General features: G+C 39.7%; 2 long non-coding RNA genes and 1 other non-coding gene across 5 annotated transcripts; 1 reads left to right on the top strand and 2 right to left on the bottom strand.

The window, feature by feature from the left end:
- Positions 1–27,755: 27,755 nt before the first annotated feature.
- On the bottom strand, positions 27,756–36,461 carry LOC108493209. 3 transcript variants are annotated; one of them, XR_001873405.1, is made up of 3 exons: positions 36,251–36,461; positions 32,775–32,922; positions 27,756–28,084 (listed from the first exon to the last, which is right to left on the bottom strand). It is a non-coding gene; the product is annotated as an uncharacterized LOC108493209 (long non-coding RNA). The 3 variants fall into 3 exon arrangements; XR_001873403.1 differs by lacking the exon at positions 27,756–28,084 and adding an exon at positions 28,100–28,257; XR_001873404.1 differs by lacking the exon at positions 27,756–28,084 and adding an exon at positions 31,147–31,287.
- Positions 33,527–33,597, bottom strand: TRNAG-GCC. Its single transcript has one exon. It is a non-coding gene; the product is annotated as a tRNA-Gly (tRNA).
- Positions 36,462–36,521: 60 nt separating the features above from the next.
- On the top strand, positions 36,522–50,475 carry LOC108493211. Its single transcript, XR_001873406.1, has 4 exons — positions 36,522–36,772; positions 48,312–48,607; positions 49,743–50,034; positions 50,377–50,475. It is a non-coding gene; the product is annotated as an uncharacterized LOC108493211 (long non-coding RNA).
- Positions 50,476–51,201: the final 726 nt, after the last annotated feature.

Raw genomic sequence — 51,201 nt, 5'->3', positions numbered from 1 at the left:
CTTCTCTTCTCTTCTCTTCTCTTCTCTTCTCTTCTCTTCTCTTCTCTTCTCTTCTCTTCTCTTCTCTTCTCTTCTCTTCTCTTCCCTTTACCTTATCTTACTTTACCTTATCTTACCTTTTTGCAGTAGAATTTTAAGAATTGTAAGGATTTTTTTATGTTATTCTGTACATGCTGTATCCCATCTGTTGCTTTGCATAGCTGCCTTAAAGGAAAACCAGCTCTTTCCCATTAGATTACTCTGCTGAATCTTAAAACCAGCTTTTCATGTTCAGAGGACATAATAATGCCCTTATTCTCCCATATTTTGTCTCTTTGATGTTAAAAGTATATTGTGTAATGGTGTGCCATGTCATATATTATAACTGAAAAATAATTAAATATTATTAAAAGCAATTAAATTCTTTTCAGGCTGTGATGTGTATGTTATCTCAAACAGCAATGTTCTGAAACCTCCTGCTTCACACTGCTGAAAGTGGAAATTCAGGTCAGAAAAGTGCTGATTTATGAGATTGTAGTTTAGACTCCAAAAGGAGAGTGTTGGGAAGGTATTTCAGGGCTTTGCAGACTCATGCCATAGCAGGTCACATCTAGCAATTTTATTATTAATACATCCATACTCTTTTAAAAAAATGCTTTCTATTTTATGCTGCTTTAGACCTTCAGTGTTTTGCTAAAAGAATAACAGAAATGGTAATAGCAGACAAATTTTCTGCAATATGGCCAGATTCTTCATATCACAGAGGGGTTTGGAATTCTTACTAAAGAATTCTTTAGCTGATGACAGCTCTAAAGCGTTTCGCTTTGTACCAGATATAGACATAAAACAATGGATGTCCCTAAATTATATTTGAATGATAAAAATTATTGGTAAAGACAAAAATAAGGAGAAAACATCGTTTCTGTTTTCTATTACTTCAGAGACAAAGGAAAGAACTTGTTTGCAATAACATTTAATTTTCTGTTAAAGAGACAGGCCTAATTTTGTGATTGAGGGGTCCAGAGAATCACACTGAAACCATATAGAAGTAGTCCTGTAATAGGACTACATACGTTTATTTATTTGCATGACAGCAAGGGGAGAGTCAATTTTTAAATCACTAGATTTGTTTGGCTAAATCAGTGCATGGTGAAAGTCTCTAAAAGTTATACTGGAGTTTACAAGTTGCAATGAAGGCTAGGGACACTGTAGCTGCTTCATCACAGACAGACCTTTTCTCATCTTCAAGTCTTTACACAAGAGAGGTTCATGTTCCCAAACTTTTTAAGTAACTGAGTTGTACTTTAATTGAACTGGAACCAGCTTTCACAGAGACAGAATACCAGTGGGGTCTCTAAATATGGAAAGTTAATGAATGAACCTGTTGATCAATGATTAAACTATGGTAATTCAGGTGAAGCATGAACGTGTGGGTGACCACTGGAATGCACTAACAGGGAAAACAGCAAGACTCTAGAAGCTCTAGAGTTCACTCTAGAAGCTCTCCTAGAGGTTACAGTTAAGTAGAAGGCATGTTCAGGTGACTGCCCCAAGTCACCTGCAGTTCTGTGTCCTGAGATATGCAGCAGTCAGGCTCTGCCATCTGATTATTTTCTTTTTAAGAAGCTGCTAGTCCCACCCCCAATAGCCTCTGGAAGGAAGCAGCACCAGTGAAAGGGTGCACGCTGAAGGAATTGATGTGCTGAGATGGTCCCTGGACACCTGCGTTGGGCAGCATACCAGCGCCCTTCACGCCATTTCCTGGGGAATCATTCTAGAACATATTAAATAGCCTGTCATCTCTGGACCATGCCATTTTGCAGCTAAGTCATTGACAAGGAATCAAGTAATCTCAAAGTTTCATCTCTCTCACGTCTCTTTCAATATGAATCAAAGCTCCTACTTCTTATTATTTCACCAGCATGAAAATTCAAGTGCAATTCAAATGTGTACATTTCGCTGACTTCCACATCTTTACCTTGTAATTCTTGGTTTTATAATAGGCTTAAAATGAAAAGTTAACTACAGCCATAAGCATAAGTTCTTCCACAATTACAGCATTCAAATTACTTGTTGCAGTAGTATTTCATAGTATATACTCCTTTGAATAGTAATTTGGTTGCTTCATTTAGCAAATTTATTTTAAAAATCATGTTCTCAATCCTTATTCAGAAGGAACAAAAATATTTCTGTCTCGTCAAAATGCAACTGAGTGCATTTTAGTTACCCATTAAATTATGAGAATTATTAGCTAATGCAACAAAATTAGCTTTCGGTAACTTGCACATCAAATTATTTTCTGAAGAAGCTCATCATTTAATGAATGTATGTGACCTGCTCCTGAGAATTTGTTCATCAAGCATTTATTAACATATGGTTCATAGAATCATAGAAACACAGAACCATAAAACAGCTTGGTTTGGATGGGACCTTAAAGATCATCAAGTTCCAACCTTCCTGCCATGGACAGGGACACTTTCCACTAGACCAGGTTGCTCAAAGCCCCATCTGGTCTGGTCTTGAACAATTCCAGAAATAGGGCACCTACAACCTCTCTAGTCAAGTAATTCTTGCCAAATGATTTCTGGTTAAAAACATAAACTAACTGAAAAAAAAATCTAATCTGAAATTTCTTCTTGTATTCATACATATTATCTCCCCTGTTATGTGTATACATATGTGTATGTGTGTGTGTTTGTATACATACTTTTGTAGACTAAATTCTCCATCAATGAAATAATTCTACCATTTCTGTTATGCTATTGGATATTTATATCTGAAGATATTTACAAGAGTATAACTATGTGAAGCACACTAAGACTTCATATCCATCTGTCTTGCTGATCAGGGAACAAAAAAATCTGATTTACACCCACAGAGTGATTACAAATGAAGCAGAAACTGCCTTATGGGGTTCAACTCTTTATCCATAACTGTCTGGTTATTATTCCAAATCCCTAAGAGTGAAACCATGACTTTTAAAAATATTTCCCTCGATTTCTTTATAGCCCCTGAAAAGGTTTAAGACAACCTCATGAACTTTAGTACACTAACTGTCACAGCTTCCTTCTAGGTTAAGTAAATAAGGATATTTAACATAGGGACTAGTTTTAGGTACTAGTATGGCCTATGTGCCAGGTTTTGAATGATGCATTCCTGGACTCAAGCAGAACTGCTCTCATGTGTGGTGTCAGGCTCTGGTCCCAAACCAGCTTGAAAGGTCAGAAGTAGAGGCACTAGCACTTTGCAAGAGGTCTGATGTCAGATATGCTGAGGACCTGTCACTCTGTGTCAGTGGTTTGATGGGCCTATCTTTGAAACCAGAACTCTTGTCATCCAATTATTGCCAAGTATAGTTTTAGGCTGTAAACTTTCAGACCCACATCCTCTCTTTAAGAACCTTGTTTCAATTGTGTGGGCAATTGGCAAGAAAGATATGACTAGAGTTCCACTTCTGTGTGGCTGCTTGCAAAGGCTGCAGCTTTCACTGGATCCAAAGCACAGAGGCTTCAAGGGTCTGGGCGCTTGCACTGGCAGTACAGGTGAAGAATTGCTCTCACATGCATAGGAAAGTATCTACAAAACGCACAGAGGATTTAACAGGATGCAGTTTGATTTGGGTACTGTCTATAAAGAAGTATAGTATAGTATGGCCACACTTCGCGAGCGAAGATTTGGGAAAGGTCATTAACCCTTCGAGCCTGCGCAGTGGATTTTTTTTGGGTTTGATTCCCAGCCCCCAGGCAGATGGAGCTCGTCAGCCCTGTAAGGCCATCCATCTAAGAGAAGGTCACTCTAAACAAACCTACGTCCTGAGACCCTCGCTGCCACTGTCCAAGCTTGCTCGGCCCTGGTAGATGAACCTCAGGATTAAAGGGTGGGCTCAGTTCAGCGCACGCTGTGTCTCACCTAAAAAAAAAAAAAAAAGAAGAAGTATAACATTTCTTGAATTTGACATGTCAGCTCAGCATAAAAATCATTCTGCTGTGTACAGAGAAACACCAACCTATCACCACTTGTACTGTGTTTGAGGGCTTGACTGGAACATATGAAATGCACCGATTTTGCAGTGATCCTCTATTCACCAGTAAAAGGTTGTTTTTCAGTTTTGTGAATGCTTTCTAATACATCCCTGGACAGACTGCAGGCAGTGGCTTCATTGCTTTTTATTAGGACACTCATCATAGAAGAGGTTGAAATTGGAACTGATCTATTAACAAAAAAAAATAAATCAAAGAAAAGAAATGGGTGATTCTGCCAATAGCAGGATGTATCCCTCTAGTTTTCAATGTCACCATCAGGGGGAAAAGGAAACAAGATGAAAAGCTACAAACAGGGAATGTGCACATTTGCAAGGAGCTGCTCATGCCTCTAGCATTTATCAAGCCATGTTTACTTCTTTTTATTCTTTCTTTGCATGTGCACATCTGTATTAACCTCTTGTTTTCTTCTGATTTGATGATGAATTATGACCTTTGCAAGCACTTCAGATTTTATACTCCAACTGGTTTTCCATGCCCTACTTGTAGTTTTCCTATAAGCAGATGTCAGCAGTTCAGCTGATTAACCTCGCTGGCATCCAGTCACAGGCACATCTGCAGTCACATTTCTGAAGATGGATAGATTTAACATCCTTTGCACTATTCTAAAATTATGTCTACATAGTTCATCATTTAGCCAGAGAGATTGAATTTTATGTCGTGTGCTGAGCCAGTAATACTCATTTGGGAATAGTCTTGCATTATTTTTTTTTCTGAAGACTTCAGCAGGCAGAACTCTACAATACCATTACCTGGATGAAGATCTCAAACATAAGTTAGAGATACCATTCTGTGTTTTTTCCAGGTGATGACTGCCACCTCAAAAAAGGCTGGCTGGATATTTTACAAGGGAAAGGTTCTCTGATAGGCAATTTTTGGTTTGTATAAAGCACAATGTCCTGTGGAAATATGTTTATTTCAAAGAATGTATGTTGGAAACATTCCTTCCTCCCCTGTCACTTGATACTCAGATAGCTTGAATAGCCACCTGGCTCAGAAACAGGACAACTCTAGTTCAGCCAGGGATGAATGGCTTCCAGGTCCACAGATCCATATGAGAGAACTTTCACAAGTGATTTTGCTCATTTCCTGTTTTAGCAGGTTGCTTTTAATTTGGGCTTTTTAAAATATAAGGGCTTTACCACAAATTGAAACAAATATCTTAAAATCTTGGACTGGTCTTTGAAGTTGAGTTACTAAAAAATGAGTTCTGCAGCCATTCCATTCCAGTGGCTCTGGAAAAGCTTTTACTGGCTTTAATTACCTGGAATAAGGTTCTTAGTTTGCAATAAGTTGTCATCACTGACTTCAGCCAAGACAATGTTGTATTTTTTTACTGAGACGTCATTTTATACATTTCCTTGATGAAATATGAACTACAGCACCCTAAAGTACAGATAAAATTACCTACTTATTCCTCATAGGCCTTGTGAGATGCCTTTCCATTACTGATATGAGCTTTTAGAGCTACCTTTAGAGTCACTGGCTAAAAGGTCAGGTGCTGAGCCTTCATTATAGTTCATGAGGGGAACCAGCAATTAAGATAAATTGACCTCAGGCACATACATTGTTAATTGTGCAGAGGGATCTTAGAAGACCTGAGAGAAAATAGGAGCTGAGGATTGAGAAAATCAAAGTATCAATCAGAAAACTCAAGAGAAATCAAGAAGTTCAAAAAAAAGGCAAGAAGTCTGGTTTGGTCATACAGAGGTGAATGACCAGAGTGTTGGTGTCCCAGGCCGGGGCAGATGTTTTGTGCTCCACATGGCAAGTGTGTGACTGTGTAAGAAAGTATCATCAAACTCTGCCATATTTTCGTATGAATCTTTTAAGAACTATTCAAACTCAATCTCATCTACAGACAGTTGGATTTTATTTTCATTTTAAAATTAATGCAATTTGTTTAACTAATCGTGTATTTCACCAAACTGCACAAAATGCAGGATGTGTACCACAGGCTGGTCATGCCTACAGCCTGTATAAATAATGGCCAGTCTTCGCGAGCGAAGATTTGGGAAAGGTCATTAACCCTTCGAGCCTGCGCAGTGGATTTTTCAGGTGAGACACAGCGTGCGCTGAACTGAGCCCACCCTTTAATCCTGAGGTTCATCTGCCGGGGCCGAGCAAAGCTTGGACAGTGGCAGTGAGATCCTCAGAACGTAGGTTTGTTTAGAGTGACCTTCTCTTAGATGGATGGCCTTACAGGGCTGACGAGCTCCATCTGCCCGGGGGGCTGGGAATCGAACCCGGGTCGCAGTGGTGAGGGTTCTGCACCCTAACCACTAGACCACCAGAAGCCCACAGCCTGTATAACAGAATGACTAAGGAATTTTTGACAGACAAGGAATGTCTCTCCAATTGCCTGGTTCTGGAGTTTTATTCTCAAAAAATAAATTCATTTTCCCACTCGTTCAGGTATTGAAATAGATTAGTGAATTCCAGTTGAATATTATTGATTGTTTGTTTCTGTTATTATTTAATCCCTGAGGTGATTTCATAGCAAACTAAAAAACATTAGGATATACACTTCTCCTACTTACATTTCAGAATCATGTATGGCCATTCAAGGCAAGAGAAACAATTCTCTCTTTAATTGTTTCTGTATGGTCTCACTTTGGACTACTGTTTATAGGGTTGTTAGAGAGTGGGCTTTAGTCATAGTAATTTTCCATTCTGACTGCAATTCAAGTTGGTAACTTTCTTTGAAGTTTCAACAACAAAAATATTATCCCACTTTGTTTTTTATTCAGGCAAGAAAAAAAAATTTCCAAGGCTTAAAAAAACAGATGCTCATTAGACACCTGTTAGTTCCTGGGAACAAACAGTTCTTCCAATAAACTCAAGAGGGGCTTAATTCAAATGCTGTTCGTCAAGGCCAAGGACTAATGAGCATTTCTCAGATCAGTGCAGCCTAGGGTGGGGGGATGCACCACCACAGTCTATCCTGTGATTAAAGTCAGCTTCTCTCAGCCTCTACACACAGTATTTGTGTTTAGATGTGTTATCAACAACCCCCACCTCAGTCTTATGTAATAAATGCCCACAATTATTTATTTGTTAGGGTTTTTCATTCAAAATGGCCTATAAAAGCAATTCTCACACTGTTTTTCAGTCCCAAGTTGAAATGTGCATTTATTATTACAGTAACAGTACCTACAGTGGAACTTTTTGCTTTGAAATCCATTTATGGATTAGTTTCCTGAAAGCAGAATTGTCTGATTCCTTTTTTTTCAAGAGCAACTTAGCATCATGAAACACAACTGATTCATTTTGATACACTGACATTTTTGACATACTGGCATTTTTCCAGTTTGAACTCAGTCCTTGGGAGTTTGCATAGCCATGCACTCTCACCATGGTGAAATACCACACAATTGCTGTACACAAGAGCTCAAGCTTACAGCATATGGTGAAAACACCTTCAAGGCACAAGTTGCAGAAACAGATGCAAAAGCTCTGAGAGGTACATGATGGCTCCCACACATCTGCACCATGCCTCCAGAGCAGAGAGCATGGTGGAATGCACTGCAGAGGCACCTGCAAGACTCAGACAAAGCGAGTGAGCTGGTCCAGTCCTTTCAGCCCCAGACCAGAGCCATGGCTGAGGTGGACGTGGGAAGGAGAAGGGTCCAGAACAACATGCATCTCTGCCAGCTTCTGTAGGCATGGTGGTCTGTGCTCAGGGAACCACTGCGGAACCGTGTCAGGGTCAAATGCCAGCCAGTACTATGGCAAGGGAAGTGGGCAGGATGAAGTGAGTTACTTTGCTGCTCTGTACTGTGGAGAGGTTAAAACACAGAGCTCTTCTCCATGTTTTTGTTTTCAAAGTTACAGTCAAAGGTAGGGATGATGCCACTGCTCTAACAATATGAATCTCTTCAACTTACAGCTTTTTTAACTCTCAAAACTTTTCAGTGAGACTCCCCAGTAAATATTCTAGCTACAGAATTAAGAGAGAAGTTTTTTGTTTTCCGAGGAAAAAGGAAAATGTCCCTGTCTCTGTACTCTGTGTCTGTGCAGTGTCTCGGGCTATCAGAGCAGCATTACATTTTCATTTAAGTCATAAAAAGCAAGTGATGATTTCTCATGGCAAAACTGTCATTTAATACAATCATGGTTGGCAAAACGAGTAATATTTTATCTCTGAAGCAGTAGGAAGAGCAGGTGCATGTGTCTCTCTTTTCTTGCTTCCATCAGCAGTGTTGCTTGTTATTTTGTTACCATCTGGCAAGGACAGCAGGATCTACTCAAAAAATCTTGCTGTTAGTTTTTCTTTAATAAAGCATAGTTACCCAGTTACCATTGGCCCACAACTGAACAAGAAATGCATAAAGTGTGAGTTTTCAATAGGATTTTCTGAGGTAATAGTTTTGTATTCTGTCAGTTTTCTCCTTTGATAATTCTTTTCTCCAAGGAATGTTGTTGATCCATTACAAAAAAAAAAAAAAAGGGTGAACAGAGAATACTCCTTTGGCTGCCATTACCTTAGTCTTGAAGATTCTCTTCCCTTGGCATTTCATTTTACAAAGCACGCTCAGCTAAGGAAATTCTATATCTCCTTTGAGCACCTTAGGTTTTTAAATATGTCGAAAGATTTGGTCAAAGCAATAATTATAATGCTGGTGACAGCACTACACAAAGCCAACACAGCAGTCTAATGAAAACAGGAGATTGCTTTAATGTTACATGAATGCTGCTCCATTGTCTTAAATAGCAAAAATTAATACTGCTGGCTATCTCAGCTACTGGCCTAAGGTCTGAACCAGTCCCAGTTACAATATTTAACACAGTAACTAGAAAAACAGAGAATTCCTATATGTCCCATGAATGTGCACATATTCCAGTAGCAAAACTACTCCCACAGACTGCTTATAGAGGTGGGAGGGAATGGAATTTCACTTTGTGTGCCAATCCAAATCATGCATTATTTTAAGACCATGCAGCACCAGCTTTATAGAATTTCATGTTATCAATCAAGAAAAACATGCATGTTCTTGTGCAGAAAAAAAAAAGTACAGTTAAAATTGCAATATGACATTGAAGTTTTGGAAACAGAACAGGCTAGCTTTGCTATGAATTTTTTTTCCTTGTTGAATTGTTCTTATTGTAGAATCATAAAGATGTAGAATGGTTTTGGTTGGAAGGGACTTTATCCAGTTCCAGCCCCTCTGCCATAAGGATAACTTTGCCTGACTGTTACAGCTTCTGAAGTATGATGGATAGTGGCTTAGCAATTTCATCTGCCAGCTCACTCAAGACCTGCAGATGCATCTCAGCAGGTCCCATGGACTTGTGAACCTTCAAGTTCCTTGGGTGTTTACAAATTCAGTCTCCTACAGCAGGTGGCTCCTCATTCTCCCAGTTCCTGCCTTTGCCTTCTGCAAATTGGACAGTGTGGCTGGAGCACTTCTTGGTGAAAACTGAGACAAAAAATCATTGATTACCTCAGACTTCTCCATATTCCGGGTAACCAGATTTTCAGCTTCCTTCCAGAGTAGACCATTTTCCTTGCCTTCCTTTTATCACTGATGTACCTACAGAATCTTTTCTTGCTTCCCATGTTGTTCCTGGCCAGATTTCATTCTATCAGGGCTTTAGTTTTCCTACCTCATCTAGTCCTCAACTTTCTTGCAGTAAATGTGTATCTGCCGGCTTCTGAAAGCAATTCTTCAATATAAAACACCAGGCATCACTATTATTCACAAATATTTGTAACCAGGAAAATCATCCGGATTTGTAATTTTTAAAACTGAAGACACATCGCAATTCAAACTGACTAAAGTCTCATGAGTGAGATTTAGGAAATGAAACAAGCCTGGAAAACAGAGATGCAAAAGACCACCTAAGTCCTCCATTTCATTCACAGAATACATGTTTCTTTCCCTAATTTTTTGGTTCAGTATAATCAATAAGGTCAAAGTGACAGGAAATGATATGTAAGAGATGAAAACAGTTTTGATCTTTTAATTTCCTCTTCAGTGTAGTTAATTATAATTTTAAGCTTAATGGACTGTATGTGTGAAAAGTAGTGGATTTGGTTGGTAATTTTCCAGTAAAGCCACTTCAGCATAAAAAAGATAACAGGTCTTCAAAACACTTCTCAGAAATATTTTCTACAGACTTTTATCTGCCAGCTCACCTGGAGGGTTACACAGTTTGCAGAATACATGATACCGAGGAGACTCTGCAATATCTAGTGTATCATGACATGGATCCTGGGTCCCTGTTAGAAAGAATGCCTAGTGGAAGGCATGACATATGTGAACACACACTTGGAGCCAGGCCTCCAAAGCTTATCTCCTTGCTTCTTCAGAGTACTTAATAGTCTGTCCCTACTCCAGGAAAACTGAAGAACTGAAGGAAGTTGAATTGCAGCCCCACTATTGTCTGCCTTAGAAGTCAAACTGATTTTTTGGTTGGTTTTTTTTCCTAAAAAGAGGGGAAAAATACTACTATGCTACAGGAATTTTCCGAATTGCAATCACTTTCTCCAAATGACAACAAAATCTGTCAGCAGACATTACAGAATGGAAATTGCCAGGATAGCCACCTCTAAAATGTAGTATCACTATTCAGGGCAGGATTAGCAACACCTGTAAGAAGATGTTAACAGTAGAAGAGTTTACCTCAGATCTAGATCCTCCCTCATATGAAAGGACGGTGGACAGTGTTTGATGTTGCTCCACATGAACGCTCCTTTGTTATCCTGTCCTTGGCCAAGGTGACCACAGGTATCCCTATAACCCATCATTTATCCAATGAACTTTTGTCACCTCTCTCCTCCCATCATATTTTAGCTCCTTGTTTCAGTGTCTTTTGGTGTGTTTGCCTTGCCCAGAAAGTCCCTTTTCCTCTCCCAGGAGCCAAATGTCCCCCATTTTCCAGAGCCACACTCAAACAGAAATTTCCTTAAAGGCTTTAAGCCTGGAAATCCAGCCTTATTTTTCCTTTTGGTTCACTTGATCTCCATTATTGCCACTTGCGGCTTGTGAAATAAAAACAGGCATCAAAACATGGGAAAAGAGAGTGCCCATCAGACTGGGCAGAAGTCCACTCCTGAGCATGCAAAGACCTCCTCTGTGGCAATGTCCCTTCTTATTTAGGCATCTGGATTCAGATAGCTGCCCAGAGAGCATGTAAAGCCCAGTAGAAAGGACAGAAACCTCAGGGATGTATTCAGGAGGATGTATGCCACCATTTTAAAAAGATAGATAAACAACACAGGTTAAATTTATGCCACAGAGAGGTTTGATGATACTGTTATATTGCACAGTATATATTTGCCTGAGAGCTGAAAAGTGAAATTAAACTATCATATAAAACAGGACAGAGCCATTTATAGTTTCTTGAAATACACAAAGTATTATGAGCTCTAAAAGTTCTTTTTGAGAGTAACACTTAATGCTTTTTTTAAAAAAGCACTCAAATCAGAATGGCATTTCTTTGATATACGTAGATTGATTGTCCTAAAACCAGTGAACACAGAGAACACTAAATAATGTATTGTGGCTTAAATAATTGAAATAGGGCAGATTCATGTGGCTTTCTAAAATACATTTGATTCAGCTGACTCAATAAAATATGATTGTATAAAAACTGTCTTGGAAAGTTACTCTAGGAAGAAAAAAAAAAAGTGAGTTCGAGCAGCAGAGCAAACAGACTTGCATGTGGGAGTACAATAGATGATGTCTTTGGCACCAACACTCATTTTACTCTACCATTGCCTCCCATTCTCTTTTCTACTGGTCTTATTTCTAGTTTTACCCATTTTTACCCTTTTCCTTTGCTATTTACCTGTTACGTGATGGTTTTCATATCACCAGTAGACCTCTTGCCTTCCTAAGCTTAAATAATTCTGTTAGAGAGGGAAATCTATAATTTAATTTTCTCCAGGAGTCAGATTTATCTTTTTTTTCCAGACACACATCTTTCACAGATGGCAAAAGCCATATGAACTGAGCCTATGACTGGTAGTGTTTCTGGATAAGGAGTTTCTACCACACAGTAGTTCAGTTGAGATATACAGGAAAAAAATTGTGTAATAAGTGATAAATGAAAATATTTAAGTAAGATAATTATTTTATCTTGAAGTGAGACTTTTAGTTTACTTTTTCGTTGGTACTTGAATTCATGCTTAATCTGTATATTAAAGAGAGCAAATGTTTAGTTACAAAGCTGAATCACCTAGCTACTTTGGCGCAGACAAAGCAGCTTTGGACACAGAAATACTTCTTTAGATTTCATCATAAGGTTAAATCATCAAAATGTGCATGAAAATGACTAAACTTAAACCTGGAGAGGTTTAAAATAATTAAAGGAGTTATTCAGATATTTAAAGTGAAATGCCATAAGCTGGACCTACAGACTTATGATTTAATTCCTGCCTAGGTACCAAACTCCCCACAATGTGTATGAAAATATTCTGACAGACAGAGGGTGTGCAAGAGAGAACAGTCACAGGTTTGGATGCCTGGGCAGAACTATTGTGGGCTCCAGTGAATGGTCACATGCAAAGCAATCATTGAATAATACAGAAATATGATGGGTTTAAAAACGTAAATTTAGTAGTTCTGATGGCCTAATAAGATCTTTAGAATTTATCCATTCATATTTTTAGACTTTTTTCCTGGAATAGAAATAGATAGATAATAGATAATAGATTTAATGAAAGTGGAGTTTTTCAGATACTCACGTCTCTTCTAAAGCATAGTTAACACACATGTTCAAATTTCAGATGATCCTAGGAAATGCTCGCTACCCAGACTACTGAGTAGGAAAAAAAACCCCCACCACTGTGGATTTATGATCAAGTCATTTGAAATGCCAATACTGATCTCTAGAAAAGGCATAATACAGTTAGAGAAATGTAATGGTAAAATGTATACCTTTTGCATTGTTCCAAAGGTTGCTATTGTAGTACCCTAGATACATAGAACCAGGCTTAGATACAATCAAGTGAAGCTCATACTCGTTCCATGTGTCACATCTGCTGTTTTTTCTACTCTATTTAATAAGGCAATAATTCTTTGCACCCCATATGGCTGGAATAATCTGAAGTTTTACATATTAATATTGTCTGTTCACCTGCAATTATTGGTGTAACACTACAAATTTGAAACAATTTTAATTGCAAAGAACAAGTCATCAACCACTTTTTATTTCTAGATATTACATCTTGCCTTACCTGTTTCCCAGGAATAACATGAAGTGATTTAAGTCAATAAAATGAGTAGGACACATACTGAGAACCTAAAATCCTTTAATCTGTATTTTGAAACATATTGGACTGAAAGTAAGGAACAAGATATTCTGCTTTTTTGATAAGCAAGTGTTGCATTTTATTTGGCATTTTGAGAAGGCTGGGAAAAAAAAGTGAAAAAAAATTCAGGTTGTATTTCTGATTTTCAAATCAAGTTTGATAAAGCTTAGTTTATGTAGCTAAGAAACATTTAAAAACAAATCTCTTAAAGGCTCCTATCAATTTTATTTTCAGAACATGAAAATTGTTATAGTAAAGTGCTATATCAAAGAGAACATTTGGTGGCATGAATGTTGGATTAGAAGCCTGGATGTTACCCTTGGAGATGCAGACTCTCAACAGCAGTCATAAAATATACATCTAGACCTAAAAGGCCTGAAACATATAAAATGTACTTTTAGTACTTGGGACCAAATGAAAAAATCAGATCTTTACATTCTATCCTGTCACCAGTAAGATGCACAGGGCAGCCATGTATGGGTAAAGACAAAGTGAATGGGGAAAGGATGGGGAAAAGTATAAAGAGGGGAAGAGCAGAGAGGGGTATGTGGTGGCGAAATGGTAGAATCTTCCTTAGGGAAAGTTTTCTTAAATCCTAATTTTTCTCTCTCCATCCTTATAGAAAAAAAGAAATTGAACACACTACTTCCCCTGAACCTACATTTCTGCCCTTTTTGAAAACTTCACTGTAGTCAGGTACTATTTATCCATAGTAGTTTTTGCTGGTCAGGAGCAATTGCTTTACACTGCCCTAAGAAAGCACGTTGGCAATGCAATGCACATTTCCACTGTGCTCAAGTTGCAGTGCTCCCATGAGCAGAATTCTTTTTAGCTGGGAAATTCAGTTGTGTAAATGGAAACTGCTTTACCTATGCCAAAAGTAAATGGAAAGAGGTTTAAATTTTCAGAGACTCCATTCTGTATTGCTCATAAATCATCATACGTATTACAATGAATCAAAATGAACTCCTCAGGAATGCTAATGATAAAGTTTTTAAATGGTATGGCCAGCAGCCTAGCCTCCTTGCCTTTGGACTTAAAAGCTTAGTCCCAGCATGAAGAATATAGAAAAATTATTAAAGCCAGTTAACCAAGTATTCAAAGTTGTCCCCATAACACTTGCTTTCTGAGCTGTGTTGATGCTGTTTTCCATGAAGTGTTATTTATAACTTAATTGCTATTGATCTATCTCTCTGCTCAATTATTTTTATTATGTCTGATGCACTTAAAATGCAAAAAGTAATTATTTAACAGAAAATAGTGCAAAGTGTGATGCTACTTGCTTGTCAGCAAATGCACACTTACCTGTCCTGTAAATGTTAAGGATCATACCTGATTCAAACCCAAAGTGTGTGTGTGAGCTCTGAGAATCTTCAGATGCAATGGATGGAATTCATCTGTTTTCAGCTGTTTGAGGGTTAAAAACAGTCTGAGTTAATTGCTTAAATTCTTGCAATAACCAAAGAAAAGAGAGCAAAACTTAGGTCAGGATAAACAGGCCTCTGCATTCTGAGAAGTACCTCCCAAGGTACCAAGGTGAAGAAAATTGATAGCTAGCTCTATTAACTTCAGTAGGCATTTTTAAAATATATATTTGTTAAAAATGAGCCTAGCACAACCCTTCTCATAGTTTAAATTCCTGAGTTCAGAATAAATACCTAAAACCTCAGAACATAATTACAGTTGTCATTAGATAGTAGAAGTATAAACAAATGGATTTAATATTTTCTGTACAAGTGTGTGCTCTTAATACTGGATCACAAGATAAAGACTGAAGCAATAAACTCTGAAATAAACAACAGTTTTGCTACTGATTGAAAGCCTCAGACTCGTGGTGCATATCTGCATATTGAGAAGAAATGAAATACTAAATAACATTCTTTATTATTAACTTGTCTTGATTTTTTTTAAAAAAAGCACCAGTGTACTTCCTGACAGTGTCTAAGTAAGGTAATTTTGTTTCATTAAACAGGGCTACTTACTAAAACATTTTAGCAAAAACAAAAAGCAATTTAGAACTTTATGTGGCTATGCTTTCACATGAATTTTTCATTTTGAATTGAGTGCTAGGAAACCTGTAGATGAGTTTTCTGTATCTTCAAATGTCAGTTTTGGGGAGCAATTTAAGTAAAGTTACTGTCTTTCCTTGATCCCAAGTACTTTCAGCAACTAGAAAGTAAAAAATACCAATAGCCATTAGCTTCTTCCTGGCCTGAACGTCCCTTCCCATCAGGCATCCCAATCCCAAACTGCTAGCATAATCAGCAGTTTCTTCATGAACCCATGTTCATGCTGGAGGCAACACAGGATTTCCTAGCAATGTGAAGAGCTCAGACTGTGCTAAGTTCACCTCCACCTCTGCCATCTGCCATGGTCTGTGGTCCGTGAGGAGCAAGAGAGTGAACTGTGCCATGAGTCTGGGTGCAGCTGTGCCCTAACAGCTGACACAAGCGACAATAACAAAATGAAGCAGATGTGGATCCAGACCACTGATGTTTTACTTGCTCAGACGGGAGATGGAAAGGACACATCACTCTCTCTGCGCTGAAGTGCAGAAGGCAGCCTGCCTTTGTCTCATGTCAAATATTTATGTGTCTGGTTCGTATGTGGTGGATGGTTTGGGAAACAGATTGTCTGAGCCTATGTATGACTTCTGCCTTGAGAGAGCTGCCCAAAACAGAGGGAACAAACGAGCTGGTTTTCCACAGTCCAGAAAAGGACTGATGGACATATGTGGTCTGCTATGCATGGCAGCGTGACTGAGGCCTTACAGCAGCATCTTGCTAGTCCTGTAGTGCACACTGAACCTGGGATGATATAACCATGTGTAGATTGGCTCATATTTGTCCTGTAAAATGATTTGGCAGTGCACAGATCTGGGGCTAATGGTAGTCAAGTGATGTCACACTAGAAGACCTCTAATAAAGCATCACTAAAGAGAACAATATGCATTCCCAGCTGATCGTCAGATGAACTTTCTCTTTTGCAATTTTTCCCTTGTTTCTGTCACAGCAAATACTTGGCAGAAATATTGCCAGGAAAAAAAAAAATGAAAAAGAAAATAAAGTCTTGCAGTCAATACTAGAGAATACAAACTTCATAAGTAATAAGTAAGTATCCATGTATTACTCTGAATAGATGCAAAGTTGAATAAAAAAGCCTAAAAAAGGTAGTCTTTTTTTCATGGTGGATGAAAAATTAAGTTTCAGAAAGAATTCAGTTTACAGTTGGTATTTTTCACTTTCAGAGTTTTTTATGCATAATTTTGAGTGACTACAATAACTCATTCATCTCTACAAATCACATTCTGTGTTCTTTTCTGTAATTGTAATAGGCACAATCTGCTCATCATCATCATGGCTAGGCTTCGCGAACGAAGATTTGGGAAAGGCTCTATCCACATTTGTTACAAGCACGCTGGTGGCTAATAAGGCCAATACGAGATAGACATGTCTGATTGCAAAAGGCATAACAGAAAAGCTCCTTAGGAGGTATATTCTGCAAGACACGATTCTTTCTGCATTGTCTTTTCTCCTCAAGAGTGATCCTGTGTGCGTTCTCAAAGGAAACAGCAGCGTTATAGATGGTGTGTCTCCAGGCCTCCTGATTTGAGGCCAGAGTAGACCAGTTATGGTGATCAATATGGCCAAGGCTGAGATGTTGTTTCAGGGAGTCCTTGTATCTTTTCTTCGGGGCTCCTCTCTTGCAGTAGCCAGTGGCAAGTTCACCATAAAGCAAGATCTTACGGAGGCAGTGGTCCTTCATCCTTGAGACGTGCCCTGCCCATCGCAGCTGCGTTCTCAGTAACATGGCCTCTATACTTGTGACTGCTCCTTATTCTAGAACAGATGTATTAGTCACATAATCTGATCAGTGGATGTTTAAGATTATACGGAGACAGTGTTGATGGAAGTGTTTTAGGAGACACAGGTGGTGGCGGTAGATGACCCATGATTCAGAACCATATAAGAGAGTAGACAGCACTATGGCTCTGTAAACACTGATCTTTGTACTTTTCTTCAAGTGTTTGTTACGCCTGTTATGACCCGCCCCAGGAAAAAGGGGGCGGAGGGGGTAACCCAGGTTTTATCAATAATTCCTTTGGGGTGGATTAAAGCGAAACGACACTAAATAATCGGTGTTTGAAAACATATATTGACAAGATTTATTTTAACAGTTTTGTATCAATAGGTATGTTAACATTTTGGGTGCTGTCATAACCTTTCTGGGGAGGAGAAAAATGCATAGGGGAGAGAAAGACAGGGTAAGAGTAAGGGAGAGCAAGAAAAGAAAAGAAGATGAGTTAATCACCACCCACTGGATCCAGCGATGTCTTGATCCGCAGGTGGTGGGGGGAGAAGGAAAAGCAAAAACCCCGCCAAACCCCCAAAGTCACCAGTCAAAATCCATATCCTTAGCATCTCCCCCAGGGCGGGGAGTTGTTTTCATAGGTTGGTGTCCCCCTTTTTGGCGCGGAGTTCATGTGGAGGGCATGGTAAACTCGGCTCTTCCCGCCTTTTCAGGGCTTGACATCTTCTGCACTGGAGGAGGGGGGGGATGGGCCCAGTTGCCCATCAGAAAGTCAAAAGCCTGCAGAAGTCTCTTAGAATGCATAAATCATTAACTGTTTCAGTCTCTGACAACGCCATACTCTTTTATGAAGCTTTCCGAAGGCACTATATGCCTTTGCTAACCTGTTGTCTATCTCTCTGTCAATCTTACCATTCGAGGAGATGAGGCTGCCTAGGTAATTAAACTGCTGGACTGATTTAAGCTCTGATTGGCCAATGGTGATATGGGGATGATGGAAGACTTCCTGAGGTGCAGGTTGATAGAGAACTTCTGTCTTCTTTAAGCTGACTTCCAGCCCAAAGAGCTCAGCAGCATCTGCAAAGCAGGATGTTAAACGCTGCAGGGCTGCTTCTGTGTGGGTAACAAGGGTGGTGTCATCAGCATAAAGCAGCTCCCGGACAAGATGATTTAAGGTCTTAGTGCAGGCCTTCAGTCACCTGAGGTTGAAGAGGCTTCCATCAGTACGGTATTGAATGTAGATACCGTCCTGATCATCAAGGTCTGCAGTGGCCCTTTGGAGCATCATGCTGAAAAAGACTGTGAATAGGGTTGGAGCAAGAACACAGCCTTGTTTCACACCACTGGTAATTAGAAGGGGCTCAGAAAGTGCATCACCATATCTGAATTGGCCACGCTGATCCTCATGGAGTGAGATGACCATTTTAAGGAACTTGGGGGGACAACCTAAGCTTTCCAAAATATGCCATAGACCTTTTCTGCTCACAGTATTGAAAGCCTTGATGAGATCAACAAACGTTACATAGAGACCTTTATTCTGTTCCCTACACTTCTCTTGCAGTTGTCTGAGAACAAATACCATGTCTGTGGTGCTCCTGTTGGCTCTGAAACCACATTGGCTTTCAGGTAGAATTCCTTCTGCTATACTGGTATTAATCTGTTCAAGAGTATTCTTGCCAGGATTTTGCCAGCAATGGAGAGCAGAGTAATACCACAGTAATTTGAAGAGTCTGATTTAACTCATTTCTTCTTATACAAAGTGATGACGACTGCATCACGAAGGTCTGATGGTAGTTCACCTAGTTCCCAACAGCGCACTACAAACTTGTGAAATTTAGCATGGAGTGCAAGGCCCCCATGTTTCCAGATTTCAGGTGGAATTCCATCAACCCCAGCTGCCTTGCCAATTTTCACCTGCTCTATGGCCTTAAGGGTTTCTACCAAAGTGGGGGCAGTATCCAGTTCATTCTTCACCGGTTGTTGTGAGATGAATTGAATTGCTGAACCTTTCACTACACGGCTAGTACTGAAGAGAGTCTGAAAGTGTTCAGACCATCAATTCAGAATGGAGGTTTTATCTGTCAGAAGTGTTTGACCATCAGTGCTGAGTAGAGGGCTTTGGACCTGGTATGTAGGATCGTATGCTGTTTTCAGGGCCTCATAGAATCCTTTGTGATCACCCGTATCTGCGCATAATTGAGTTTTCTCAGCTAGATTGATCCACCACTTGTTCTGGATGTCACAGAGTTTCTGTTGGAGCTTGCTGCATGCAAGATGAAAGGCTGCTTTTCTTGCATGACAGGATGGCAGTGCAAGGTGTGCTTGGTGAGCGGTTCTCTTCTTCCTCAACGGTATCTGGATCTCTTGATTGTTTTCATCAAACCAGTCCTTGTTCTTCTTGCAGGAGAACCCTAAAAATTCTTCAGAGAACTGCTGGATGCTGTTTTTAATATGGAGCCAGAGTGTTTCAGGAGAGGGATCTAAGAAAGAATCTATAGAATGATTTTCAAGCCTAGTTTGAAGATTTGCCTGGAATCTGTCTCTCACTGTGGCTGATTGGAAATTGTTAACTTGGAGTCTTCTCCTTGGGATACTGCCCCTTTTGAGTTTGAACTTAAGATTGAAGTTAAGTTTGCAGCGCACAAGTAGATGGTCTGTTTGGCATTCTGCACTAGGCATCACGCGGGTGTGATGGACATCGTGGACATCTCTCTGTCGCACCAAGACATAATCAATGAGATGCCAATGCTTAGATCTAGGATGCATTCAGGTTGTCTTCAGACTATTTTTCTGTTGAAAGATAGTATTAGTGATGGTGAGTTGTTGCTTCACACAGAATTCTAGCAGAAGTCAACCATTATTGTTGCAGTTTCCAACACCATGCTTGCCTAATACTCCTTTCCAGGCTTCAAAGTTCTTACCTACTCTGGCATTGAAATCACCAAAGATAATGATCTTATCATCTGCAGACACTTTTTGGCTAAGGCGGCGCAGGTCATTGTAAAATTTATCTTTTTCAGCACAGCTTGGAGAGTTGGGGCGTATATACTAAAGAGGACAAAATGTTGCTTGTTGTGTAGTGGAAGGTGTAGGGAGATAATGCAGTCAGAGTGACCTGTCGGCAGATTTTTGAGTTTAGGAACAATAGAGTTTTTGATCATGAAGCCAATTCCTGAGATGCCTTTCGGTTCTAGGTTTACCTGACCAAAAGAGTGTGTAACTGGCATCATGTTCTCTAAGGCTGCCTTCCTCATGAAGATGGACTTCACTGAGAGCAGCTACGTCGATGTTGAGACATGATAGTTCGTGAGCGATTAAGGTGTCCACTATCCACAGAATCAAGCATGGTTCTGATGTTCCAGCATGCTACAGTCAGTTTGGTTACACCTTTGGAGGCAGATGTATGCCTTTGTCTCTTGATCTTTGTGTGACCGCATTGGAAGAAGATGCCCGTTGGCCTGCTGTTAACCAACCAGGTGAAGGTAGAGATGAGCTTTGTTTAGGCCACCTTTTCTAGGCCCCTCTCCAAGTGGAGCAAGCAGTGCTGTCCTTGAAAAGGCTGCTTGGTCATTCAGGGTGCTGTCCCAAGAGACTGTCATCTCCAGCCAGTCTCAAATGACCAATATCCTGAACCGCCTGCATGCAGGGTTGGGTCTGCAGCTTCCAATGCACCTTTCACCTGCTGTTTCGACCCTCACCCGTTGCTACAGGTCTTTGTGAATGTGGGTAAAGCCTCTGAGCCTGCGCAGTGGATTTTTCAGATGAGACGCAGTATGCGCTGAACTGGACCTGTCCTTTAATCCTAAGGTTCATCTGCCAGGGCCAAGCAAGCTTGGACAGTGGCAGCGAGGTTCTCAGGATGCAGATTTGATTACAGTGTCCTTCTCTTAAATGGATGGCCTTACAGGGCTAAGCGAGCTCCATCCACCCCAGTTTGGGATTAGAGTTGTCCTTCTCCTAGGATGACTGCCAGAAGGCTAACGAGTTCATCCTGCCCAAGTATGTATTGTATCTGACCCTACGGTTTTGACCTGTCTGGCATGGGTGACCCTACCAAAGGCATGTACCATCGCCAGCATAGCTCGCAACCACATAGGGTTACACAGGCTACATTACTATTAAAACGATTAGGGCAAGTCTTTCACTTCCTATTTTTCTTCCAACTATCTATATTCAATCCTAAGGAAGTACCCAGGAACAACCCTTTGTCCTGACCGCCCTTGCAGGATGTAACAAATATATCCAGAACATACTGAGCCTGGTCAGTAGCTACAGGTGAGCCAAAAACAAACGAACAAAACCGTTCCGGCCCCCATACCCACCCGGGGCTCGAGTACTTCTCAAGGCCCTAGCCCAGCTGATACCCCCAACCTCCCAGAAGAAACCATTATCCACCCTGACCTTGTCCTCCCTCCACTGTGTTACCTCATATCTTCCTATGCACCACTTACCTGTGACACTTCATGCCCCACCCGCCCTCCTGGCCACCTGCCAGTCCGAAGGAACCCCGTGGCCTGCCCACAGCCCGCCTGGTACCCTTCCCCCAAACCGGCTGGCAAATCTCTGTGTGCTCCAAGGCCTCCCTTCTTCTCTCTCACGAGGTCTTAAAGCCACGCTGGAAAGGCTCCCCCTCTCCTTTCCCCCCGGGGCGGCCCCGCCCAGGGCCATGTGGTTCCAACAGGCCCGGGGGCGGCCCTGGGCCGCGCAGTTCCAATGGGGGGGAGGGACCCCCTCCTCGGCCGCCGCGGTTCCAGCAGGGCACAATCTGCAAATGTAAAGTAGATTTTGTGTGTGAAAAATAGAGCAATATTTTGCAGTTACATAGTTCTGTGCATCTATAGCTCTCAAAAAAAGAACAAAAGAAAAAGGAATAATGTCCATTTAAAAATTTGTCATTTTCTTAATAGCGTGCCTTGGAGCTCACACTTTCTATGACAGTTATTAAATCCCTAGAACTACAGGAACTAGGATGGTATCCAAGCTGGAAATTTAGATGAACTTTAAACTGCAAATACATACTCACATATTTGGGGTTTCTTTATTTTTTTATGCCATTGTTGTTTATTTTAATTCATTATTTTATAAACTATTTTATACTTTTAGCCTAATTTCCCCTATAGCTGAGGTCTCTTTTTCAGATATGTAGAGAAGAAAACCCCCACTATTGCTGTTGCTGGATTATACCTCTGCCTGCTTGCTTGGTTGTCTAGGCTTTTCTGCATGGATATTTGGACTTTCTGGACATTAAATATATATTTTTACTGATCTACCAAAAGAACCCAGGCCCAAGTTCTCATATAAGAACAGAGCTCATCCACGCTAACATCACTATCCCTGCCATGTTTTTGGTCTGTCCTCTTAGCACTCTCATAGGCAGCCTCTGGGGTAGCTTAGGAGTTTATAAAGTCAGAAAAAATCTACAGGAGGCATCAAGGACCAACCATCCTGTTCTAGTGAAAGAAAGGATTTGTCTGTATAAACTCTGTAGTCCTAATTGTCATGAGAAGCAGAGAAGACTGTCCCCTCTGGTTTCATTAGCATACACATTGCCTAAGTGTCAGTGTCCTTCCTCATTGCCTGACTGGATTTGAGCTTGTACCAGTTCCTCTACGCTTGATTTTTATCTCTGAAGCCTGTTAGTTAACTCTTGCTAATTAGTTAATGAGTGCTTCTTTTCCATTTTGCTACTGCCTCTTGTGTCAGAAGAAATTTTGTTAAAATCTCCAATTAGATGTACACACATAAACGAGATACATGAACAGGCCCTGAAGTATGCTAAACAGTATAAACACTGTTTATACTGTTTATACAGTAATGAATTTGTCATTCATTATTGAATTAACAAATGAAGTTCTGCAAGAAAAGATAAATGGTATTGGTTGCTATAACAAAGTCAATTTATTTTCACTCAGAATTTGTATAGATGTATCTTAGGATGCTTGCAGTCTTACTTCTAATGAATAGGAGTAGTACTCCAATTCTGCTCTACTTTCAGGTTTGTTAAGCTCTATCTGAGTTAGTGAAAGGACAGTACTACTGATAACATTACCTGCAATATGTCACTATCTAATGGGTTTGCCACTATTACAAATTGTTACATTCCAAATTCTGGTACGGTTCCTGCATGGAGAATTCTAATCTGATAGCTTGCTTATAGCCTTGTCCTGGATTAGTCTGAGCAGTTCATTAAAGCCAGCACAGATACACATAATGCACAAACATCACTCTAGTGAATTATAAGACAATCTTTTCTTGCTGGACAGTGCTGTAGAAAATGGCTGTTAGCACTGTACATTTTATCATGGCAATTTTAAGTGTCCAACTCCACATCTACATGTGTGCTTAGAAGTGTAAGTGTACTGCTTAATCAGGCTTTCTTTGCTTTTCTAGTTTACCATCTTCACAGTCTGACCATCATCCATCTGCTCTTTAAAGTAAGAACTCATTTGCTTGGTTATTTCTGTACTCTACCAATTACAAAGCAAGAAACTGAAGTACTCTCTCTGAGCCTTTTCTTCTTCTGCATGACAGCTTTTCTTCTTTTACACTTCCCCTGACAATGAACTGTATAAACTCTTTCAGTCTCTAATCTAGCACAGTTATATCAAGTGAAGGTTTTTTGTGGGGACCTAGACTCTGTCTGTACTGTGAACAAAAATGGTTTTGCTCATTGTTTTGTTTCTTTTTATTATTTCTTCTATCATGTAGTGATCATCTAATTTACTTCTAAGCTGATGAGAACATAAATTAAAAAAATTAGGAAAGGTCTGTGAAAGGCCCCAGCACATGCCTGGGTCAGCATCTTGAATTAGGTAAGGTCTCAGGTTAGGCATGATCTCACATCATGTGTGGAAAACAAATACAGTGTACAATTTTCAGCAGTGAGCACAAGTAGCCAGCAAAATAGTCAGTAGGATAGCTGAGAATAATCTTATTCCCAATACCTCTTCAAATTTTGAACACGCCTATAATAGACTATGACTCAGAGCCCACACTGCCCTCTAGAATAGGGGACGAAAATTTTGGGTGCAAATAATGGGTTGACAGTAGGGAAACTGTTATCTACACTTCAACTACACCTCAGAGTTCTTTACTAGAAAATAAGAGAAAATTATTCATTTTATACCCTGCCTACAACCTGTCCTCTTAACCACTCATCAGTAGTTAAATTTATTGTCCACCTGCAATGGAGTCCATTTTACCATGGAGTCAACTGGAAAGAAATCCATCTCTCCATTTTACAGTAACTGAAGACTTCAGAGACTGCATTAAAAACACCTTACAAGACTCTGAACAAAACGACACCAGAACAGCTCAGACACACTAAAAATAAACATTCCTGTTTCACATAACTATTCAGAAATCAGATTCAGAAACTGAAGAAAATTGAAGACCCATATCAAATCACCCTTGTTATAGGAAAGCAGAATGGGACAATGCTCCTAGCTTTCATCACAGCATTTATTTTCCCTCTAGAGGAAAGATAATAAAATAGTATTAACAAAATACAAGTGGGAATTTCTAAAATCTAGTGGTCTTCAATGACTCTCCATTGTGATTTAAATGTATTTGCTTTTAAGAGTTTCTCATAAGAAAGGACTCATAATCAGAAAAACCTCAGTTTTCACTTGTCTCATTTTTATTTCAGCGACGGTACTTTGCACCACTATGTATAGACAGTCTTTATAATTATTTTTATAAGTTAGACTAAAGATAAGCACATTGCTCTTTCTTTTTTTTTTCTTTTAGGTCATCTGGAACAGGATTTAGGAGTGGAAAGTTCCAAGTCCCTGTATGGAGATATTGACAAGTGTGGGATTTTTAATTTATGCTCTGAGGTCTGTGTAGTCCATGCAGTGGTACAGATACCTGGTGAAGCAGGGGACCTGAACACTGAAAGTTGGCCTTGGGTGACCAAAATTCTAATTCAAATGAAGCTAGCTTCTTAAAATCCTAGATGCCACATTTTCCAAATGTATGTCACTGTGCAGAAATGTGAATGAGTCACTGGATCAACAGAAATGCAAAAGACTGGCTGTTACTCCCTCACTGGAGAACGCATTTGCGATGGGGGAGTTCTCAATACTATTTCCATTCCTAATGAGATATATAGGTCTAAATCTGCATAATGCACATAAAGGGCCTAAAATTAGTCTTCAAAATTGTCATCCTTTCCACATAATTCTTCTGGGCCTGATGGATCTGTTTTTTCTGCTTCTGTCCTAGCTCCCTCTGGAGAAGAAGGGAAAAAGGGGCTCAATTCATAATAAGATTTGGATTAGGAAATCAGTAGAAAATCATCTTCCCATTTCCTAAATCTAAGCTTTAATCACCATCCCAGATTATAGTGTACAAGATAGACATCTGCTTCCTGCTTTTAAAGCTGCAGAAATCTGCCTTCAGCAGAAATGTCCAGCTGAACCTGAGGAGGAGAGGGGCGGGGAGGGGAGTGGAGCTGGAAGGCATGTACAACAATCTAGTTCACCTGTCTGACCACTTCAGAAATGACCAAAGTTTGAAGCATGTCCACATGTCTCGTAAACTCTGACAGTCTTGGGGCATCGACCACCTCTCTAGGAAGCCTGTTCCAGCGTTCGACCACCGTCTCGATAAAGAAATGCTTCCTAACGTCTAGTCTGAACATCCCCTGATGAGGATTTGAACCATTCTCGTATGTCTTGTCACCTCCCTCTACACTTTTCTTCCTCAGGAAGCTGTAGAGAGCTTTCTTATTCCAAATCGGACAAGCTCAAAGTCCTCAGCCACTCCACACAGGACATGCCTTCAAGCCCTTTCACCATCTATGTTGTCTTCCTCTGGACACATCAAGGACCTTCACATCCTTCTTAAATGAAAGGGCCTAGAACCGTGCACAGTGCTCAATGTGAGGCCACACCAGTGCTGAATACATTGGGGTAACCCCCTCTTTTGCCCAGCTGGTTATATGTGTTTGATGCATTAGAAGTCATCAAGTGCATTTCACTATTCGAGATGGCCATGAAAATAGTTTCCCTCTGACAAAGGTTTTTTTTTGTTGTTCCAAACTTCCAGTGTAGTTTACAGTTGCCTGGCTGGGCCTTTGATCCTAAAGGAAGGACAAGAACTATTCTCCCCATATTGGTTTCAGAAAATCAGATTATGAAATGAGGCTTTCAATTTCAGCTCTCAATTAAGTAGCTAATTAGACAAAATTCTTTATCAACAGGGAATATCCCAAATTTTTACAGGAAGCAGATGTAGCACTTACATGAACAATATTCCTCAAACTGACAACCATGAAATACAAGCATAGGAGAAATACTCCAGCCCTGGAAACATTGAAAAGGACATCATCTGACAAAACATCAGAAACAAACTGAGCATATGTTATTTTAACACCTTCACCATTATAACTAAAAAACAGTTTTATGCTGCATGATTTTCTTTTGATTTTACCCTTTCCTTTTTAAGGGAGTTAAATGCTAGGATTTTCAGAGCTGTGACAACAAGTCACATATAGAGTATGTGACTTTTTGACCATTAGAGTATTTCCTGCTGCAAGTGTCTGATTATGTCTTTGGCAGTAGTACTATAGCCATTTCAGCAGAAAAAAAATCTAGTCATTTGCAATAATTCTTCACACATGTTTAAGGGAAAGACATGAAACTAGATTTTGCTCACCAAGAAGAAAACAAGCAACTTCTCAGTGCAATAACTTGATTTTTCTGGTTTTTGCTGCTCTGATCCACTTTGTAGATGAATTAAATGGCACTAGTTGATTTGATTTGAAGAGATGAGGAGATGCCATGTGCCCCCTTGAAGGTTAACAACACTGAGGGCTATTACAAAGGTAGTTTATCTATTTCCACTGAGATTTTTTGCATGCTCCTTAGAAACAGTCTTCTAGCTCCTTAGAAACAGACTGTCTTCAGTAGTCTCTTTCTGAAGACAGTCAAGTAACACATAGTAATCATTATGATCTGATCAATGATATTACATGCCTATGCTTCTTTTGTTTTTAATTACCAACTTAGGGTTTTTAAGGTTACTCTGCAACAAGATTGTCCATGTAATGGGTTATGCCCAGATCTGAAAAAGGAGTATACAATGGGTTTTGCTAAACTTTAAGATTCTCCTCAATTTTAGATTCTCAATTCTAACAGGATACTCTGTATCTGCTCCTTCAGGGAGCAGATGCTTCATGCTGCAGTTTTCAATTCAGAGGGGATGTTCAGCATCTGGCTATCCCAGAAGAAGATGAGCTGGCATTCTGCTTCCTACTGAACAGACCTCAGTAACATTACCCAGCAGATCTGGATAAAAATTAACCACTGAGCTCCAAGCTAAGGTTTATGGAAGGAGTCCCAGACAGTGCTGATGAAGCTGCACTGAGGCATAACAGCATGGCACTCTCTGCAGAACATTAAGGTTTGTTGTCTCCTAAGTACATGTTAAACTCTACTTGCTTTCTTCAGAAGTTCAGGTCAATCAGACAAAACTTTATTCTTAAATTCTAAGGTAAATATATTTCCTGCCCCTGACCTCAGCAGAAATTACTTTATTCATAAATTCTATTTGTATGAAGGTCTCAACATCAAAGCAATACAGGCAATAATGTCATTAGCTAATAATGGGAATCATTTGAAGAAAAATACTAAAATACCTTAAATACTTAGCCTAAAATTTTGCAAACTGTAATTGCAGCATTCCTGAGAAAGAGTGAAAAGATTACAGCTAAAATGGGGCCAGCAGTACATGAGTTTTGTCCCACTAATCTTTTACTCCTTTCACATTTCAGCACACCTTCATTTCACTCTACCCAGCACAGAGCTGAAATATTTTGTAGGTGCGACCAGAAGCACTGTCTGGATTTAATGTGTAGAAACACAGAACAGTACAAGAAACCCTCTGTTCCAGTGGTGTTAGGTCCAGAAGTCCTCTGAGCTTAGCTTCCTGGTCTTTCCTTCTCATGTGTTCATCCATACAGACATCAACCAAGTAAAGCCAGCAGAATGCTCTTTTGGAAACAAGAGAAATAACATACTACTTCTGTGTCTCAGCTGGAGAAAACTACAAAATGAGAGGCAATTCTTGGGGGGGGCAATAATATTATTCATCAGAGAGAATAATCTGTCTCTGGTTTAATACGAAGCTGCCATTGGTGAGACTGTTAGGTACGGAAAGGATGTCCTGCAAAAAAAAACAGAGACTCCAACTACCATTCAAAGAAAATACTTAGAGCTAAAAATATCTAGAGCTAGAAATATTTGTATATTCTTATCAGTCAGTTTTCAGTAGAAAAGTCCTGATAAACTCTTTCCTCATGATATCTGTTGTTTGCCTCTTCCCTACAGAAATATAAAGTGCAATAATCATATGGCAATGCACCATCTCACTATAACAGGCATCTGTTTTTTTTCCCCAGCTGTTTCATTATTCAACATAAATCTCACTAAAATATCTCATGACAATACCTTTCTGATCCAGTTTTCTCTGCTTCCCGAATCCCATATTTTTGAAACAGTTTATCAGTAATTAATTTTTAAGATATTTTTAGGACCTGAAATATTTTTAGTATGCAAATTAATTACACATTTACAATAGAAATGTTCTGAAGTATGTAATTAGAGATAGCCTTTGAGTGGTAAGATGTTAAGTACTTTTATACAGGATGTGGTTTCATCTCTCAGTTCCTGCAAGGCTGGTTACTAAAAAAATACTGTACATCTTATTAATGAGTTTCATATTGGGCTGAACTGAAACAAGTACTAGGAATGACATTAATATTTTGAACTTTATCCTCCTGAATCCCTCATGCTTTAAAAATACCTGCTAGCAGCAAATATACTACACTTAGAGAAACTAGATTTGACCTTGCAGTACCCTGCAAATGTACCAGAGGTGCCTTCCTCCTTTTGCTCAATTAAACAAGGCTCCAAGCACTTGCTGTCACCTTTGTATTTGTTTGTTACCGATTAAAGTGTTCTTGCTGCATGAAGGTTCACATCTGCGACAGCAGCTGAGAAAATGTTTTATTTTTATCTTCCTGTGCTCCTAACTTCTTCAATTAATACTGTGAATTGAGCAGACTCCTTGAACTACCTTTTTTATAACAGTTGTTTCCCCTCAGAGCAAAGCTGCCTCATTTCTTGTAGATGGGATTTTGCTTTGACTCCAGGGTCACATCAAACATTTTACAGTCTTTAAATAAACTTATCTTTCCTTATTTGCATGAAACTTAGCAAATGGTGTTCATGACTTATTATTTTTCTCCTAAAAAAATAAAATATAAAAGTCTGCCTATCTTGTTTCATTACCTGCTTATTTGTAATTACTGAAATACATAAAAGCTTTTTGTTAGATTAGCCCCTGTTTTTTATGTCAGGATCTTGCAGCCGTAGGCACTCTCCCTTATGTACGAAGTCCAAAATGCAAAAACAAAATGGTGGCAGAAATCCTTCTCTTCAGTAAACTTTACAGACATTTATGGAAGCACTTAAGGCCCACATTAAAGGGCACTGTGGTACTTGTCACACAATTTAATATATCAAACTAATGCCAGTCTATGAGATGATCGACTGCATTTCAACCTTGTGCCATTATTAAGACATAATTCGATTTTGCAATCCTGTTGCACACAGCTGGCCTAAGCCTTTCTCAGGACCAGCCTACAAGCACATAAACAGAAGTTCAAGCACTTGGCATGTCAGAAATGTCCTCTTTATCCTGTGATCTGGCAGCTACACACGCGTTCATCATGTGACCTGTCATGCAACAAAGATGTTTAAGTGTGCTCTAGAAAGATGGTAGGTAATGGACTACAGACTTTATTGCTCTACGTTTCAGGCTGAAAGTAGTTGATATTTAAGTTGGGCACCTATCTGAAAAAGCTTCTACGTGTTTACTACTAAACTTAGTAATGTCAAAGCCTCACTGAAACATTCAAATGCCACTGTTTGTATTCGTTAACCATTAACATGTGCCCACCATGCTTTTGGCTTCCCACTTCCCATGCTTTTGTTGCATCCCACCTAGCAACATTACCAAAAATAGAATGTTTGAGCATGTTTCAGAAAATAGCTTGAAGCATATACTCTTCCCAGTAAGTTATATAGACCAGGTGATCCTGTTATCAGGGGATAGATGAAGAAATGTGGAATATACAATGTTGCCTGCCCTCACAACCAAAGGATAAAATTTGGCCTGCAGCATCTACTAAGCATAGAAGAAGACTGCGATGCTAAACACTTGAATGGGAATAAGCTGGTGTCACATAAATCAGATTAATTATGAAGAATTGTCTTTCTTATGTTCCTAAGTACATACTGTAGCTTTTAATGGAAGTGATTGTCCTGATAAATACTTAGAGGTCTTTATCTTACTCTAAACAAGAACTGGGACAGTTGTAGCACCACTGCAACAACCTCTTTGCAGACAACTAGCAAGATCTCCACTGACTGTGAACAGTTTCTGACATCATAGCCCTTTACTAATATTATATAGAGTTTCTGCTAACAATCCTTACTACACAATCTAGTGCTTGTCAGCCAGAAACTTTTTAACCCCCCAGAATTTTACCTATATCTGACCTGGCCTTTTTTATTAGCAAAAACTGGATTATGATAGATAGTGTGAGAAAAAAAAAAACCTGCAAGGATACTTCCATTTTAAATTATTAACCTCAGTATCTAAGTGTAATTGGTTAAGGAACATCAGTTAAGGTAGTTTACACTAACTACTGTGAAAAGGCACCAAAAGTCAGTTGTGTTTCTAAAAGCATTGCTGTATGACTTCAGAGTAGCAAATTGAACCTGCAAAAGAATGTGAAAATAGCACAAAAGTTACTGTCATTTACACTGGCCAAGTATAGTAAGTAGTATGACAGCCTGTCTCATGTTTGGCTAAACAGCATCCCTGAGTGCTCCCTGAGGCTAAAGTTGGATCTTTGTCCAGCTTACACTGCAAAGGGCAGTGAAGGGTCTGGTAAGTGATAAAACAAATCTTTGAGTCAGCCACAGATGGGAAAAGTGTTCCTTGAATATTTGTAGTTACTAAAGCCTGTTTTCCTGGAGATCAGGGGTTTTTTTATCTAAAAACTGAAATTTATGTGTTTTCCCCACATCTATACTCTCACAATTCCCCTCTTCCTCCTAAATCCCAGATGATTCCAGCGATGTCCATGGTGACTGACTTGCCACGTGAACATGCTGAATAACTAACCTACAAACCACAAAAGAAATATCAGTTGAGTTCAGACTTAAACCTTTTTCTCATCAGAGACACTAATTTTATCTCTCTCATTTCCCCGTCATCATTTTTCATACAAGTTTTGGGACTGGAATAACTCATTAAATATGATTGAAATTAAACTTTAGATTCTAAACCTACTACAATGAGAGAAGTAAAATACATAGAAGTCCAATAATAATTTTTCTCTTGGAAAACGACATAGAATATTCTTTTTCCTGCATGCCCAGGAGGAATACATTCCATTTTCTTTTCTTGGCAGGAAATCCAAAGAGCCAGAACAGATTGCTGTTGAAAAGCCATGAAATTGATTCTCAATCATCTCTTCTGTTGGATCACTTTAGCTATAGTTCTGGTATTTAAAAAGTCATCAGGAGGATAGGTTTTAGCACTAAGTAAGGTGGACGTGATGACCTGAAATGGCATTGCCTGGCCTTTTCACAATTGATAAAATTGCACAACTTTTCACAGAATAAATTGCTCATTGCACATCATGTTTGTTTAAATTTCAGCAAAGTGTAACTACTATCAGCAGGAGTCTATACCAATTATATCAAAAATCCTGTTTACAGCACAGTGCATGGGATGATTACTACTACTCACACTTTAATATTCACTAAATGGTATGAAAGTTATGTGGGGACTCAGAAATCAGAAATCAGGATCTCTGCCTCAGTGTGTGTCTCTCTCATAGACAGCCCAAAAGAAACAGACTGAGAAGTGTGCTTGCATTCTTGACATCAGTCTCTAGGCAACAAAGAGCTGAATTATGGCTACTGAGTAGCACATGATCATGAAAGGCTTAAATTTCAGGAATCACATAAATACTGTACGCACCTGTATACTTCAAAGTATCTAATCCATACTTACTACACATATATGTATGTATACATAAGAGTATGCACTATGTATAAAGTGTTTGTATATATACATATATTTGTACCTAAAGGTACATATGTTAATGTGATTCTCATATAAAGATGTATCTATAACGTATAGGTACAATATATATATTGTATGCAGAACACATGTATACTGGAACAGATGTTATTTCATGTGGTTCTCATCATATGTGTGCATATGTAGAGATAGATGTGTGTGATACATGTGAGATACATATGTATGTACCTATATTTGCATGAAAATATATGTATAGATGACTATTAAGTCCACCATGCTTGAAGTACTTACATTCAGACCTCAAAGAAGAAAGGCCAAATAGTCATGGGTTTTGGCCAAGCCACTGCAGGCTGATGTCTAATCTGTTTCGGTTTCCTGCAATGTCTGTATCAATTCATATTACCTCTAAACTACCAGAGAGCGTGTTTTGAGTCATACTTTGTGAGGTGATATGTGGGCTTGAAATCAGACCACATCCAGTGTGGCCTAGAGTTTGTTCTTTCTTTGGGGATGCAAGGGGATCATCCAGGAGATGCCATTAATCTCATTTAAGAACTCACCATCTCTGAGGGTTCTTTGACTTCTCTGCTCAAAAAGGCAAATGTTTCTCCTCCTTGACTGTAATCACCCAGTTCAACTAAAATAAATTTTCCTTCACAGGAGGGTAAGTGGGAGAGTTGGTGGTTTGCATGGACTGAGTCATTTCTCCTGTGGAGAAATCCCACATTAAATATTCAGGGAAATAGGAAACATGAAAGAGAACAGTCAGAAAAGTGAGCTCATCATGTACATCTATAGATGCAGGCAAGCAACACACCCTGTTATTTAGCAAGGTAATATCTATCTTTAACAAACTCTTTTATTTCCTAGCTATCCAGTAGCAATTTCATTCTCCTTTTCCACAAAAGCATCTATCCATCCTTACTCTTGCTCTTTCACTACAGAATGGGAAGATGAGACAGTATAGCTTGTTTTGAGAACAAAGAAATTACAGCTGTTTTAATCTGAATATTAAGAGGGTTGCAAGGCAACCTAACAGACAGAACAGGTGATCCTGCCAGCACTCTCCAACTGTTGATCTGAAGGCCATTTTGTCAAAACCTCCTTAATTTACAGATATTGAGAATCATAGAATTGTAGAATCATAAAATTGAATCATAGAATCAACTGGGTTGGAAAAGACCTTCAAGATCATCAAGTCCAACCCTGCTGTTGTTATTAGACCATGGCACTAAGTGCCACATCCAGTCTCATCTTAAAAACCTTCAGGGATGGTGAATTCACCACCTCCTTGGGAAAAAGATGCAGCTGTTGCATTGGCTGGGAATCGAACCCAGGCCTCCAGCATGGCAGGCGAGAATTCTACCACTGAATGACCAATGCCAGATAAGATATTTTTAACTCGTTTACAGAAAGGTGGTCAGTCTTTCATTATTTCCATAAAAATTAAATGCTCCTTTGGAAAGTATCCAGCTTCCTGAAGATCATCTCCGTGTGGACTCCTTATACATGTTCAGATTTCAACTGAGAGGCCAAGCCAAGGGAACCAGTGCAGTGAAGAGGCAGAACAGGAATAGGGAAGTGCTATAGAGCCCAGAGGTCTAATGAATATTTAATTATTTACAGAAAGCAGATCAGCCAAATTAGACATCCTGGACCTTTGATCACTCTGCTGGGACATAAAAGACTGCCCTATGTTCCACTCTGTTTGGAAAATGGGGTCTTTTACATTGGTAGTTATTTAAGAGTCCATTTGTTAGTTACCTGGAATCTTTAAAGTGTTGGGGTTTGTTCACAGCCTGCAAAACAAGTGTCAGGCTTCACATGGGAAGGTAGGATCCATTTACCCAGCCAGACAACACGTGGCAACACTGGTCATCTCTCAAACAGTCATCACTTAACTATTTAGGGCTTACTAGGTAAAATCAAAAGCTTAAAATGCTACCTGAAAGCCAGGCACCCATCCCAGTCAGGATATAATAGGACTAAATTAGCAACAGGACCATCAGGTTTTGTTACCCTGGCAAGGGCAGGAGGACTGGCTTCAGGACTCAGGGCCAGCTTGGAGTCGAGCAGCTGAGGCAGCTCTCATCCCACTGGGATGCCAGGCAATGGCCCAACCTGGCCCGTGGCACTTGCTATTCAACTGAGGCTGAGCTACAGAGCCCAGGGCACCACAGCCCTGTCCTGCCACCCCACAGGACCCACCTGTGAGCCCATGGCCTGGCCTCAGCCCATCCCTGTTGTCCCAAATATGGTTGAGGCATTTGAAATGGTGAAAGATCGGTATTTCCCATTTAGGAAACAATGTAAAGATAGAGCAATGGGCTATACATTCCTTCGGCTCCATTTTACCATGTATGCTCTATGAGGAAGGGGCTTATGTGAGTAAGGGGGAATTGCAGCCTCTCATGGGTCCTCTAAGGAGGCCACTTCAAATGGTAGGCAGTGGCTTAAAAGCTGCTCTATTTGATTTTCACTTGTAATTCCATGGGCCTGTGCCCTGGAGAGCTGCCAGGCTGGTGCTGTTTAGCTCCTTGCTAAGGTACAATGTATCTGCATCATTTGTACAGGCCTTTATGTCACACAGTGACAAACCTGCACAGAGCCACTATCACCTCTCAAATAAACACTCAGAGAAGCACTTGTAAGTCATGAGGCCAAGTCCATTGGCTGGAAAACTGACTTGTTAATTGCTTCCAAGACTGTTAGCAAGAGTCACAACCACTTAGCAGAGCACTGGCCCTTGCACCTCGAAGCTCCCAGCGGGGGCTGTGTGGAGCAAGATGGCAAGGGGCTCGGCAGCCTGGGATGTGTTCCCAGGGTGCCCAGACCTGCTTAGAGCACCAAAGCTCCAGCTTTGGTGGGAAGATTATCTGCCTCAAACAGGGCAGTGTCCAGGAGCAGGGGAAGATTTCTCAGGCTTTTGGAAACCTAAGGAGAGTTATTTGCATTTAAACAGGGGGAAAGGAATGGCCTGTGATAATCCACATACTGCATCAGGACAGGGATTGCATCCTGATGGGTACATTTAGTTGAGATAATAATAAAAAGAGTTGAAAAATACAAAACCAGAAAGAAAAAAAAAAGGATCATTTACTATAATCATCCTCTTACTTGAGAGTCTAAAATTCATACCTATGAGATATACTTCTTTTAAAGTATACTATAAAAGACAGAATGCTACTTTGACCTTTGACATCATTAGTCTCTGAGGTGTTATTATGCTGTTCTTTTAGTGTCAACTCTCTTCCTAGTGTCACCTGCTTCCCTTCAATGCAGAAATTTCCTTTTTTGCTATGGAGATCCCATTGTGGCCCACAAGGTAAATGAATCACTGCTCATAACTATTATTTAGCTCAAAGGTGAGGAAAACCTATTAACCTGTAAATCCCTCCCTGTAGTCTTGTCTTGTTCCCGTCTGCCATCTTGTGGCAGTAAAAATTTAATTCGGCTGTAGCCAGAACTGTCATTCCAGACTGAGGTGCAGCAAAGCACCGAGTTGTTGCCTATCCCACCTCTATAAGCTTATTCCCTCACGATGTTGAGAGGCACCCTGTGTTGCTGCCCAGGGAATGATGGAATCATTAAATACCATCTCTGAAGGTATTTAAAAGACATGTGGGTGTGGCACTTAGGGACACGGTTTAGTGGTGGACCTGGCAGTGTTAAGCTAATGGTTGAACAGGATGATCCTGAAGGTCTTCTCTAACCTAAATGATTCTATGATTCTGTGTTAGGCACACACCATGGTAACAGGTGTTCCATCCTTTTCCAGAATTTGGTGACAAGCCTGAAATAAAATGTTCACATCAACAATTTGGAAGATGTTCAGAGTGAGAAGGAGAGATAAGGTTGGATTAGAAATGCATTACACGTACAATGCATCAAAACAGAAATTAAATCTTGTCCAGAACAACTGATATTTTTCCCTTCTGTAATTATTTCTGAAGAGAATGATAAGGTGACAAGGGAACGAGGAGAAGCCACAGGCAGACTTGGGAATATTGAATAAGGGTCAGCAGTGATAGCTTACCAAGGCTTCACAGCAAGTAAGACAAAATTGAATTTGTTATTTCACATATGAGGACAGGCCACAGCCGTGATGGAGAACAAAAAGGCAGATGGAAAGGGCTGGAGCAGCAACACAGAGTTCTGTCCCAGTTTCAGAGGAGAGTCTTTGAAGTCACACCAGACATTACTGTAGTGGCTGGGACTGTACAATAATGTGCTCAGCCACGCAGAGAGGCTGCCTCTTCTCCAAACACACCACAGCTATGATGTCATGGCTAGCTCCCGCTCAGCCACAAGAAGTATCAGCCACAAGAAGTATCTTGAGCAGAAGACATGGCTCTACAAACAGCTTATTTCCTCCAGCAGCATGCCATTGTAGACATCAATCTGCTTTATCCCACCTAGAGACATTTGAGATCCCTGGAGATCCTCTGCTGTCAGATCCACAGGTCTTGCTAACTTGTCAGCCATGAGAGCTGACACCATCCACACAGGCCAGTGTCAGCAGAGGTTATTGAAGAAATGACTTTCCTTGGCAGAGCAGGTAAAGACTGAGCATAACTTGCATCTATAGGGGCTGGATTTATGCAGACAATGCACTGAGATCAGAAACATACAAGTCAAGTGCTCTTAAGATGAACATTCTGGTGAAAAAAAGCATGGAAGAGGAAATCCCTTAAAGTCTTTGAAGCGAATTTAATAGCTCCAATATTTACACTCATCCTAGCATGATAACATTTCTGTCAGAACAAAATATTACTAATATTATAAAATAAGGCACTTGGAAGTTAGAAAATGCCAGCACTGTAGCATAATGACAGAGTTATTAACTGTATGATGACAGATTTACTTCTGGGGGATGTCCATGGCAATCATCATTCAGGACCTTTATGATAACAGGAAGGAAAATCTGTTTCTTAGATCAGTATTCCCTTGTTTTTTCTATAAAGCAAGGACTGCTCAATATTTTAGAAATATTTCTGCATAACAATAAGCCCACAGTAGCTTTAATTTATAAAGGCAACAAATGATCATTAGATACTATATTTTTAGCCTTTTTTGTGGACAGATGTATTCCTTTTAATTAAGTATATTAATGGACTAATATTTGGTCCAATATTTTCTCATATTTTACAACCTTCTAGACTGATTGAATTTCAGGCTAATGGGTAATTTTGTAGATTATTCTTCCCTCGTGTTACAGAATGAGACAAAATGATATGATGATGCAAGTAACTGTGTCTTCCTTTATCTCTGACCCAGAGTGGTGCTGAGCTAATCAATTAAATGAAACTTTCTCCAATTAGTCCCTAGTCCCATGCTCTTCTTAACATGTTGTATTTTTGTGTGAATTCAGTCGCAGAATCACAGAACAATTCAGGCTGGAAGGGACCTCTGTAGTCTAACCTCGTGTTCAAAGCTGGTTTATATTTACCTATATTAAAGCTGTAAATATGTAAACAGATTCTTTAGAAGCTATTTCTGAAGCTCCTTTTGATGTGCATTCAGTGTTCATGTTGTCATGAGCCACTGTAAAGTGTTACATTATCCTGCCTCTGGATGTCAGCACTTGCCCTCATTTGGAGGCGTTTATAAATTGTCCTTCAAATTGCTTTTCTCTAAGGAACCATAAAGCCAGAGAGATTCCAGTTCTCATTCTGAAATCATCTGAACAGTTTGGTCTGGCTGGAATAATTATCCTGAGTCAGAAAATTATATTATCTGTGTAATTGAGAAGAGATTTTTTTTCAGGATTTCACTTCTAAGATGTAGGGGAAAGGGAGATTCAATCCTGAATTCACCTTTTTCCCCACCATTAAGACTGCAAGCCATGAGCAAGAAACAGGAAGTAAGAAGAAATAGAACAGGTTCAAGCACCTGCTATGCTACCCACTTGCTGATGATACACTATCAGAAGAGCAAAAGTTATACACAGCTTTTTATTTCAAGCTAAAGCTTGCCTCTGAGACAAGATCTGTATGAGGCTGCACTGTTCTTGCTTTTGTTATGGCCAGGTGGTGGGGACAGAGGCTCTGGAAGGGCCATTTTGCTCTTCACAAATGTAGTCAGAGTCATGGCTGTCATGTGAAGGAAGAGCAAGAGAGTAAAGAGGGAAGAGAACAGTGATTATTTAAACAGAAAGACCATAATGCCTATCCAATGTAGCATACCTTTGGTCTCTCTCCTGGTGCACACCAGTAAGCTCTCAAACCCAGTGGGGTCACAGTGTGACTTCTGCAGGCTCAGTCACAGCAGGGTCTCCGTAACACCCAACTCTCAGAAACACTCAAAAGATTTGAAGGAACTCAGCACCTTATGGGACCAATTCTCAGCTTTTCTGTAGCTCCTACTGTGTGCACTCAGAGGCATTGCTAGTAAAATTTCTCTAGATCTCAGTAACTGGGTACAAGCATATCCTATGGAAATCTGTCTTCCTAGAAGATTTTACTTCTTATTTTGACATGATTAGACACAGAACCATAGAATATTTCAGGTTGGAATGGGCCTATGAGGATCATCAAGTCCAATTCCCCGCTCCTTGAAGGATTATGTCAAATTAAATCATATGACTAAGAACATCATCCAGATAGACCTTGAACTCTGGCAGGCTTGGTGGCATAACCACTTCCCTGGGTACCCTGTTCCAGTAATCGACCACTCTCTTAGTGTAGAACCTTTTCCAAGTATGCAATCTGAACTTTCTTGGAAACAGCTTTGTTCCATTTCCTTGTATCCTACTGCTGGTCACCAGAGAGAGATCAGCAGCTTCTGCTTCGCTGCCCTCCTTTAGGAAGTTGCAGACTGTGATGAAGTCAACCCTCAGCCTTCCCTTCTTCAAGCTGAACTAAGTAACTTCAACCATTGCTCATACATCTTGCCCTTGAGGACTTTCACCATCTTGGTCGCCCATCTCTGGGCACACTCTAACAGCTTTATATCCTTCTCATACTGTGGTGCCCCAAACTGCACACAGCACTTGAGTTGGGGCCGCACCAGTAAGGTGCAGAGTGGGACAATCACGTTCCTTGACTAGGTGGCAATGCTGTGTTTGAATCCAATAATATAATGTATTATCCAATAATCTCCAATGTAAAACAAAAAAAAAACTCCACAAAATCTCTCTATGGAAATTATTTAGTTAAGATTGAATTTCCTGACAAAATAGAAATAAGTGATAACTCACGCGTGCAAACTAGAATGTCCCGTCCCATGTGGATTTATATTCATACCATCCTACATCAACAAGTTCAATCTGACAAACACAATGTATAGTTAGAATGCTGCCCCCTGAAGCATGACATACAGTTTTATGCTGGAATTAATGAAATTCTCTATTTTTATTCATTGCATTGGGATGTTAGCTAAGACAATAAATGCCTTAGAAAGAGTGAACATTCAAAAGCCCCTGTTATCTTGTATATTGAAAGACACTTGTTTTCAGATTTAACGCATGACACTTACCGAATAACTCAGGCATAATTGTTTTGCCTAAATACATCTGTCAGAAGTAAGATTCAAATTCAAAAAAAAACCCAAACTGAAATTTATATAAGAGGAAATTCCTGCCATGCTAAATGTACTCTGATTTAATCTAAAAATGGTGGAGCAATACTATTATAGCCAAATTTGTCCCCCTTTCAATCACTCATTAAGCTGGTTTGGATCCACAGATGCTTTTATAACTCCCAAATGCAGTGAAAATGGTGTAAATTCTTCCATGTTAAGATCAAGTATGAAGATACTTTCATGCTATGCAGCCATCTCTGACTTTTTGAACCAAATTAGAGATCACTTAAGAAAAGTGGGTGCAAAACAAGCCCATAGAACTAGATGAGGTGTGTTCGTGGGCACTAAAAGAGCTGCCATTTGCTATTGTAAGGCCACTCTAAGTCATCATTGTAAGGTCATGGAAATTAGGTGAAATCCCCAGTGACTGAAAAAAAGGTAAATGTAGCACCCATCTTCAAAGGGCAAGAAAACAAAAATGGTGGCCTGTTCACTTAATATCTGTCCACAAGAAAATTAGGAGACAGACTTTCCTGGAGGACATTTGCAAGCACAAGAATTTTACTGAGAGCAGCCAGCACAGATATATCAAGCCATCACACCTGACAAGCCTGATGGCTTTGTTTGATGGGATGACTGGATCATAGAACAGCTGGAGACTTGTAGAAGTGTCTTTAGCAAGGCATAAGTAGCCCATAATAACCTCAGAGCCAAACCAAAGAGATAGACTAGAAGGTCAAGGTTGCTCTGAACAGCTCTCACAATCCGCCTGTATTCATGAATTTATTCTTTTTCTTCAGTAGCAAAGGAGCAAAAGTGCTTGTTTCCAGTGAACAAATCAAAGTGAATTACTATTATTACTTGATCAGTTCTGATGCTCCTTGGTGCAGTGTAGTGCATGAAAATACAGTCTGCTGAAAAACGGCCCCCATGACAAGCTCAAGGAAAGCCAGGCAGCCTGTAAAATGGAAGATGATTTACTGCTTGTGATCTTTACTTCACTGTCAGCTACTGCTTCTGTCTTCCATTAAGACTTTTTAGATTACAAGCAGATGGAACTTTATAGATATATCTGTAGTCTTACAAATGCTACTCTACTTGTACCCCATTAAGTATGAATGTAAGAGAAGTACTCAGCATTCAATTCAGAGTAATGTTATATCAAGGATGGCCACCACATTAGAATTTAAAAGAAATGCTCAGCACATTTTTTAAAATACAATTCAAATAAATTCAAAACATCTGGGACATATAATTCTGCAATAAATAAGATTGAAGATAATAACCAGAACTGATATGCTTAACATTAGAACTAAAAGTGCTGCTGAAAACTGGTTGTAGACAAAACCAGCTCAGAAGTATAAGTAAGCAGATTCTTTGGGTCAACGTGTCTTCAGATCAGCTTGCACAACAGAACCCACATCAGGAGCTATCAGGTCCAGAGTTGCTCACTTGCACCTGAGCAAAAGGGTTTAATGAGAAGAAATGAAGAGATAACATCCACAAGTCTAAGATTTTGTGATTTTTCACTGATGAATACAACGGAGGTGGCATGAGGGTGGATCCAGAGAGTCTCATCACAGAACACAGACATTTTGTAGGATAATGAAAAGATTAAAAGAAAACATTTGAAGGGCTTCTGTTTTCTGTCAATGAAGAAGGATGATGAAATCTTATGGAAATCCTGGAAAAGCCAGCAGGCAATTCTGTGGGCTTTGTTTTCACTGTGGTGTTAGAAATGGTTTTGATTACTGAGATGGACTACAGTTTCTGCACATAAATAACATCTTTGATCTAAAATGCAATTGCTGTCAGGGAGAAAGTCTGATCAGTGTTCAACTTTCCTCACTCTCTTTTCTCTCTTTGTCTGATTTCTTTGAAGTTCAGTAAAATATTCCTAGCATGCCATCAGCATCATTTCATTTAAAAATCCCGGGAATCCAGATTAGTCATGACAAATTATATATAAACTGAGGAATAGTTTCTTTCAAACAGGTTTCAATTTGTATGAGGTGTACCCTTCTACTTGCCTTGTGAAAAGGTACATTTCTTCAGCTTTTGTATTTTTCTAATGTAATAGGAGAGGAAATTTATTTCCTGACAATACTCACTAGGACTTCACAGCAGTATTTGGCATCAGAGGAAAATATACAGCACAATTCCTTTGATAGTAAAGGGACTGGGAAAATAGAAGCTTAAGTAAACTTAATATTTCCTTGAAGAAAGGAGGATTTTTTTTTACCCCATCACTTTGCTTCTTAACTTTACAGTAAATACTTGCCTTCTTTGTATACACACACCTTTATTAAATTCATGCTGTTGTCACATGGTTGTTTTATAGTTGTGTTTTATGGCCAGTTAGAACATTTTATCTCTCATTTATCTTATTTAAAATTTCTAGTTACAGTAGCACCAAAGTGCACTTTGACTGATTCACAGAAATGCACAGTTTCTAGATTTGATAACAACAACAGCAAGTGATTGAAGTCTCTGGAAAATCAGGTTTTCTTTTCTTTTTCTTTAATGTGTAAACAGTATAAATACACTCCAATGCTGAGACTGACAGCTGGAAAGTGGCAGGAGCAGCTGAGGGAACTGAGGTTGCTTAGTCTGGAAAAAAAGGAGGTTCGGGGGGGATACCTTATCGTTCTCTACATCTACCTGAAAGGAGGCTGCAGTGAAGTGGGGGTTGGTCTCTTCCGTGAAGTAATAAGTAATAGGAAATGACCTCAAACTGTGTCTGGGGAAGTTTAGGTCGGATATTAGGAAGCATTTCTTCACTGAAAGGGTTGTCAAGCATCGAAACAGGCTGCCCAAGGAAGTGGTTGATTCACCATTCCTGGTGATAATTAAAAGACACAGAGATGGGGCACTGTGGTTTAATGAGTGGAGGTGGTTTAATGGTGGACTTGGCAGTGGTGGGTTAATAGTTGGACTCGATGATCTTAAGGGTCTTTTCCAACCTAAATGGTTCTGTGATTCATTCTATGATTCATTTCAAGTGAAATTAGTTCAAAGAGCAGAAGTTAATATTCTAAAGATCTCATTCTATGTCAGTAACATACACTGGGATCTGAGTCAAACTGGAATATGGGAGCTTTGTCGGGCTACTGCCATCAAGCAGCAGTTCAGTGGATATGAGGCACCGAAACATGTATCAGGCTGTCAGCTTTGGAAAATGAAATCCTCTACAACTGAAATATAGGGTAAGACATGACTGATGAAACTTCTTACAAGCATGGTTCACTTCTCAAAAAAAAATTATCCACTTTGGAGACAGAAGGCAATTGTTTGTATCCCCCTCACTGACATTATCAGCAAGGGCACCTATGTTTTATCCTTTTTCCCTCTGTCATAATACAAGTTCTTCTGGTGCTGCATTAAGCATAGGTGATTAACTTGTGTCATTTGCTCGTTTCTTTATCTTCAGTCATTGTGTTCAACCTAGAAAGTTAAATTAATTTTTAGACTCTTTGAACCCAAGTCTTTTATACTTTGAAAACAAGAGACAAAGGTTTAAACTTGATTTGATATTGTGTGGGAAGTCAGCACTGAGTTGAAACTGGTTTGATGAGTTTGTAACAGCTGTTGCCACTCATTCCATGGTGGTATGTATCAGCTAGATCTTCCCAAGCTCTGAGGGCTTCAGATCCATGCAATGTATCATGGAACTACATTAGAGGTGTAGATCCAGCAGAAAAATGTGAAAAACAGAAGTCAGCTTGAAATGGTTGAGACAATGCCAATGAGGAATCCCACAGAGATCTTCACTAAGGAACTGAATTAGACAGTCACAGGTATACTGCTTCTAACAAAAAAGACTGTACCAAGACTGTCCAGAATTGCTCAGTTTCTACCTGTTCTTCATACGCTGGCAGGTCATAGGATAAGACTGTGAGTTTTTCTAACAGTCCTGTTCCTACATGTGGTAAAACTCAGATAGTTCTGTATCACCTACTATTTCATATCATCCTAATCTATCTGCAACTAGGTGTTAACTTGGTTTATAAAGAAACAGCTAATACTTTTACTGTTTTGTAAGTAAAACTTTCAATCACTACTCATTTTATTGTTGCCTCCTGGGAGCACACACGAATTTACCAAATTATCCTAAATTTCTACTAACTCCCTTAAGCAAGACCGTATTATTACACAATACAGACAGATTAAGGAGGAAGAGAATGGGTGTCTTTGCCTTTCAAGATAAAACTATCCTCTCTTTGCACCACTGATGCAGTTTGAATGACATGTTTGAGTCTGAAGCCAGCACTTTACCTTCCAGTGAACAGGTTTGTATTTGCCTTTGTTTAGCTTTTCTGTGAACCTGTTCCAGAAGAGGGACAGAGGGCAACAGCTGAATGTATCATAGAATCATAGAATAGCCTGGGTTAGAAGGTACCTTAAAGATCATCTATTTCCAACTCCCCTGCCATCTCCTATGAGTTTCTCAGACAGGACTAAAATTTGTGGTACACAGTCCAAGAATATGGACCCCTTTCCAATGGGGTATGAAAAGACCTTCAAATGGTAAGAGCTAGACCAAAGGTATCCTAAAGAATAGAAAGACTCTGTAACCTATGAATACCTGGCACCTTTCTAAAGCTCATTAAAAATGTTTCCCGATAAACAGATGTAAAAGGAACTTTTTATGGAGACAAGTGTGAAATGTGTTTGTTTAAATTGAAGCCCACTGTGATGGGTTGACCTTGGATTGTCATCAGATGCTCAGCCAGTCACTCCATCACTCCCTTTCCTCAGCAGGACAGGGGTAGAAGAAACAAGAAAAAGCTCATAGGTTGAGATATGGACAGGGACATCATTTCCCAATTACCATCATAGGCGAAACAGACATGACTTCAGGGAAATTATTTTTATTTACTGTCAATTAATAACAGTAGGAAAGTGAGAAATTGAAACAAAATTAAAAATACCTTTCCCTACACCATCCCTTCTTCTCAGGCTTTGCTTCACTCCTGATTCTTCTACCTTCTCTGCCCTGACTAGATCAGAGGGATGGGGCATGCATGTTGGAGTCAGTTCACAACTGATAACTTTGTCTCTGCTGCTCCTTTCTCCTCATGCTTTTCCAGTGCTCCAGCATGGGGTGCTTCCCACAGGATACAGTCCTTCACAAACTTCTCCAATAAGGATCCTTCTCAGAGAGTACAGTCCTTTGGGAACAAACTTCTCCAGTGTAGGTCCTCCACAGGTCCTGCCAGAAAGCCTTCTCCTGCATGGGTCCTCTCCATAGGCCACAGCTCCTGTCAGGAGTGTGCTCCACTGAGGGGTCTCCATGGGCATATCCCCCTTCTCTGGTGTAGGGTCCTCCATGGGCTGCAGGAGGACAACGTGCATCACCATGGTCTTTTCCACGGACTGCAAGAGAATCTGTGTTCCGGTGCCTAGGGCACCTCCTCCCCCTCCTTCTTCACTGACCTTGGTGTCTCCAGGACTGCTTCTCTCACATTTTCTCACTCATCTCTCACAGCTGCTGTACAGCACTATTCAACCTTTCTCAAACATGTTATCACAGAGGGACTACCATCAAAGCTTAAAGGACTCAGCTTTGGCCAGTGGCTCTGTTTTGGAGCCAGCTGGAACTGGTTCTGCCTGACATGGGGGAAGCTTCTAATGTGTTCTCACAGAAGCCACCCCTGCAGCTTCCCTGCTCCCAATACCTTGACACATAAACATACATAACAATGTTAATAACATCTGGCTTAGAGATTGATTTTCAAACGCCTTACTTGTGGAATTCTCAGGCAAAATTACTGCCTATCTGTCCTGGTTAGAGTCCATCACAATGCTTTGAATAGTAGTAGTTTTTCCCTTAAAAGAAAAAGCAACCCCATTATTATTATTGTTTACTATTGCTTTAAAGTCATCATAAGATGTGTTTGCTTCAGTGAGCACTGTGATCGGTGTACATTTTGTATTTTATAAAAAGAGCCTAATCTCTTTTCCCATTGCTTCATGGAGGCTGCTTGAAGATGAGACTGGCATAATAAGGTCAGCACTGCTGGGTAGTGTAACAAACTTGTCAGTAAATGTTAATATCAAAAACAGCATCTCAGAAACATTTTCTTTATTCTTTCACTTGCTTAAGACATGTGGTTTCTTGCCTTAACACTATATTCAGAAAAAAAATATACAGAGATTTAAAAAGAAATATAATTAAAACATTCCCTTCAAAGCCAGGAAAATATTCAGAATCTCGTCATTAGCAGGAAAGAGTATAGGCAGCTATATATACCTAATTTCCTGTGCATACTAGCAATAAAGTCTTTTAGGGTGGATTTCTGATATATTTGGCACCATCCCATCCAGGAACCATGAGTTAAATCCTTGACCATGTACAAATCCTTTTTTTGATGCTTCAGTGGAAGATTCACCATTACAGAAAAATACTATGCAAATCAGATTACATTTTCCTGCCTTGGGGATTCCAATCCTTCTGCCTGTTGACCATGTCAACCTTCTCTATATAGATACACTAGAAAATCCCAGAGAAAGAAGCAATATAAGTAATAAAATAATGAAAATCTTACAGTACCAGGGATAGACAAGAGATCCATTTGCTGGGGAAAGAAATGAGAAAGGCACCAATAGAAGGACAAAATTTGGAAAAAAATGTGGAGAAGAACTACCCACACTTTCATATTTTCTAAATATAAGCATTATATTCAGAATTATAAGCAAAGAGAAAGGTCATGGTTCCAGCTGCAGGTTTTTGCATTATGTTCTGCCCTTTATGTGAGCAAATTTAAATCTCAGGAATGTGTTTTGTGCAATGTGCTGTCTGCATACAAATTTACTGCACTAACCAAGGAGCACAATATGTGAAAGTTTTTGTGGTATATCAGCACAGTCAGTGGTGACACTGAGCTCACGTTGCCTGAATCCCAGAAGTTGTGGTGAGTAGGGCAGTAAGTCTGTGCTGTTAAGCATTGATAAGAGGTGCACCATAGTACATCACACTAATATAGTTACCTGGGTACCAGTTGGCCTGATGGAAAGTGGAGAAATCTGGTATGTGGATATAGCAGGCTCTAGTCTGCTGGGAAAGAACCACACAGATGTACCCACCAATAACCAGGTTCCAAAACACTGGAGGCTTTTTAGATATTGTATAGAAAATACCTTTTCCCCTCTGATATGTTCAAGTAATTTAATTTGAACCCATTTTTGCTTTCCTCTTTGATGAAGAAAAACAACAGATCTGTCCAGGTGATTCACAGAGGTGGTTGTGGGTAACATACCATCTAATCCATCTCCTTTCATTGAGAAAGTGAAAGATTTGCAGCTGAGCTTCCTGAGTGGGGAGGAAACAGAGGGAGTCTAAAAGCATGTAATGTCACTAAACTCTTTATTCAGTAAGTGTAAAATTTATTCCACAGTCTCTTCAGTAAATATATTTATGGCTTTTACATTTGTGATGGCTTACCATTCTGACATAAAATTTTCCTTTGTTTATTCAGACTTGTCCAGCAGTACAGGATTGCTCTGCAATCTCTGTATTTTCAGATGGTTTAGGGCAAAAGCAAGGTTCTATTTGGAGACTGCATATAAAAAATTCCTGAGGCAAGAGGTTGCATAGCAATGGGAATATAGTGCATGTTCAATACTGAATCGTCATCCTTGCCTTTCTGTTACTATGGAGATGGCATGACTGCTTCACAGCTTACTCTATCTCCACAGCTGCAACAGGAGTTTGGATAGGGTGCATGTGATGTCACTGCTCCTCATACCTTCTCTGTCCTTCAAAAACAGAGGAAACTGATTATTTTTCAGTTTGTGCTTAAATCACAGCTTGTTGAAGTACCATGTTAGTTCTGTGTTTACGAATATCTGTGTCAGTTCATCCTAAGACTATATGAAGCTCAAGGGAAAAAAACCTTATTCTTTAAACACATGCACCTCTAAAAATACTACTGTGAATTATCTCTTTTCTAAGAGCCTACAAACAGGATATCTTACCCACCCATTTTTGAGAACTTCATGTGTACATTCAATTTAATATGAGGATGTGAAAACCATTATAATTAATATACGTTATAATTAATGTACATTTATCAAGTATTTTGTATTGTAGGGCTGCAGTGAGGGAGAAAGGGAGGGGAGTTAAGCAGCTGATGGCTCCAGGTATGAGAGAGAGGCATATGGCAAGGAGCCATCTCTTTTATTGTTGTGCCACAAACATTTTAGCTAACACATTGAACAGAAAAGCAGGTCATATGATGATTCCTTTTTATGAACAGCACTTGACAGGCTGCACTTGTTTAAAAGTATGTCTGCTTTTTTGAATGGCATTTCTTACTTCAAGATGGGAGAAGCATCTACAACTGAATGTATAAAAAGCCCATTTAAAGTACATGTGAACACTTCAACAATAATCTCAAATGCTGCTTTAAACCCACATAGTCAAGACCATTTATTCTTAATCAGAACTACCACATATTCAGTTTTTTCCACTGAAAGAAAGCACTTTTTTTTTGCCACTGAGCTACCTTGCCTGCATGAATTTTGAAGAATTGCCTTTTTGTTTGAAGTTTTGTCTGAATAATATTTTTTTTCAGATGAAAGGGCTCAAACTACTCTGCATGTGCTCTGTGACAGCAATGAGTTCAGATCTTTCATCAAGAGCCAAAATCTAGCAAGCAGGAAAATCATGAGTTTTTTTTAAGATGTGCTCCACAGCCAGAAGGACATGAGCAATAAAAGCAAAGTTTTTTGAGTAAATATCAGTCTTCTACCCACCTACTAAGCAACAGGGCAGCACTGGAAGCTTCAGTAAGACTATCTGATTTGCTTGCACATCATTTTGTTGACTCTGTTGAATTGTGCTACTTGTCATCACAACTGTTGTCATTTGGTATGTAGACTCAACCCTTCAAACAACATAAGATGCAAATAATGCTTTGTTTATACTTTTTCATTCCTGTAATTCATACCATCTACCCTAGAGCATAAGTTTTATGAAGCACGCACGCTCTCTGATTCATCTAAGTGAAATACTCAGGTTATGACATAGATAAAATTTATCTAATGTAACACTGAGTGGGCCTCAGCGTATATATAAAGTACTTTGCTATGTTATGCTAGTCTTCTGCTGTTTCAAAGCCCTTTTGACACTACATTCAGAGAGGGGCAAATAATTCAGCTCTTCTATTCAGTATGTCCAAGTGTGAGTCCATTTCCCACCATCATCAATCACGCTCCTTGCATAAGCACGGTTCCCGTAAGGCTGGAGTCTGGTTGCATCCCATTAAACTAATGGCCGTCGCATGCACACATCATACGCAGTTTAGAGATAATTTAGCTACGGCCGTAAGGCCGGCATTGCCCGGCTGCAGGGCAAGCTGCCAGGCCCCCCTGCCCGCCCCGCAGGCTCGTCGGATGCGGATCCCCTCCGCGGGCGGGGGTCGGGTCCCCTCTGCCCGGCGCTGTCCGCGGTGCTGGAGGCAGGAGCATCGTCACTGCCGCCGCCGGGCTTCCCCGCAGGCACCTTGGCAGAAGGGAAGAGTTTTTGGTAGTCTTAAGTCATATCTGCACTGATTTTAAACAAACAAACAAACAAACAAAACAAATAAACAACAAAAAAGCCCCACCCAAATTAATTACTGTTGGAGAACTTTACTTCTTATACAAACATCCTAACGTGATGCCACCTCATATGGCAGTGGGGTGTACGAGATGATCTTTCAAAGTCCTTTCCAAATCAAACCATTCTCTGATTCTATGAATATTAAAGGAGATTAAAACAGCTCTAATCCCTTTCCAAAAGACACACATTCTGATGTCGATATCCCTAGACTAAACCAGCTTTCTCCAGTGCAGTTAGCTTCTGCAATGATTTTACACGGTGATTTTTTCAGAATCTGCTGTAGGTTTAAAAAAAATAATCATATTTAAGTTATGGAAGGGTTCTTGTGAACAAGTGTTTGTTAGCAGTTAGCTGGTTTTGACAGTGCACATTAAGAGATTCCATGCTTCTTCTTGAAAACAAGGGAACATCTAGGCTGAACTGACGAAGAAACCTGGATTTCAGGTGATATTCTTTCCCTTCTGGAATGAGTAAAGAACTTCAAAGAGATCAGAGAAAGACAAGATCAAACACCTGTGTCAAGGAAGCACTTAAGACAACAGCTACTTCCACAGGGGGATTGTGAGTCATTCCTATGGAGACCCTAGAAGTCCTCAAAGAGGCTTATTAAGAAGATAAATGGGACATGGGAAGCTATTCCCTGGCTGGCAAGTGGCCAGAAAAGAAGGACATGAATGAGAAGCACATAAACAAAGGTAGTAAAGCAGTCATGCACATAAGCAGTGTAGAAAAGCACTCCTGAGACAAAGAAAACATGACGGAAATCCCCCAAAAAAGGGGCTGCGGGCATGGAAAATCCCCAGGGAACTGGGATAAGATAAGAATGTCTCTAGTGAGTACAATTAATGCCATTGCTATCCTATGATTTGATCAACTGTTACTTTTTATACCTTTTTTTCTCCTTACTTAGGAGTTTGTGAATATTTACTAAAGAGTAAAAAAAGATGAATGTTCATGTAACCACCCTTCTTTCAACTTACAGTATTCAAAGCATGTGAGTACATTCATTAAAAATATAGATTTATTTTTTTTTCCAGTCCCAGATGTGACACTTGATATGGGACAGATGGCACTGCCCAGACCAGAATCCACTGCTTCATGCCACAGAACTAAATTACTCAAACACTATCATGGACTTCATTAAAAAAAAAAAAATTGTTCCTAATTTTACACTGTATTTTCCTTTCTTCGGTTCGTCTCTTTACTTCTGTTTATACATCTTTTTTCATTTTAAACAATACATGTCCTTCACTTCACCTTTCCAGAAAAGTACTGACATGTCTGATTCACAGTGTCTTTGAGATAGGCTTACTGTAGTTGATAGGAGCTTGTTAAAAAAGGGGAAGAATCAGTCAACAACCAAATCTTATTTTCATTGCTTGAATATGCTTGTACAAGAATTTCTTGAAAGGGCAACAAACACTATTCAGCTTCATTTATTCGTGCCTTTAACTGTTGCTGGTTTCTGCTCACATTCACTCTGAAAGGGTGCAGCACAGTGGGTCTGATTTTATTAACTGGATATTTGGCTGGAAGCTCTTTGTCAGATCAAATCATTGCTCTACAAAGTAGCAGGAGCAGTGTGAAGTAGCAAGTTTTCCATTAGCATTCTGCCTAGAACAAAGGTGCAGTTCTGCAAATAAGGACTCAGTGCATGTCTCTCTATTTTGTGTTTTGGAAGGAGCACAGCAGCCGCGTGCTAAGTGTATTTAAACAGCTTTATTCCTTGGATACAGATCAAAAAGGAAGATATCTTTTACCAGTGTGTCCAAGACAGGGTTCTCTAAGAAGAACACAGCTGTTTCTGTGTTATCTCATCTCTTCTTCTCAAAAGGCAAGTCTTTTCTTGTTTAAAGTGTGAA

This window comes from Lepidothrix coronata, unplaced genomic scaffold (assembly GCF_001604755.1).
Source record: "Lepidothrix coronata isolate B3197 unplaced genomic scaffold, Lepidothrix_coronata-1.0 Scaffold15, whole genome shotgun sequence".
In the NCBI taxonomy this organism is placed as follows: Eukaryota; Metazoa; Chordata; class Aves; order Passeriformes; family Pipridae; genus Lepidothrix; species Lepidothrix coronata.
The sequence above is the reverse complement of the archived record's forward strand: the minus strand, read 5'-3'. Positions and strand labels throughout refer to the sequence as shown.